This window comes from Elaeis guineensis, chromosome 5 (assembly GCF_000442705.2).
Source record: "Elaeis guineensis isolate ETL-2024a chromosome 5, EG11, whole genome shotgun sequence".
NCBI classification, from domain to species: domain Eukaryota; kingdom Viridiplantae; phylum Streptophyta; class Magnoliopsida; order Arecales; family Arecaceae; genus Elaeis; species Elaeis guineensis.
The window spans coordinates 107034086-107106174 of record NC_025997.2 but is presented as its reverse complement, the minus strand read 5'-3'; the positions used below and the strand labels follow the sequence as shown (position 1 = coordinate 107106174).

Below are 72089 nucleotides of genomic sequence, written 5' to 3'. Positions count from 1 at the left end.
GTTGGCTACACTGGCTCCGACTGAACTATCCAAGGAAGTCCTCTTTGAAGTTATGAAATGTTCAAGTACGGAAGAACCGTAGCTTGTAATGGAGATCAGCCATGAACCCAGCTGGATTGACTCACTGGTTGCATACCTCAAAGATGGGGTTCTTCCCCATGATGCAAAAAAAGCTCGGAAGCTTAGAAATCAGGTCTCCTGATATATCCTTTATGAGGACAAGCTGTACAAGAGGTCGTACTCTTTGCTCCTCCTGAAATGTCTCCAGCCTTCTGAAGCCGACTTTGCCCTGTGAGAGGTACATGAAGGAGTCTGCGGAAGTCACCTGGAGGCCAGATCTTTATCCCACAAACTGCTCTGACAAGGTTATTACTGGCCTACAATGTACCACGACTCCATTGAATATGTCAGAAAGTATGATCGATGTCAGAGATATGCGAATATCCAAAGACAGCCCACCTCCGAACTTACACCCTTGAGTGCCCCATGGCTATTTGCACAATGGGGGATGGATATCCTTGGACTTTTTTTCATGGCGTCCGGGCAGCGGAAGTTCCTTCTGGTGGCAATTGACTACTTTACCAAGTAGGTCAAAGCCGAACCTTTGGCGAAAATCACAGAAGCTAAAGTGCAGGACTTCGTTTGGAAGATAATTGTTTGTAGGTTCGGCTTATCCAGAACTCTCATTACTGATAATAGGCGATAATTTGCTGGAGCAAGGTTTGCTGAATTTTGTGAGGACTTAAACATCTCCCATAACTTCACGTCAGTAGCCCATCCGCAGGCAAATGGAGAAGCCGAGGTGACTAACAGGACTCTGTTGCAAGGAATCAAGGCGAGACTTGAAAAAGCAAAGGAAACTTGGGCAGATGAGCTTTATCATGTGTTATGGGCATACCGAACTACCCAAAGATTGCCCATAGAGGAGACCCCCTTTGTCTTAGCCTTCAGAACAGAAGCCGTTATCCCGATTGAACTCAAGCTTCCGTCGGCATGAGTCGTGGCATTCGACGAGCAGCGCAACTCACAGGATCTCAAGGCCAACCTCGACTTGTTAGAAGAAAAGTGAGAGACAGCTCAAGTTCGGATGGCAGCCTACAAGCAGAAAGCAGCCCGATCTATAACTCTCGAGTCAAGAGCAAAGCCTTCAGAGCGGGGGACTTAGTACTTCGGCGAGCCGCTGTTTCACAACCTCAGAACCAAGAGAAACTTGCCCCAAACTAGGAAGGCCCGTATGAAGTCAAGAAGGTAGTCTGGCCTGGAACATACTATCTAAAAGAGCTTGGAAGAGTGGACCTTCTGCGACCATGAAATTCAAAAAATTTATGAATATATTATCGATAATTTTGCCTTAAATAAAAGTTTCATATTCGCATATCTTTTCTTTTGACATGAGCTTATAACGACAGGGAGTAGCTCCTTCAGACAATCGAAACTAAGCGTGTCAGGAACAAGAGGAGAACCTCATCCCGACACAAATGAAGATCCGATTATTTAGAGATCGGATGGAGGGAGAGACCCTCGCAATGGCCCTTATGCGCCCCCACAGTCATATTAGGAACAGAAAGAGAACCTTGTCCCAATATGAGCAAAGTCGAAGATCCGGTTATTAAGAGATCGGATGGGGGGAGAGGCCCTCGCAACGGTCCTTATGCGCCCCCACAGCCATGTTAGGAACAGGAGGAGAACCTCATCCTAACATGAGCAAAGTCGAAGACCCAGTTATTAAGAGACCGGATGGGGGGAGAGGCCCTCGCAACTGTCCTTATGTGCCCCCACAGTCTTGTTAGGAACAGGAGGAAAATCTTATCCTAACATGAGCTGAAATTGACTGTGTCGGGAACAGGAGGAGAACCTCGTCCTGACACAAACGAAGACCTGATCGTTTAAGATCAGATGAGGGGAAAAGCCTCCTCAATGGCTCCTCTACACCCCTACAACCCTGTTAGGAGCAAAGAAAAAATCTTTGCCCAAATATAAAAAAAAGGAGAGAGAAAAAGGAAAAGCAACGAGCTATGCCAGAGATAAGAAAAAAATAAACTACATCTAAGACACAAGGGACCTCGTCTCAATGAGGAAGAAAACTCTTGTCAAAAATCCTCAGTCTCTAAAGGGGAACCCAACACTAGCAGGAGAAAATAGACTTCCTCAAAGTAACGAGAAGTTTGGGCCCCAAGATCGAATACTAGGAGAAAATGTCAAATTTGAATGGCCTCGAAAAGACCTTCGGTCATGAACAAAAAGGGCGAATCAACGTGGTGATGATCAGGAACCTTCAAACAATGTCGACATCGAATAAAACAAAAGATAAGAGAAGCTCGGTAAACGACAACTCAGAGCAAGAATAGACAAGGTAATGAGAAAATTCTTTTTCATTTCATTAGTAAAGAGAGCATTACAAAAGCCTTTGAAGGCCAAAAAAAAAAAACAACAAAAAAAGAAAAGAATACATGGAACAAAAGGTAAAAGAAGCTCGGCTTCTTCTGACTTCGAACTCTCAATTCCAGTCATAATAAGGGATTGCTTTAAGTTCTCAACTTCTTCTTCCAGTTCCTTCTTTCTTAACAGCATCTCCTGATACATTTGGTGAAACCGCTGGCTTTCGTCCTTCGATTCTCGAAGCCTTTTTCTCAGAACTTTGGACTCTGCTTCTGCATCTTTGATCGCCTGCTGCTCATAGGTCAACTGAATTTTCAGCCACTGCAGTTCGATCTTCTCTTTCTCAAGGGCTACGGACAGTTCTTCCATGATCCCCCTCAAGGATCGAAGCTTGTCGGAGCCTTGAACCGAAATGGCCTGGGCTCTTTCGGACAACTGCTTCTGAAGGCGAGCAACCTCGTCGGTTACCGTCTTGAGCCTCCTTCTGTAGTTATCTATTTGCCCGCATCAGTCGACTCGGTAAGTGTTGTAATTCATTTTGGCATCCTGTAGCTGCTTCTGGAGGTCGAAGAATTTCTTTGACCAGTCCCAACCGTAGTCAGCCTGAGTTGGAAGCCAGAACGAGCTCCCTTCCAATTGGCTGATCTTCTCCCGTGCGGCCGCCAACTCGACCTCGAGGGAGCTGATCTTGGAGGCCTGAGTCCCAGATCGGTCGCTGGCGCATTTCTGGAGTTTCTCAAGCTTCTTCTCGAAGTTGGCCTTCTTCCGACTATAGTCCATGAAGTCCTTTTTGTGGAGGTCCCAAAGGCAAGTAACCTTCACGGTGGCTTTCGAATGGCTCTTCCTCAGCCTGTGAAGTTCGTCGTCCATCTTCTTTGATTTCTTCGTTAGGTGACGAACTTTTCTTCTCAGATCTCAGATCATAGACTTCAAAAGAATCTCCTGCAGTAGGGGAAGAGCTTCAGCAGGGCACTGTTGTCGGAAAACAAGAGCATCACAACGTAAATCATTGCAAGAAAAAAAAAGAGGAAAAAGGAAGTAAAAAGAGAAAAAGGGGCTCCTTGTAAAAAAGAATCTGATTTCATTGATTGAATAATTCTTATGTACAAGAGAAAGAGAAAAAAAATTGTAACAAAGGAAAAATACAAAATTAGAGGTCTCGGACCTCTGGAGCAGAAGTGGAGGAGCTTGGCGCCCCCGAAAGGTCGGTCACGATAGCTATGGCAATTGAAGAGGTCCCGGCTAGAGGTAGACTGGTAGCAGCTTCGGAAGGTCCGACTTCATCATCGGATGCTTTATCCAGAAAGCTGAGGTCGAGTTCGAAAAACCTCTCGACCACCTTCTCCTGGCAAAGCTTGAAGCCTTTGATAAAGGCGGTCTGGCCGAACTTGATATTCAGATCCCTCATCTTGGAGGAGGTCTTGAACTCCTCCACTGCTTGGGCCCTTACCTCCGAGACTAAGGTCGAGATCTGCTCCTTCAGCTTGGAGACCTCGACCTCTGCCTTCCTTCTTTCCTCTTCCAAAGCAGCTTTCAGATCCGTCGAAGTTTGTTCCTCCTTCTGGAGCACCTCTTGGAGACTCGTGACTTCGGCGACCTTCTCCTTAAGACGGGCAGCCTCAGTCTGGCGACCTTCCTTCGCCTGGGCTGCTTCCTTTTTTGCATTGTTCATCGCCTCGATGTTGGCGATGAGTTGGTGTCCAATCTGCAAGAGTGGCCAGGAAGTCAATATGAAAGCTAAGGAATGAACTAAGTGAAGAAGCAAAAAGAAAAAAAAAATAAATCGGCTTACCTCAATAAAGGACCCTAGAGAGTCCCAAACCCACTGTTCAGGATCGGCATGGACGATCCTGTGGACGATCTCGGGCAAAATACACCCGTCGACCAACCTTTTTATTAAATCCCTATTGTTGAAGGGATTCTCCCCTAGATTCTCTTCGGAGCCGTTGGACCTTTCGATGGCAGCCCACTGCTGCTGATCTTTCGGACCACCATCTTCTTCCTTCTCTTCCTTTCGGCCCCCGGCACCTCCTCGGGACGGGACTCTGGAGCGGGAACCTTGGTCAGAGGGCTTCTTGAAGAAGCTCGGGGGACTGCGGGCTTGACGTCGGAGGGGGCATCAATGACAATGGCCGCCTGGGCAAGCACGGCCGAGCTTGTCTCCTCTACCCTCACCTTCTTCGCCGACCTAGAAGTTGTGGCGCCTTTCCTCTTGTGGGCCTTGAGATCCTTGGCTAATACCTGAACTGTGTCTGCATCCATGTCTACAATGAAAAAAGATCGGCACAACTTAGAAACAGAATAAGAGAAAGAGGAAGCAGTGAACGACTTGAGAAAGAAAAAATACCGACAGGGTCGAGAGGGCTCAGGCCGACATTGAATAAAACTTGCTCCTTCAGAAGGTCGGAGAGGAGAGGAGTTGGATAAGTCTTGAGTTTATTGGAGGCTTCAAGATCGTCCTTTCCCAGGCTAGAAGCCCGACGGACGGAGTCTCTCAGGGAGCCCTAGGGGGGCAACCCCAGCATCAGGGTCGGACATCGGACGTAGAAGTACCTCTCCTTCTAGTTGTGGATAGAAGAGGGGGCACCTTTCAGCAACCCCTTTCTACCGAACTGAGGGGAGAAGTACCATCAGTCTTTTGTCGAAGGATAATGCTTAAAGGTATAAAAGTTTCTAAACAAGAAAAAAGTTAGCCGGACTTCAGCTAAATGACAGAGGGAAAGAAATCCTGTCAGAAATCTAAAGGAGTTCGACGCTACAGAAACTAGAGAAATGTTTAAGAAATGAAAAAAAGCAACAACAAAAAGTGAGAGTGGAAGTCAAAGCCCGGCACGGAAGGCTTCCTAGTATAAACAAAAGCGGCCAGAGGGAGGGGCGCTAGCCCGGTCAGTTGGCCCGGGAAGCTCAAGCTCATACTTCGGAGGAACCCCGTATTGAATCCTAATCAGCGAGAGTTCGTCCGAGGTCAAAGAGCTGGGAATGGTGTCTGGTACAAAGACCGGATGAGGTCCAATCTTAAGTATGGGTTCATCTACAGTACTAGGATTTTTGGGGGCTGGAGCTGACGAGCTTCTAGAACTGTTAGAGGAGGAAGTGTTGGAGGATATTTTGAATCAAATGAAAAACTCAAAAAATCTCAAAAAAATTGAAAAAAATAGGAAACAAAGTGCTCGCAGAGAAATCGAACAGGCAAAATGCAGAGGAGGAAAAATGGAAGAACAGCAAGAAGAAAAAGGGTTCCGGAACTATCCTAGGCTGGTCCGAGAGGTGCAGGAGGGCAGCGAAGGTGATGGAGGTCGACCTGAAGGGCGTCTAAGATTGAGAGGGACATTGAAAGAGGACGAAGCTCTCAGAGAAGAAGAGGGGACTGAAGAAAAATCTCAGGCAAGGTGAAACCCCTGAAGGAGGGGGACGGATTTAAATAGACCTCAGGGTCCGACGCAATAATGATTGCAGATCTCCTTTGACTGACCTACAACCACCGCGTGTCCCACTCGTCGTGGCAGACGGCTGACGACTGACAGAATCATTATTGCACTATACCTAGGGCAATGCTCTAGTAAAAATTCTGAAAAAATCTTTTCGGATCGCCTCAATTTGAAAAAACTCCAGCACCGACGCGCCAAACACCAAAATATCTGGAAACGATCGAGTACGAAAATCAAGGGGGCAATTTTGGCTGTGAAAATTTCTCTGTACTTCTTTCATTCGAAATTCGAATTCAGAAGTAGAGAGACTAGTGTTGGGTATAAAATAACCCCAGCCAAAGTTTGTAAGAGGCCAACCCTCCCAGGACTCTTCCAGCTTCCGACCTTGTGCGGCGTCTTTCTGAACTCCCCCAGCCGTCCGAGCTTCCACAGTACCATCCGGACTCCTCCAGCAGTCGACCTTCCACAGTGTCCTCCAGATTCCTCCAACGAACAAACTCCTATCGTACCCTCCGAATTTCTCCGATAATGAGCTCCTTCAGTCATCTATCAGACTGCTCCAAATGCTCTCTGGGCTTCACTATCAGCCGATTTTCTACAGTGATCGACTACTCTCCAAATCTCTTCCAGACTTCCTCCTGTCATGATCGATTTTACTCCGAGCTTCTTCTGGACTTCGTCAATGTCCGAGCTTCTCCAGCAGCAGGACTTCTATAGTAACCAGACTCCATCCAAGTTTTTACAGTGATCGACCGCCTTCCGAATTTCATCCGAGCTTCTACAGTAAGCGAATTCCGTCCGAACTTCTATTGCAAGAGGACTTCATCCGAGTTTCTACGGTAAGTGAACTTTATCCGAGCTTCTACAATAAGCGGTTTCCATCCGAGCTTCCATGGAAACCGATTTTCATCTGAGCTTCTACAATAAGCGGCCTCATTTTGGACTCCTATAAGAATCGGACTCCGTCCGAACTTTTACAGTGGATGGATTTCAGACGAACTTCTACAATGGACGGACTCCAATAGTCAGATTTCTACAGTGACCGACTGTCTCCGGTGTCTTCCGTACTTCTCTAGCCATCAACCTTCAACAGCACCAACCGGACTTCAACAGTGCCAACCAGACCCCTCCAACAGATAAATTCCCTCCGGACCCCTCTAGCGATCGACCTTCCACAGTGTCCTCCAGACTCCTCCAGCGGATGAACTTCCACAACGCCTTCTGGACTCTTCTATCAGTCAACCTTCTATAGCGTCTTTCGAATTCCGCTATCGGTTGACCTTCTGTCGGATTTCTCATGCAACTGGACTTCTCCAACGGACAGTCTTCAGACAAGCTTCTACATCAGACAAATTTTAGACGGACTTCTCTAGCAATCAGACTCCAGTCGAATTTTTCCAACAGAAAGTTTCCATCCGGACTTCTACAGCAGATGACTTCCGTCTACAGCATCAACGCCTAAGGCACCCAACAACAGTTAACCCGTCAGCAACCTCAAAAATATCAGAGCTTCTCCTAGATTGCTGAGACAGAGAGCTATTCCGCTCCACCAGACGTCCCAACCGAGCTTCAGCCGTCCGGTCCGAACTCTCCGGCAAGTTGCGACAACGGATGCCACTCCACTCTCTGTAACAAACTCTACGTGGCCCCACCACTCTCCGGCAAGTCGCGACAACGGACACCACTACTCTCCGTAACAAACTCCACGTGGTCTCGAACAGCCCACTACCAGGCAGTTACGAACGTCGCTGTCAATCGGTTACGCTCTCCCATCTATAAAAGAGACCCCCCAGATACGTTCTCCTCTAAACTCTAAGCACTATCTCTAAACTCTGCTAAAATCCCATTCGAGTGCTCCATTTCTGTTGAAGCAGAGTACTGACTTGAGCGTCAGAGGGTCTTGTCGGAGCATCCCGACTCCGGTTTAGACTTTCCTTGCAGGTCCTGACGGCGGTCGTGATTCCCTCGACTCCAGCTTCATCCGGCATCGACGGAATTCTGTACCAATATTTTATATTATAATACACTCCTCTATAAATTTGATTAATGATTAACTCTAGCTTTAGTTTTATTGACTAATATAATATCATCAGTGAATAGCATGCACCTAGAATATCATCCTAAATATGTTGGGTAAACTCATCTATAATTAGTGCATAAAAAAAAGACTTAGAGTAGGCCCTTGATGTAAACTAATTATGATTTAAAACTCATTAGTATTATCATTAGTAATTCTCACACTAGTAACTGCTTCATTATATTTCTCCTTAATCATATTAAAAAAAAATATATATATTTTTTTGACTTCATATCATAAGATTTCTCTAAGAACTTTTCTACCATGTACTTTATCTACATCAATGAAAATCATATCAAGATTTTATATCTTTTCTTTATATTTCCCCATTGTCCTCTAGAAAACAAAAATAAAATCTATATTTGACCTTCTTGGCATAAAACTAAGATAATTTTTTAATATTTTATATGCTCAATCATCCTGTCTCAAAGTTTTATAGTATGGTTCATAAGTTTGATACCATGATATTAGAATAATTTTCAGTACCATATTTATTTTTATAGATTAGTATTGTTTTAGATTTCCTTCATTCGTTAAGCACCTTTTTGATTTTTAAAATTTTATTAAACAAATTAATCAATGAAGTTACTCTCACGTTACCTAAACACTTTCAAATCGTAAAAGGGATTCCATCAGGTCTTTTCCTATTTTTATCTCCTTTATAGCCTCTTTTACTAATTATACATGTATCCTTGATATTTCTATCCATAGAACTATTAAAGCATCCTAAACCATTTACATGACTTCATGGATTAGATTATCAAAATAACATCTCCATCTCTCTTTGATCTTGTCCACCTTAACCAAAAGTTTTTTTTTTTTTTCATCTTTTATGCACTTACCAATTGAACTTTCTAATTCCACCGCCAAGTTTTCTTACTGAATGGCTCTTTTTCTTTAATTCGTATAATATTTCCGTAGTCACATTCTTGATACTCTTAGCCATCTTTTCCCACGATATTAATTTTCCTATATAGTACCCTATTTTTCTTCCTTTAACACTCCATCTTTAAAAGCTACTTATTTCTCTCCTTACAAATTCTATCAACTAGTTCTTGGGTTCCCCTTTTTTCAAAAAACAATTAGTTATACTCTTCATTTCTTGATACACATTGAAAACCATCAATCTATAATGGCTAGTCAAAGTCTTACTAGTATAACTATACAATCTTTACATAAATTTGATCGATCTTTCTAGAAAAAAATCTATTTAACTAGTTTATACCCACTTTTAAAAGTTATCAAGTGAAGCGTCCTTTTAAAGCAAGTCTAACTAACACTAGATCATATGCCATGAGAAACTCCAAAATTGCATTTTGTTTCTTATTTCTATCTCTAAAACCGTAACCTCCATGGCACTCTTTCCAGATCTACATTACATTTCCCCTCATGCTCTATTTAAATCTTCTCTGATAAATATTTTTTCTTCACTAGAAATCTCTTGAATTTGTCCATCCATGTCCTATCGAAGTGCTCTTTTGTAGAATCATCAAATCCTGATTAAGGAATATAAGCACTTATGATATTAATAGACTCTTCTCTTAAACACTAATTTTATCAAAATTATTCTATCTCCCACTCTTTTAAGATCTACAGTCTCATTTTTGAACTCTTTTCTATAATAATTCCTAATCCATTTTTATTCCAAACTTTCCTAGTATACCAAAGTTTATAATCCATCTTATCAACTTTCTTACTTTTCTTCTATCTCATATCCATTTAGTCTCTGGCAGGCAAGCAACTTAATTCTCCTCCTAGTCGTCATATCCATTAGTTCCATCAAATTTTCTATCAATAATTCTATATTCCAAATTGCTAGATGTATCCTACTTTCTTAGACCAATTTCTTTCTCTACAGCTATATATTAAAGTGCAAGAACACTTTCCTGCTTCCTATGACAACCAAATGTTGTTGTGAGATCTTGCTTCTAGAAAATTCCTGGTTAATCCTTGCTCACTTTCCTGGGGTTAGATGTAGCGCATCACTAATAGGGAAGCCCCTAACAATTTTCTTTTATGGATTTATGTTCGTCACAAGCCCCAAATTGTTTGCAATTCTCCTCCTTTATCCCTGCTTGGGACTGAATAAAATAATAGATAGAGTTACACATATAGAAGCAAAAATAAGTGCTTCTTAAAGTTATTTATAATTATAGAAGAAAAAAAATGATTGCATTTTGAAAATTGTGTTTGGAGTGGCAACTTCTTTCCGCTGTAGCTTTTCTTAACATCGAAATATAAATATCATCACTAAAGTTTTAGCAGCAATGACTGTTTTGGACTCTCCTAGATAGAGGGTCATGATATGATCCAAGGAGAGTTTGGGGTCGTCGCTAGCTCTTTTGAGGTAGAAACTAGAAAATCCAAAGGCAAACAGGTGGATAAGGCTGATAGCAAAACTTGATCCTAGAATAAGGCTTGACGATACTACTAAGAAAGGCTTGATAATCAAGCCAACCCCACTGGCTCTAGGAACAAAGGCCTAGGCTTGTAGTTCTCTATATGGTTATGCCTAGAATGCACTTGTCATGCACTTATCGAACTAGAACCCTGTATGAGGCTTATATGATTAGTGGGGCTTCTAGAGGTTTAGATTGAGGGGTCTTATATGTTATTGCCCATTTAGATATTCAATTTTGAGAGAATTTTAATTTTCACTCCTAAAATTTGGAGGCACAACCTACATGGTAAGCAATGTGAAATAATTTCAAGTCATAAAAGTTTGAAATACAATTTTGCTTAGATGGAAATAAATATGAGGCAAAGAACGTGGTTGGTCTGTTGAAGGATTATGACCTTCTCATTAATTATCCCCACGAAAAGGCCCATGTGATAGCTGATGTCATGAGTCGAAAGTCAACGAACAATTTGGCCACTTTGCTCATCCAATAGAGGCATATATTGGAGGACTTGAGAAGAATGATGATTGAACTACAGGTGCAAGGATCTAGGCACAATTGCCTAAAATTTGAGTGCAGCCCACACTTATTGAGAGGATTAAGACTACTCAAAGGTAGGTATCATCACGTTTTTAAGATCAAAAGCTTGGTGGAATCAGGTGATCATTCTGAATTTTGGATTCATGAGGATTATTCCTTGAGATTTGGAAATAGGCTTTGTGTGTGAATGGATCGTGATTTGAAAAAGAAAATTCTAAAGGAAGCTCATTAATATGTAGGATATATAATTAATCCTGGAGGCACCAAGATGCATAGAGATCTAGGGATTTTGTCTTCGTGGAACCATATGAAGAATGAGACTGCTCAATATGTTGCATAATGCCAAGTTAATTTGCTAATAGATAAAGGCTGACCATCAGACGCCAGCAAGGCCGTTGTAGCCTACTTTTGTCCCAATATGAAAGTGAGAACATATCATCATAGATTTTGTAATAGAGTTGCCTGAGATTAGTAGAGATAATTATGTTATTCAGGTAATACTCGATATATTGACAAATTCTGCACACGTCTTGCCTTTTAGTGTTGGCTTTTCTATCAAAAAGTAGCGAATTGTATGTCAATAGGATAGTGAAGCTCCATGATATTCTAGTATATATCATGTTTGACATTAACACAAGGGGTTCATGTCTCAATTTTGGAGGAGCTTATATTTGGCCATACAGACTAAATTAAAATTTAGTATATCCTTTCACCTTCAAATAGATGGGCAGTTAGAAAAGACAACCCAGATCCTAGAAATGTTGAGGGCCCATGTGTTGGATTTAAGAGGTTCTTGGGATGAGCACCTATCTTTTCTAGAGTTTGCTTATAACAATAGCTATCAAGCTAGCACCCAAATGGCTCCCTTTAGACTCTATATGGGAGGAAATATAGATGTCCTATATGTTGTGATGATCTTAACGAAAAAAATCCAAATCAAAGATTATGCAGCAAACAATGGAGAAGATTCAGCTAATTAGAAATGACTCCGCATGGATCAAAGCAAGTAGAAGAGCTATGCTAATAAAAGGAGAAATTTGGAATTTAAAGTAGAAGATCATATATTTCTTAAAGTGTCATCTACCATGGCATGATAAGATTTGGAGTTGGGCAAAGTTATGGCCCACATATATTGATCATTTTGAAATTTTGAATAAGGTTGGTGAGGTAGCTTACTGTTGTGCACCACAATCTACTTTTGCTGAAGTCCATAATATGCCAAAAAGTATGCATTAGACCCTAACCATATAGTGAGGTATAAGTCTTTACAACTCAAAATCTTTCTTATAAGGAACAATTTGTGATAATTATTGATAGGAAGGAGTTGGTTTTAATGCAATGTACTACTCTGTATGTTATAGTCTAGTAGAGCAATCACATCGATTAGGAGACACTTAGGAGCCTAATGAAGAGATCAAGAAGAAATATCCTTGCCTTTTTAAGAATTCAGGTTCGTTAAGTTTTTTAGGTGGTAGGATGTAATGCCTATCAAATAAAAAGAAAGATAAGATCTGGTTCACAAGTATTGTGAATTGAGATCTCCCTCAATTTAGGTAGGTGCCTTTTTAGGTATGTGAAAATAATGCAATTACACCTCCGGTCCCCCCTTTAGAGAGCTTATGCTCTCTCTCTCTCTTCCAATTCTTTTCGCTTCTCTGTTAGGGCATGTTTGGTTGGGAGAAAGTTAGGCTCTAGAATTTAATATAATATATAAAATGAAGGATCAGATTGATGACCTTTTGATAAGTGACATTCTGAGTATTTGACAAGTGACATTCTGAGTGTTTAGCATTATTTATTACAATTTAATAAGAAAGATCAGGTTGGTGATCTTTCGGCAAATAGTATTCTGAGTATTTATCAAGTGACATTCTGAGTGTTTAACAAGTGACAATATGAGTGTTTAGCATTATTTATTACAATTTAATAAAAAATTTATATTAATCATTAAAAAAAGAATTATTTATTAACTATTTTCAATATTAGATCAATTAATTAGTTTTAATTATTATTCTGTTTAGTTTTAACAAAATATACAATTTTTCTTTCATATACTCTCCTCTTTTTTTGTTACTCCGTGCATCACACGGGTTTTAATATCTAGTGGGAATAGAAATGAGTGACTTCCATTGCAGCTATTTGGTTAGGAGGAGTCTTATTCATATTACTATTCCTATTTCGAAAGGAATAAAAATGTCTCAATCCTTGAAATCCAATCTCAACTCTCCCATAATATTTAAATCCCATTTTGATTCAGATCTTTATTCTAGTTACAAACCAAATACATAAGGAAATACAATTATTTTGATTCCCAGTTCAGACCATTTTAATTCTAATTTCAATTTCAATTTCGATCATGGACCAAAGCCACCCTTCATTTCTTTCCTTCCCTCTCTCACTTTCTTCCATTTATTTTTCTTGATAAGTAAACCCAAACCAAGATCAAATCCCTAGCTTTAAACTCGACAAGTTGGCCCAAAATTCAAGTCAATTTTCATTAATCATGCCTACACTCTCTCATTTTCTTCTTCCTCTTACATCCCTCCTCCCTTATGCTAACTTTCTTTCTTGCCATCATTCTTTCGTTATCGCTCTATCATGCCATACCTCTCTCTATCTTTACTCCTTTTCTTGCATGGAGCTCTATCTTTCCCTCTCCAATGCTACCTTTACTCTCCCTTTTCATTGCTCCCTCTCTCCTATTCTCATGTCCGGTAGGTCTAATCTCTACTCTTCTTCTCTAATTCTTATCTCTCTAAAATTACGTCGATCTAATTCCTTCTCCTCTTCAACACTATTTCTATAGCCTAAATCATTTTCTTTTCCTCCTCGAGAATGAAGGTTTGAGGAGTTGGAGCATCGCATCTAGGTAAGAGCCTATCACTCTGCTTGTGGGATTCTTAGTATTCTTGTTCAAGTCAATTAGCCTAATATGCATTTCGATATAGATTGTTGTATCTTAAAAATATATATTGATAGATAAAGGTTAATATTTTATTTATCTCTACAAGTAGATCTCTTCATGTATATTAAATTTTCTAATCTAAATAAATACATAAATTTTAGAGTCTTACTATTTTTGATGAAGGATATAGGAATGCTTAGATTTCAGCTCTAGGTTAATTTGTAATAGTTTCTCTTATCCGAAAACTTCATTTCAAGTTTGATCTTGTGAATCTTACCCCCCTAAGTTTTAGTCTCATATGAGCCGATGGTGTCTTTGGAACCATCATCTTTCAATTAGGTAAAACTCTATCATTCTAGTATAAATGCACTTTATGTGTTTTTCATTAGAGAAAATATGATCTCAATATGCATATCGACTCTTATAACATCCATCATTTTTACATAGTTTTTAAATTTTCAGTTTGTAAATAAAAATGACAATGAATTTTAAAAATAAATTTCATGTAGTCATTTCTTAGAAATGCTATGGTTGAAGAGAAAGGAAAAGAATATTATCCTTCATTTATCTTAAATAAAGTAATTGTTTTAAATATATCAATAGTAGTAGTATTTTGATTATACATGTTGTTACCCGAATTTATTGTGATGGAAATGCATCAAAAGAACTGGTTAGACCAACTTGTCATGATGTCGCTATCATAATAAAATTCTGAATTATTTTATCATGAGAGTAATATGTTTAAAAGTTTAGGAGTATTTGGAAACTTAAATCATTGAAAATTAGACTTGGAATTAGTGTGAAAAGATTGGTTTTTATTCTTGATTTTGACCATGATTCGGGCCTAGCCAATAGGATTGATCACCGATAAAGGAGGTGTTTAGACACTACCATCTTTTAGGTCTCTATCGTGAGGTTAAATGTGATGTTGGGTGCAAGACTAAATATGGTTTCTAGTCATAGGGCTAATCATCACCATAGTCGCAAGGACTAAAAGAGGAATTGCATAATTACATTTTTGGATTTTTTATAAAACTATTTTGTTGCTTAATAGTTTTGTACTAATATATAGTTATTTCACTTCTATATGTGCAGCCAAAACAATACTTGCTTCAAATTTTTTAACCATTCGTAAGCCAAAGTTAGAACTCTTATCTTGACTTCAAATTATTTCTTTATAGACTCAGAATAATCTTTATTCATTTCAGACTTTTATCTATATGCTTGATCCAACTAGAGGTGCATGGTAGACTTATCTTACTAGGCTGTTTGTTCATATTCTTATTTCTTGTTATCTTTTAGATGCTAAGTGTAGCTTGTACTTTGGGTGGTGGGCTATACACTAGAAAGTTTAGGAATAAACCAGCGTTTCTCTTCACCAGACAGTAGTTTATGGAATAAAAGTCATGTTGTGCCTTGTTAACATTCTTGAGAGATAATATTTATGACTTTTGTTATTTGTGGATTTTTCTTAGCTTTGATGTCTTTTGAGATTAATACTAGATTGTTTCTATTAAAGCTATCTTGTTGGGATTGATAGATGCTCTGAAATATCTTTTACCACTGCCTGCGTTGCCATTGTAAACAAATCTTTCAGTTTCACACTAGAGCAGGAGGATCTTCATTGACATATTTCAGTATCCCATGATTCTAATGATGCTAACACGACCATGATGAAAGCAATAATGTAAATCCACCCAAAGACAAAATCATTTATTGTTCCCTAGACTTCTAATATATTTTCCATAATTCAAGAGATATAAGTTCTCAACAGGCCTAAACAAATAGACTCTGACAGGAACATTAAGCATGTCTCCGAAAGCTTTAGAATAAGAGTTGCCAAGAACTACAAAAACTGAACACATAAACTAAAAATGTCTTAACAAATGATAGCTCCAGAAATAGATGCTCAATTGGCTGCATTTTTCATAAAATCAACACAAGTCTGGCAGCTGCAGTCGGAGAAACGACACATCTCACATCCCAAGCAGACACAATAGTTGCACCCTTCGCATGATGGGAGACGAAAGCATCTTCTTAAGACTTTACGACTTTGTCTCTCTTCAACAGCATCACAGGAGAATCTGATAAAAAAAGTGTAGCACAGCATACATTAATTAGCTAGAGTATCAAAAGAAGAATGAAGCAGAATTCAACAAGAAGAAAGAGAATGCCCTACCACTAGCAACTTTGGTGGACAATTTATCTTGCATATGCATCACTGAACATGTATGAGTGGAAAAAGAAAAATAAAGGATAGGGGACTAGCAGAAATTTGACAGTCATATGGATCAAGCAATAGGGGACTGTATAAAGCGCAAGAAAAATGTTTCGTAGTTTATATGATTCAATAGCTGGTTACATATACTTTACCAAATGGGCTCAATAGTCTGAAAAATGTCTTGCATCAAATGAAAGATGATAGCTTAAATAATTCTAAGTGAAACATCCATGCAAACAAAGACTGCAGACTTTAATCCCAACTCAAGTTACTCCGAAAAGTGAATTTAACCAGTTGAAATAAGAACAAACCTAGACAAACTAGATTTCACAGGCATGAAGACCTAAAATTCTTTTACCATAGAGAAAATATCACACCCCTTGTAGCATTACAATTTTAGATAGCATAACAAAATAAAAATCATGGAAGGATTACACCATAAAAGGTTCTCTTTCTTCGAGGAGTCATATCCCTCAAGGTAGTGAGTCTACCATAACCTTAAGCAGCAAGCAAGATCACAAATATTTAGGGTGAACTTAATTAACCTTTTAATATTTGTTTCTATATAACTTCCCAGCAAGAGCTATATCCTATCACAGAGATTGTTTAAATACCAATTCCCATAGCCAATACTCCTTATGTTTCTTGTACTCTTCCCAATGTGAAACTTTGACTTGGTTCCACATGCCTGACATCTCAGTCTCTAAGTGCCATGTATAACGGTAACCAGCAAGGGTAGTTGGATCCATCTGGGTTCAACTTTTCAAATCTTATACGTTCACATCTATCAACTGCCTTGTCAATGCAAAAAATTCAAAATTCTTTGATTATCTCAATTTAGAGTCATACTAATTCCTAAGGTATATGGGTAAATTTCTACTCCCTTTGTTCAGGCCCCAAATCTTTTTATTGTGCATGCTATGACAAACCATTAAGTAATTCATAGCATTCCAATCTTAAGTAATTCATAGTGTTCCAATCAATGAAATCGGCAAACTTTTACAATGCTGCATTTCTGATCATAAACATAAAGGCCCTTGTTTACGGACAAAACACACACACACACACACGTGCATAGGTCCCTGCTGCAAACCTTTTATACATAAACATGTATCCTCCGTGTATCCTATAATTATTATCCAAACACTTATTAACATATCGGCATCTAAGTTGAGGCAAATTTATCATAAGTAGAATATTCTTTTTGTTAAGATTTGATGCCTCAATATTCGGTCCATATTAAGCCCACAGCGAGGTCCACGATGAAAAATAGAGTCCAACGAGATTAAGATCATCTCAAACGGAGCTCGGACAAAGGAGATACGCGTGTTTGAAGTCGGCACGAAATTCGAGGTGGCGGAAGCCCACTAGCAGCCAGCGGCGGGCCGGCAGAGCGGCCGCATGCGGCGGGGCGTGCGGCAGCGCACAGGCTGGGCACGCACAGGGTGAAACCTAGTGGGCGGGCCCGGCCCAGGCCTAGGCGCACGGGGCGTGCAGGCCGACCCAGGCTCAGGCGCATGGGCACGGGCCAGCCCAGGCCCATGCGCATGCGTGGCGGGCTCAGCAACCTATGTACCTCGGTCTACGATGGACCGGGTGGTCCAAGGTCAGGCACGTGGACTGCGTGGACGTTTTCCAAGCATTTCATGCGGTCCACGGCACTATTCCATGGACCGATCGCGATCGGATGGCTCTGGAACATTGCGGTCTTGATCCAACGACTTGGGGAGATTTTTGGGCTTTGTTTGGGCTATTAGGATTCCTAATCCTAATCAAAGTCCTGTTTAAGGCCTTTAAAAGGGTCTGTATAGTGGAACGAGAGGTTGTATGGTGGCTTGGCGGTCTCGTGATTTGCTGCGGCACTGATCTGAGAAGAGCGTAGGAAAATTGAGAGCCCACGTGAAGAGAGAGAGATCCATGATGCTGAGAGAAGGAGCAGGGAGGCTGCTCCTGGACAGCAGACAACAGTAGCTTCAGGGGTTCAGGGGGTCTTCCTAAAGAGAGAGCTTTTGTGAGGGAGAACTTCTTATGAGGAAAAAATTGGGTGTACGAGAGTTGAGGGTGAGATCTCCTATTGTAATATTTCTTTTTCATAGTGAAGTTTGCATGCTCTGTGGAGGTGATTCTTTTTTGGCTGATCCACGTATTTGATTATTTTCTGTTTTATTTATTATTTCTTCCTGCTGCATCGCATAGTATCGAAAAGATTTTGGATGGTGGTGTCCTGGCCAGACATTCACCGAATAGGTGGTATCAGAGTGAGGCTGTATAAAGATGCAGATTGCAACAGTGATGAGCAAGATTGAAGATGGAGAAGACAGGAACAATCAAGATGGAGATCAACAAGTTTGATAGAAAGAGCAATTTCTTCTTGTGGCAGGCAAAGGTGAAGGACGTGCTCATCCAGAAAGGGTGGATCGATACTCTCTTGTGCGAGGAGAAGCTGACCACCATAGAGGTGCGGGATTAAAAATGGCTACAGATGCAAGAGATGAGTACCATCTGTATGTATCTTGCGGATGAGGTGGTGATCCATGTCCTTAATGAGACTTCTCCATGAAGGAACCAGATCTAGAGTTCCAGAGTTAGATCTTGAAACTTTTTCAAGATCAGACAGTGGAAGACTAAAATAAATTAAAATTTATTTTTTAAAATTAAAGAATCTCTAGATCTAAGATCCTATTACATGATTATTACATAGCATTAAATCAGAAATTAAAATATATAGAGCATGAACTACATGTTGATCATATCAACATGTTTCTATACTACATCTAATGTATGTATTAAACAATAGATCGGATCTATTATCTTGCAAGTTAGATGTTCTAACCTTGCTGATCCGGGCTTGAGGATGATGTTGCGAGCCACACACGTGTCCGACCTCTATAAATTATCCACACGAGCCCACGAATCTCGATCAGAAGTCCTGCTTCAGAAAATCAGCACAGTATGCCAGTACTGTGCTGATCCTTCTTCGATGGTTGATCAGTGTCTCCTTCTTCTTGATTTGGGCTCTTCCAAAGATGAGAAGTAGGAGAAGGAGTTTTAGATCTGAGATACTCTTAGAAAATTCAAGATGGAGAAAGGAAAGAGATGAAACTAACAATCCTAGAAGAAGACCCTCTTCTTCTTCTCTTTACTCTCTCCTAGACACCCTATCATGTGTCTATTATATCTCCACGATCCAAAGGTCTTTCTCTCTGATTTTTGGATGCCCCAAAGGCCTCTCAAATCTCTATATTTTTCAAAAATTTCATGAAGAAACTCATTTTATAAAGAGAGATATGATAGAGTCTTTGTCTAGGTCAAATACCTAGTCAAGGCTTATCCAAACATGGCAAGATAAGGGGCGCCCAACTCTTGGGTGCCTCCTCCTTATTTTTGTGCATGGACCACTAGCAAAGGGTGCACAATGTGTGCCCTAAAAAACACAAAAATCTCAGAAAAAATTTAGGTAAATTCGGTGCAAAAAGGAAAGAATTTTGGATTTCTAAAATTCTATCTCACAGAATTTGAAATCCAAACTTATACCTACTTTGATTTGATCCACAACCTTGTCAAAACGCATGTTCCAAATCCGAGAAGCTTGCTTCAATCCATAAATGGATCTCTGAAGCTTGCACACCTTGGACTCATTTGTGGATGTGAACCCCTCAGGTTGTATCATATACACCTCTTCGATTAGCTCTTCATTCAGGAAAGCTGTCTTTACATCTATTTGCCAGATCTCATAATCCAGATGGGCAACTATTGCAAGCATTATCCGAATAGATTTGAACATTGCCACAGGAGAAAACGTCTCGTTGTAGTCAATACCATAACGTTGACGATACTCCTTGGCAACCAGACGGGCTTTATAGGTCTCCACCTTTCCGTCTGCGTCCCTTTTCCTTTTGAACACCCATTTACACCCAATGGGTTTAACCCCTTCAGGTGGATCAACCAATGTTCATATATCGTTGACCTTCATGGACTCCATTTCGAATTTCATGGCTTCAAGCCATTTCTCGAAATCAGATCTCTGCATTGCATCCATATAGGTGATCGAATTCTCATCATTCTCATCGAGTTCGATGGGATCACCATCCCAGACCAAGAAATCATAGTATCTGTCCAGCTGATGCGGTACTCTATCGGATCGTCTTAATGGTGTAGGTACATTGAGCTTCGAAACTGATCTAATCAAATTCAACTCAGGTTCAGCTATTGGTGTCGGTCTTTCTATCTATTGAACTTCATCAAGTTCAACCTTAGAGGCAATGGTTCCTTCACCAAAGAACTTTTTTTTTAAAAAGATTATCTTAAGACTGACGAACACCTTTTGTTCATCAGCATGATAGAAAAATTATCCTTTGATCTCTTTAGGGTACCCTATTAATGTGTATTTGTCAGACCTAGATCCAAGTTTGTTTGTGATTAATTGTTTGACATAGGCCGGGCACCCCCAGACCCTAAGGTGTGAAAGTGCTGGCTTACGTCCTGTCCATATCTCATATGGAGTCTTAATTACAGACTTACTTGGAACCCTATTTAACAGATAACAGACCGATTTGAGTGCATATCCTCAGAAGAATATCGACGAGCTGGCAAAACCCATAATGGATCGGACCATGTCTAACAGAGTCTGATTTCTCCTTTCAGATACACCATTATGCTGTGGTGTTCCTGGAGGAGTCCATTGGGAGAGAATCTTATTCTCTCCTAGATATGTGAGAAACTCACTAGAAAGATATTCCCCTCCTCGGTTAGATCGAAGAGTTTTAATACTCTTTTCAGTTTATTTTTCTACTTCACTTCGAAATTGTTTGAACATTTCAAATGAATTCGACTTATGTTTCATCAGATAGACATATCCATATCTGGATAGATCATTCGTGAAAGTTATGAAGTAGAAATATCCACCTCTAGCACTTGTGCTCATGGATCCGCATACATCAGTATGTACTAAGCCCAAGAGCTCAGTAGCTCTCTCACCTTTTCCAGTAAAAGGTGACTTGATCATTTTACCAAGAAGACAGGATTCATAGGTTGGAAGTGATTCACAATTACTGACTTCGAGGATTCTCTCTTGAGTCAACCTGTTTTGTTTGTTCTTATTTATATGACCTAGCCTATAATGCCATAAGTAGATATCTGACACACAATCTAATCTAGGGTGCTTGCCAGTAGAATAGACTCTTATCGGGCTTGATCTTTCTGGTCTGGTCCTACACTGATGTCCCAGCCTGAACTTGCACCTTCTTCACTTTCTTCTTCTTGTTCTTCTTCCCTTACTCAAAGGGTCGAGAACCAGAAGACGAACCTCCCACTAAGTTCACCAACTCCTTGTCGAGTTGGTGATCCTTCTCAAAGTTCTGAAGCAACCCCAGTAACCCGTGGTAGTTCACTTCAGGCTTTGTCATTCTATAATAAGTGAGGAATGGGAGATAAGACTTGGGCAGCGAGTTTAGTATTGCATCTTTTTCAAGCTGCTCATGCAAAGGAAAGCTGAGCTTGCTCAATCGTTCCATCAGTTCGATCATGTACAATACATGATCAGTGACAGAGGTACCATCCCGCATTATGACGTTGAAGATGGCACAACTAGTCTTGTGCCTCTCCACGTCATCGGGTGTGCCAAAGATATTCTCCAACACTTGAAGCATGTCCTTTGGCTGAGTCGTCTTGAATCTACGACTGAACTCGTCGCTCATGGCAGCCAGCATGATATAACGCACCGTGGTCTGGTCACTATTTTAATCAAAAGATTTCTTCCACTATTTTATTCGAATTGGTAGCCTCTACCTCCAATTCAAGGAATTACCCTAATTCCTTAGTGGATACTAGAATCCACTTAGATTGCACACAAGCCCAACTTTGGTTGGCCAACCCATGTACATCTAAGGGTAGGTTCATGACTAATTATTTCTATAAATAATTTCTAGTAATTTTAATTTTACCCCAGAAACCTAATTAGTAGGCTTTGGCCTCCACTGTAAGGATCCGGTTAGGTCCAACCATTAACATGACTATACTTGGTACATCTAACCAATGAATGATTAAGCCCAACTTTGGTTGGCTCACCTAACCACCATTAGAGAGACACTTCCAAATCGTCATATGATGAGTGATAATTCTATTAGTCAACAAGCACCAGGCCTTTGGGTCTGCAATGATTATTGAGTTAATGGACCTATTATTAAACATCTTAATAGGAGGCTATGACTCAGTTATCTCTATAACTTTATCATTTTAAGGATTTAATAATTTTAGAGGATTTAAATAATTTAGAGGATGAGGTCAGATGAACCAGCTTATCATGATCCTCCCATTGGCTTCACCAAGTCAACTTAAGGGAGACCATTAAAAGGGCTGATCTAGGAGTATCTAAATCAGTCACACTGATTTACCTAGCTGACATGGGTCAGCTCGAATAGTCAATAAAGGGAAGAAAATCACTTTTCCTCTGTGTAGGATTTTCCAGATCTCATCAAATCTGGGATGGAATAAATGTTAAATTTTATCCTATGCTATTTTAGATCTGATGTCTATTAGATCTAATTTTATTATCTGATATTTTAATTTCAAAATTAAATCTAAAAGTATGAGAAACATAGACATACCTCAAGGGTAATCTAATTACCCTGTAGATGATCGCAGCACTGCCTGAGGTTCTGATGTAGCCACGCAAGCGCCTGGCCTATACTAGTATCCACTCAGATAGGATCTAGAAAATCTTCTTCTCATGATTCTACACTCCAAAAATTAAATCAATATCTAATTTGGAAGTACTTCAGAACTCCTTCTGAAGTTGGAGCAGCAGCCTGTCGAAGATGTCCTGCAGCCTTCTGTTCCAGGCGTCACCACGCCTTGCACCTATGCCAGATGAACGTCCAACTTCTTGGACGTGAAGAGGGGAGAAAGAAGAGCAGGGAGGATGTGGATAAGAGAGGATGGGGTAGTAGCTAATAGGTTTTTTGCATAAAACAAGTTGTACCTCGAAACCCTAGGTGCAGCAGGGTTTATATAATTTCTATATGCTACACAGTGCCACATCATTTGACCAATCAGAAAATTTCAATAAATTTTGGAAAAATTTTGATTGGTGGAGTGATATCATCTGATCATATCAGATAAGAACCCCATCTTATCTCAAAAAGATGGCACCAACATTGGATAAGCACAAATAGAGTGGCGCCAAAGAGTCTAAGTTTATCTGGACTCTTTGGTTCTTATCCATTTGGGGCGCCCACTTAAATTCAATTGGGCTCACGCCATAATCTGATTATGGCACCCAATTTGATTAGGTTTAGGCATGTGGACATTCTACAAAAATCCTCTAATAAGTTCTCTTCAGTTTAAGACCTATATATCAACTTTTGACAGATGTCCTAAAATGAAATTGGTAAGTGCTAGAAATTAGCAGGTGTTGTCTTAAATTCATCTTATGAATTAAGACAAGCCTTTTCTAAGCTGGACAAGCTTCAATTAGACTGAGAGAAACCTTCCTAAGGTTCTCTAGATGAGCCAGATCACATTTGGCTCAGTAGAGACAGAAAAGATTATACGAGGAGAAAGTTAGGCTCAATCGAGTGCTAGCACGATTTTCTTGAACCTAATTGGATCTTAGCCAAATCAATTGGACTAGCTAATTGATGATATCCAGACCCTAACCTTGTTTGTGTGACCCAGTTAGGTTCAATTCTGTATGGTAATGAGACATGTCGTGATCTCATCATCGACATCATCGAAACTCCTTTCGATGGATCAGAACTCTTCTGATTCAGACAATTAGAATGATCGATCATCAAAATCATTTTAATTGCTTCCAAAATCTACCAGTGATACCTAGCAGTATATGATGGCAACCCATCAGAACTGAAGATAAATCTCTTGGTGCAGCTACCTGTGTGATTGAGTTCCTCTATCATGAGTCCCGACTGAATTAGGGTTAAGGTGAACTCGTCAAACCCAACATCAGTCATATGAATCAATCGATCGATCCGAGTCCAATGTGAAATCCCAATGGAAAACTCTTTTCCATTATTTCACTCTGCCATGGCTATGGGCTTAAGGATTCGATCTTTTGATCATCATAGGACTACTCCTCTCATCTACCGAGGTTGATAGATCCCATCTTGGTACAATCTGGTTCCTACAATGGATATGCTACAGCCAACATACACTTCAGGGTTCTGAATGGCTAGGAGATCGAGTTATGGTGTAGTCAAACTATAACACACTCAAAGTGAACCATTGATGCACCTCAGGTCAAAGAACTAAACACACAACTGCGGCATCGAGCTAGTCATCGACGAGAAGGTAGACTTCCTTATGACTGCTCGAGGTGGTCACGCTCAGTACTCTCATTCTCAATAAATACCTGTACTCTCGCTCGGGTGTCTCCACACCATAGACTCAAGACTCATCTATCTTAAGAAAGTGATCGTACACCAACCTTTCGGATCGATCACCATCCTCATGATGATCCTATGGTCAGGAGCAGTTTATGAGTTAGTTATGTAAATTTATGCCTTAAATTTTCAACTCTTGAAAATATGAATTAACATTCCCACTAACTCAAAGGATGTATCACAGACACAATGCACATAATATAATAAAAGAATAACCCTTTTATTCATTTATAGTCAAAATTATAATTTTGTCCTTAGATTTGTACATGAATGTGTCAGCCGATCTGGCATCTAGGGCACACATCTAACAAACTCCCACTTGACCTAATACCAATTGGCTACATATCTAAGTCCCATCTTCTCAAGGTGGGCTTCGATCTTCTGTTGGTCCAATGGCTTAGTCAGCGGGTCTGCCACATTGTCTGTGGAGTTGACTCTCTTGATCTCGACACAATCTTTTTTGAGGTAATCACGGATCAGATGGAATCGCCGCTCGATGTGCTTGAACTTCTGATGAGATTTTGCTCCTTAGCTAGGGCTATGGCACCATTATTGTCACAGTAAAGAGGTATGGCATTTGTTGACATCACTCCAAGCTTTGCGGCAAACTTCTTGTACCAGAATGCCTCCTTCGCAGCTTCCGATGCAGCAATGTACTCTGCCTCCATGGTGGAATCTACAATCATCGTTTGCTTGGAACTCTTCCAGCTAACTACACCACCATTACAAATGAATAGACTTTCAGATGCCGACTTTCGATCATCTATATCAGACATAAAGTCTGAGTCTGTAAATTTCTGAATCTGGAGTTCTCCATTCTCAAAGACTAGAAACATATCCTTAGTCCTTCTCAAGTACTTAAGGATACATTTCACAGAAATCCAGTGCTCTTCGTCTGGATTCGACTGATATCTGCTTGTGACACTCACAGCATGGGCTATATCAAGTCGTGTACATAGCATGGCATACATGAGGCTCCCTATTGCCGAAGCATAAGGGATCTTGCTCATGCGTTCAATCTCCTCAGGTGTGCTAGGGCACATCTTCTTGGAGAGATGAATGCCATGTCTAAAAGGCAATAAACCTCTTTTGGAGTTTTTCATGCTAAACCTCTTTAGCACCTCCTCTATGTACATCTTCTGTGAAAGTCCTAGCATCCTATTTGGTCTATCTCTATAGACCTTAATACCCAGTATAAAGGATGCCTCTCCTATATCTTTCATAGAAAACTCCTTAGACAACCATACTTTGTCTAAGGTCAACATGGGAATGTCATTCCCAATTAGGAGGATGTCATCCACGTATAATATGAGGAAGACAACTGCGCTCCCACTGACCTTTTTGAACACACATGGTTCCTCCTCGTTCTTGATGAAACCAAATATTTTGATCACATCATTGAAATGAGTATTCCAACTCCGAGATGCTTGCTTAAGTCCATAAATAGACCTTTGCAGCTTGCAGACCTTGTGATCATCATTACTGGATGTGAATTCAAGCGGCTGTTTCATATAGATATCTTCCTCAAGATGTCCATTTAAGAACGTCATTTTTACGTCCATCTGTCATATTTTATAATCAAAATAGGCTGCAACAGCAAGCAATATGCGGATGGATTTTAGCATGGCTACGGACGAGAAGGTATCCTGATAGTCAATGCCTTCGCGCTGACTATAACCTTTCACTACGAGCCTAGCCTTGAATGTCTCTACATTCCCATCTGCACCTATCTTTCTCTTGAAGATCTATTTACACCCAATAGGTACTGTTGGGTATAAAATACCCACAGCCGAAACCCCCAGCGGAATCGACGACGGGAGCCGGGCTCCGCCTTCGACATCAACAGCAGCTCGGCTCCGTCCGGACTCCTACGGGAGCCGGGCTCCGCCTTCGACATCAACAGCAGCTCGGCTCCGCTCGGACTTCTACGGGAGCTGGGCTCCGCCGCCGACTTCAGCACGGCTCCGCCCGGACTCCTACGGGAGTCGGGCTCCGCCGCCGACTTCAGCACGGCTCCGCCCGGACTCCTACGGGAGCCGGGCTCCGTCGCCAACTTCAGCACGGCTCCGCCCGGACTCCTACGGGAGCCGGGCTCCGCCTTCGACATCAACAGCAGCTCGGTTCCGCCCGGACTCCTACGGGAGCCGGGCTCCACCGCCGACTTCAGCACGGCTCCGCCTGGACTCCTACGGGAGCCGGGCTCCACCGCCGACTTCAGCACGGCTCCGCCCGGACTCCTACGAGAGCTGGGCTCCGCCTTCGACATCAACAGCAGCTCGGCTCCGCCCGAACTCCTACGGGAGCCGAGCTCCGCCTTCGACATCAACAGCGGCTCGGCTCCGCCCGGACTCCTACGGGAGCCGGGCTCCGCCTTCGACATCAACAGCAGCTCGGCTCCGCCCGGACTCCTACGGGAGTCGGGCTCCGCCTTCGACATCAGCTGCTGGTAAGCTCCGTCCGGACTCCTACGGGAGCCGGACTTCATCTTTAACTTTGATTGCAGAGTGCTCCGCCCGGACTCCTACGGGAGCCGGACTCCACCTACAACCCCAACCGAAAGGAGGACCCTTCCCGGACTTCTACAGAGGCCGGACTCCGACCGCTGCCGAGCATCGATCAACAGATCCGCGCCCCTTGGCAGATCACAATAACAACCATGATCCTGTTCCACTTCCTGTAGCGGATTCCGTGCGGCTCCATCACCCCCTGCGGCGGACCCATTACTCTCTGACAGGTTGTGTCAACGGCCACGATTCTGCTCCGCTCCCTGCGGCAGGTGCTGCACGATCCCACTACTCGCCGACAACTAGCGGCAACGGACGCCGCTCCACTACCTGCAACAGGCCCTACGTGGCAGGCTATGACAATAGCCACGGGTCTACCCCACTACCCTTCGCAATAAATTCCCCTGACCATGGGCGGCCCACTACCAGACGGTTACAAATGTCGCCATCAATCCGTTGCCCCCTCCGCCTATAAAAGGTGGACCCAGATACGTTATTCTCTAAGCTCATTTCTTATCTCGAAACTCTGCTAAATTCTTCGTTCGAGCACTCCATTCTTGTTGAGGCAGAGAACTGACTTGAGCATCGGAGGGTCTTGCCGGAGCAACCCCACCTCCGGTTTAGACTTCCCTTGCAGGTCCCGGCGGCGACCGCGGCTTCCCCGACTCCAGCTTCTGCGGCGCAAGCAGATTTTTGCACCAACAGGATTGGTGCTAGAGGAAGGGTCCTGTGTCTTCGCAGCACCCTTGTTCTTGAAGGAACGCTCGACGGATCCGCTTCCGGCCATCTTTTCCGGTGCCCAATCCTCCTTCCCGCACAACTACCTCCGGCTATGGTCGTCGATAAAGGGTGGCCGGATGACCGGTCCCCATCGAATTCCGTCAACGTCATCTCGGAGGAATCCCGGCGGGAGGCAATCAGCACACCAGCCGCGTCCCTCAAGCGGCAAAAAGTTGAAGAGCCCATAGCCTTCACTGAAGAAGACGCCCAGGGAGTCCAATTCCCTCATAACGATGCGGTCGTAGTTTCTTTGAACATAGCAAATTACGACGTCCGTCGCATTCTCGTCGACAACGAAAGTTCGACCGACATCTTGTTCTACAACACCTTTTCAAGAATGGCCACTCTTGGCGGTCATCTAAGGCCGATTTGCTCCCCCTTAATAGGGTTTACCGGTGACGTTGTTCCGACGGAAGGAATGATAGCTCTAACTGTGACCGCGGGTCAGCATCCAAAGCAGTCCAGAGCTCTGGTAAATTTCCTGGTGGTAAAGGCGCCATCTGCCTACAATGCAATTCTTGGCCGACCCGGCCTCAATGCCCTCAGAGCTGTTGTTTCAACCTACCATTTGAAATTGAAGTTCCCCACTAGCCAGGGGATCGGAGAAGTCCGGGGAGACCAAGCACTGGCCAGGCATTGCTACAACATTGCCTTGCAAAGAAACGATCAAGCGGACCTCTGTCCGGTCGACGGATTGGATGCGCGCGACGACCTCACTGAAGAGAGGGGCAGTCCAATCGAAGACCTAATACGAATTCCTTTGAATGATGGGAATGCGGAGCATGTGGTGTTAATTGGCTCCAACCTGGAGGAGGAGGTGCGGACGCATCTTGTGGATTTCCTCCGAAGGAATGCGGACGTTTTCGCATGGGTCCCGACGGATATGCCGGGGATCGACACAGAAGTCATGGAACATCATTTGACGGTCGACCCTAAACATCGGCCGACAAAAGAAAAAATCCAGAGTCATGCCCCGGAGAGGCAGAAGGTAATAGCCGAGGAAGTGGATAAGCTTCTCAAGGCCGGATTTATCAAGGAAGTCAATTATCCTGAGTGGATCTCCAATGTTGTCTTGGTCAAGAAAGCAAACGGCAAGTGGAGGATGTGTATCGACTTCAAAAAGCTGAATAAGGCTTGCCCAAAGGACAGCTACCCCCTTCCCAGGATCGACCAACTGGTGGACGCTACCTCGGGCCATGAGCTTCTCACTTTTATGGACGCGTTCTCCGGCTATAACCAGATTAGAATGGCATCGGAGGATGAAGAAAAGATAGCTTTCATCACTAATCGCGGCCATTACTGTTACAGGGTCATGCCGTTCAGCCTCAAGAATGCGGGCGCCACCTATCAACGACTGGTAAACAAAATCTTCAAAGAGCAGATCGGCCGAAACATGGAGGTTTACGTAGACGACATGCTTGTAAAAAGCAGGTCTTCCGGAGATCATGTCGCCGACCTCGAGGAAACTTTTGGCGCTCTTCGAAAGTACAGAATGAAGCTGAACCCGACCAAATGCGCCTTTGGGGTAACCTCGGGAAAGTTTCTGGGCTTCATGGTATCGGGGCGCGGGATTGAGGCCAATCCAGAGAAAATTCGCGCCATCCAAGAGATGACCGCCCCAAGGTCGATCAAGGAGGTTCAGTGCCTCACGGGAAGAATTGCAACTCTTAATCGCTTTGTCGCGAGGTCGGCCGAACGATGTTTGCCCTTCTTCCAAACCCTCAAGCAGCCGAAGAACTTCTGTTGGACCCCTGAATGCCAACAGGCATTCGAAGAATTAAAAGGCTACCTTAGCTTACCTCCACTGCTGGCGAAGCCCGAACCTGGGGAGAAATTATTTTTGTACCTGGCAGTCTCTCCCACAGCCCTGTTAGGGACAGGAGGAGAACCTCGCCCTAACTTGAGCAAAGTCGAAGGCCCGGTTCTTTTAGACCGGATAGGGGGAGAGGTCTTACAACGCCCTAATGTGCCCCCACAGCCCTGTTAGGGACAGGAGGAGAACCTCGCCCTAACTTGAGCAAAGTCGAAGGCTCGGTTCTTTTAGACCGGATGGGGGGAGAGGCCTTACAACGCCCTAATGTACCCCCACAGCCCTGTTAGAGACAGGAGGAGAACCTCATCCTAACTTGAGCAAAGTCGAAGGCCCGGTTCTTTTAGACCGGATGGGGGGAGAGGCCTTACAACGCCCTAATGTGCCCCCACAGCCCTGTTAGGGACAGGAGGAGAACCTCGCCCTAACTTGAGCAAAGTTGAAGGCCCGGTTCTTTTAGACCGGATGGGGGGAGAGGCCTTACAACGCCCTAATGTGCCCCCACAGCCCTGTTAGGGACAGGAGGAGAACCTCGCCCTAACTTGAGCAAAGTCGAAGGTCCGGTTCTTTTAGACCGGATGGGGGGAGAGGCTTTGCAACGCCCTAATGTGCCCCCGCAGCCCTGTTAGGGACAGGAGGAGAACCTCGCCCTAACTTGAGCAAACTCGGAGACCCGGTTCTTCTAGACCAAATAGGGGAGAGACCCCACAGCGCCCTAAAGCGCCCCCGCAAGCCAGGCTGATAACGTGAGGAGGACCTCACGCCGGCCCGAGCAAAACGAAAGGTCCAGACTCCTACGGGAGCCGGGTCCCAACGACAAAGAAGACTTCACCCGGCCTCCTACGGGAGCTGGGTTTCGTTCTCAGTATCAGCCGCTGGTAAGCTCCGTCCGGACTCCTACGGGAGCCGGACTTCATCTTTAACTGTGATCGCAGAGGACCCCTCCCGGACTCCTACGGGAGCCGGGTCCCAGCGACAAAGAAGGCTCCACCCGGACTCCTACGGGAGCTGGGTCCCAGCGACAAAGAAGGCTCCATCCGGACTTCTACGAGAGCCGGGTTCCAATAACAAAGAAGACTTTCGCCCGGACTCCTACGGGAGCCGGGTTCCAATGACAAAAAAAATTTTGCCCGGATTCCTACGGGGGCCGGGTTCCATTTGCGACGCCAAGGAAGACTTCACCCGGACTCCTACGGGAGCCGGGCTCCATCGCCGACATCAGCTACAGGACAACCCCGCCCGGACTTCTACGGAAGTCGGACTTTGCCTAGGACTTTGATTGCAGGAAAATGAAAGCTTTGCCCTGGCCCCTACGAGAACCAAGCTACTCCAACTTCAGGAAGACTTCTCCGCTTGGACTCCCAAGGGAGCCAGACTCAGCTCCGACTTCAACAGAGAAAAAACCCCAAACAAAAAGGAAAGCAAACAGTGTCCGAAGGCAACGGAAGCCTGGACCCCCAAATTCAAGCCCCAGGGGGAACTTCGGGCCCGAAGGGCCCCAAGCGAACCTGCAGCCGTCGACGGAATCACAATTGGGTATCTTCGAACGGCGTGAGAACTGAAAAAGTAGCTCGGCAAACGACAACCCCACATGAACTGAAGAGGTCGCCGACGACCTTGGGACGACGTTATACAGACGAAGAGAAGGAAAGGAAAATGAAGAAATTCGACAGACAACTACTTAATGCGAGATGCAGATGAGGTACCAAAATCTCTTAACAAGAGTATACGTTACAGGACCCGGTGGGTCAGAAAAAAAGAAAAAGAAGATATACGTCATCGCAAGTCTTGCAAGCACGGTTCGGGCAGGATGAACCGGAGGCCGCTCCGAGCTACGAACTCCTCTCTCCGTCTCTATCCTTCTCAGTCGCGTTCTCCAGTGCGTGTAACAGCTCTCGCCCCATCTCGCCTCATTCTGTTTTCGAAGTCCCAACCTTAGCGGGAAAGGGGTGGGATAGATCTCCGGAGGCGGTAAGGGCAACGACGGCAGTAGCGAAGACCTGTTTCAAGAAGAATCGGAGTCACCTCGGAAGCGGTAGCGACGCCAGAGATGTGCCTCATCTCCAAATGCCCCACAACAGCCGCCACCCAAAATGCTCCGGTAAGGTCGGCATGCGCTACTTCCACCGTCCCCGCAACAAGTTCCACTGCCTCGCCATCGATGCCGATCGCCTCCGGTCCCTCGGCCCCGACGGCGTTAAGGATCCCGTCATGGCTTATGACGGCAGCTCTGCCCTTTTGATCGGTATCACCCCACCTTGCTGCTCCGAAATTCATGGGCAGAATAACTTCACCGACAGCTCCCGTTGCTAAACCCCTGTTGTTGAAGGAATTCTTCCCCGGGCCCCCTTTAAAACGACGGAGATTCTCACCGGCCGCCATTCTCCTCCTCACCTTCCTTCGAGCCCTAAAAATCCCCTCAAGAACGGCCTCCAGAGTAGAGGACATGGTGTGGAAACCCTCAGAGAAGAATTGGAGGGCTAAAGGAGGCAAGGACTGGTGCGAGGGAAGCAAGACTCTCGGGGGAAAGAAAAGCGCCAGGGTGAGGCCATGAGAGGACTGAGGGGTTTAAATAGCCGACGGATCCTGACGCAGTTATGGCGGCGAGTATTCCTGGGCCAGCTGGTGTGTGCCGCATGTCACGCTTATCCGCTTCATTGCTATCGAGGGTTGACCGCTCGCAAATTCCCGTGGCACGGCGCTTGGGATCGCGGTTCAACAGGGGTTCCGAAAAGACTCTTCAGGTCTCCTTCATCGAAAAGCGGGCTCTGATATACGCACATTAAATGCCAAAATATCTGGAGGCGGCAGTGCGCAGGATTCGAAGGGACAGTTTCGGCTGTACCCATCTCTCTCTCTCTCTCTGTACTTCCTTCATCTGAAATTCAAACTCGGAAGTAGGGGGACTAGTGTTGGGTATAAAATACCCACAGCCGAAACCCCCAGCGGAATCGATGACGGGAGCCGGGCTCCGCCTTCGACATCAACAGCAGCTCGGCTCCGCCCGGACTTCTACGGGAGCCGGGCTCCACCTTCGACATCAAGAGCAGCTCGGCTCCGCCCGGACTCCTACGGGAGCCGGGCTCCGTCGCCGACTTCAGCACGGCTCCGCCCGGACTCCTACGGGAGTCGGGCTCCACCGCCGACTTCAGCACGGCTCCGCCCGGACTCCTACGGGAGCCGGGCTCCGCCGCCGACTTCAGCACGGCTCCGCCCGGACTCCTACGGGAGCCGGGCTCCGCCGTCGACTTCAGCACGGCTCCGCCCGGACTCCTACGGGAGCCGGGCTCCGCCTTCGACATCAACAGTAGCTCGGCTCCGCCCGGACTCCTACGGGAGTCGGGCTCCGCCGCCGACTTCAGCACGGCTCCGCTCGGACTCCTACGGGAGTCGGGCTCCGCCGCCGACTTCAGCACGGCTTCGCCCGGACTCCTACGGGAGCCGGGCTCCACCGCCGACTTCAGCACGGCTCTGCCCAGACTCCTACGGGAGCCGGGCTCCGCCGCCGACTTCAGCACGGCTCCGCCCAGACTCCTACGGGAGCCGGGCTCCGCCTTCGACATCAACAGCAGCTCGGCTCCGCCCGGACTCCTACAGGAGCTGGGCTCCGCCTTCGACATCAACAGCGGCTCGGCTCCGCCCGGACTCCTACGGGAGCCGGGCTCCTCCTTCGACATCAACAGCAGCTCGGCTCCGCCCGGACTCCTACGGGAGCCGGGCTCCGCCTTCGACATCAGCTGCTGGTAAGCTCCGTCCGAACTCCTACGGGAGCCAGACTTCATCTTTAACTTTGATTGCAGAGTGCTCCGCCCGGACTCCTACGGGAGCCGGACTCCACCTATAACCCCAACCGAAAGGAGGACCCTTCCCGAACTTCTACAGAGGCCAGACTCCGACCGCTGTCGAGCATCGATCAACAGATCCATGCCCCTTGGCAGATCACAATAACAACCATGATCCTGTTCCACTTCCTGTAGCAGATTCCGCGCGGCTCCATCACCCCCTGCGGCGGACCCATTACTCTCTGACAGGCTGTGTCAACGGCCACGATTCTGCTTCGCTCCCTGCGGCAGGTGCTGCACGATCCCACTACTCGCCGATAACTAGCGGCAACGGACGCCGCTCCACTACCTGCAACAGGCCCTACGTGGCAGGCTATGACAATAGCCACGGGTCTACCCCACTACCCTTCGCAATAAATTCTCCTGACCATGGGCAGCCCACTACCAGACGGTTACAAATGTCGCCATCAATCCGTTGCCCCCTCCGCCTATAAAAGGTGGACCCAGATACGTTATTCTCTAAGCTCATTTCTTATCTCGAAACTCTGCTAAATTCTCCGTTCGAGCACTCCATTCTTGTTGAGGCAGAGAACTGACTTGAGCATCGGAGGGTCTTGCCGGAGCAACCCCACCTCTGGTTTAGACTTCCCTTGCAGGTCCCGGCGGCGACCGTGGCTTCCCCGACTCCAGCTTCTCCGGTGCAAGCAGATTTTTGCACCAACAGGTACAATACCTTCAGGCGGATCTACCAAGGTCCAGACTTGGTTTGAGTGCATCGAGTCAATTTCTGATCTCATTGCCTCTAACTATTTCTCGAAGTCGATATCTGATATTGCCTCATCATAGATCTTGGGATCATCACCATAAACCCCATTTCTCATGAGGAATATTTTCTCTACATCCTCTTGTATGGTACCTAAGTATCTTTCAAGAGGACGGGAAACCCTAGTCGATCTATGAGGTGGAAGAGGTTGTGTTAGGACTGGTTCTAATTGATTAGGTTCCTCAGGTTCTTTAGCTCGTTGCTCTTGAAAGACATTCTCCTTGAGCTTAATTATTCTTCCGATGCCACCATCTTGAATAAACTATTTTTCAAGAAAAATAGCATTTCGACTCACAATCACATTGTGGTCTTTCAGAATATAAAAATAATATCCTAATGACTCTTTAGGATATCCTATGAACCGAGCTCTAAAAGATCTGAACTCTAACTTGTCCGTCTGCTGTCTTTGGACATGAGCCGGACAACCCCAAATTCTGAGATGATTCAGACTTGGCTTCTTACCATGCCATATCTCATACGGTGTGGTAGGAACGGTTTTAGAGGGAACCCTATTCAATACATAAATTGCTGTCATGAGACAATATCCCCAAAGAAATTCTGGGAGGTCTGTGAAGCTCATCATGGAACGGACCATATCTAATAGGGTCCGATTTCTCCATTCTGAAATCCCGTTGAGTTGAGGCATTTCAGGTGGAGTTCATTGAGAGACTATATCATTGTTCTTAAGATAGTCTAAAAATTCTCGACTAAGGTATTCACCTCCTCGATCTGATCGAAGAACCTTAATAGGCTTTTCTATTTATTTTTCTACCTTATGTCTGAATGCTTTGAACCTTTCAAAGGCTTCAGACTTGTGTTTCATTAGAAACACATATCTGTACCTAGACATATCATCAGTAAAGGTAATGAAGTAGACAAAATTGCCTCTAGCCGGCACATCAAATGGGCCGCACACATCCGTATGTACTAGGGCAAGTAGGTCTGTGGCCCTTTCCCCATATCCCACAAAAGGGAGCTTGGTCATTTTGCCTTGAAGGCATGATTCACAAATTGGATATGACTCGAAAGTCAATGGACTCAGTAGCCTGGATTTCTCCAATTTGTTAACCCTGTCTTCTGCTATATGACCTAGCCTTAGGTGCCACAGATACTTATCATTTAGACTATCTCTAAGCCTTTTAATTTCTATGGCATTCACATTTTGCTCAATATTAAAAACAGATACATCAACGTGTAACTGATAGAGACCATTAATAACAAAACCATTTGTAACTTTATTATTTTCATAAAATATGTTACAATGCTCCTTATGAAAACTAATTACATAGCCTTCTTGTGCTAAACATGAAACAGAAATCAAATTCCTGCTTGCTGCAGGCACATAATAACAGTCTCTTAAAACTAAATCTAATCTTAACGGTAATCGCAGAGGGTAGGTTCCTTCGGCCACAGCAGCAATTCTTGCTCCATTCCCGACACGTAGGATCATCTCCCCATCCCTCAGCCTCTTGCTCTCCTCAAGATCCTGCATAGAAGTGCACAAATGAGCACTAGAACCAGAGTCAAGCACCCAACTGGATGCAGAAGAAATCGTAAGATTAGATTCGATAATGAGCATACCTCCAGAAGGACCATCCTTCTTGTTCTTCAGGGTGGCCAGGTACTGAGAACAGTTCCGCTTCCAATGGCCTTCTGACTGACAGTGGAAACACTTTCTTTTTTCAGAAGCCTTCTTCTTTGATCCTGTCTTCTTGTTCTTGCCATCCACCTTCTGCTTCTTCACGGACTTCTTTTTTTTTTTCAAAAGACTTTCTCTTGGAAGAAGTCCGCTCTACAGTAAGAACTGAGCCTTTTGAACCTTTCATTGAAAGCTCAACCGTAACTAGCATATTCATTAACTCGGCCCAGGTACATTGCATCTTATGCATATGAAAGTTCATGATGAACTGACCATATCCATCGGACAAGGACTGAAGGATCACATCAATCTGAAAATCCTTGTCTAAGATGACATCGAGCTTCTCAAGCTCCTCAAGATCCTTGATCATTGTCAAACAATGATCTTGGACTGACTGCCCATCATGCATCTTGGCCTTAAAAAGTCTTTGACAGACTTGATACTTGGCCGCGTGACTCTGTTCACCAAACAACTCTTGTAGGTGAGCCAATATTTGGCGGGTCGTCAAAATATTTTTATGTTGGCACTGTAAATCATCAGATATTGCACCCAACATGTAGTACCTGGCTTTGTTATCATCGTTCGTCCACTTTTCTAGAGACACTCTCTGTTCAGCAGTCGGACATGCTGGCATGGCAGGTGGGTCCTGGTCCAAGACATGAGTCAATTTTTTAGAACCCAGAATAATTCTGTAGTTCCTCAACCAGTCCTTAAAATTTGGTCCAGTCAGTCTATGAGTGTCTAAAATTTTGGTCAGAGGATTTGAGGCAGACATGTTTCCTGTAGAGAGTGAAAAATTTCAAGTTAGATTTTGTAATCAGATTCAACCAATTTATTTAGGATTTTTATTTTTAAATAAATTAGGCTCCCATTATTTTCTCAGATCCCTACACTCTCTTGGTAGAGATGTGAAATCTTTGTGATTAGTGATTTCTAGTGGGTGGTGCAGTCTCACCGACTGGCTCATCACCTCACCTAACAGTTATTGATGATGAGTCAATCGATGAGTGGACAACTCTTGTCCAATGATTCTCTAATCATGGTGCACCCAAAACTTGGTCTCTAATTCATGAAGCTCACCGTATCCGGGATATTGCTCCAATCCTTAGTTAAGTCAAACCCATCATTTGCACGAACTAGATTCCTGATTGGATCCCTCACCGTATCCGAAATATTGAGCCCAACCCATCCTCTAATCTGTAGCATCCAATGCCTAATGGACATGGTTGCATCTTTTCGATGCAACTGAACCACTGTAACCAGTCGAGAATAATCAACCCCGGGAAGGGCCCGCATATCCACAATGATGGAAGACCTAGACTTAATATTTTCTTAGGAAGATTTGATTTAGGTCTCTTTAAACTTGACTTGACATAGTCATAACAATTATGACTAACCTAGTGGCATGGATCAGCTCGAATTGTTAGCCATCTCAAATCAGAACTGGGTCGACACATATGGCCAGGTAAGTGAGACCGGTGGGAGAGATATGCCATTAACTTGACAAGAATGCATTCGAGTCGAGTAGCTCCCAATTAAAAATCAGTTGGTCGCATCTACCCAACTTACCTTAGACACCAAATTGTCCAACCATAATTAATTGAGTTAGTCTACAATCCAGGCTCTAACCACTAAGCCAAATTACGTTTTAACTTGATCGAGTCATATCTAAATGTGATTCGACCTTGACCCAGACTTAATCCTATTATGCTGGTCAATTATTAGCTTTCATGATTTCACCTAACCAACTCTTGATTCGGTTTGATCAACCGCTAGACCTAATTGAGCTACCTAAGCTCGAACCCAATCTTATGAAAATATCTTAGATATGAAATTCTCAATTTTAGATCTAACTTAATTTCATAAGCTCAATACATTAATTAAGTTTGGATTCATAAACAAAGTATGTAAAATAAATCCTAGAATTTCAGGATCTAGGGTTTTGCAGAAAAGTAAGTTTTGATTTCTGATTAAGGATGAACACGCGGCACCCCTACACGTCATATGAACACCCCATTGAATGGGCAGAGAGGATCTTAAAACTCTACTTTATTCTTATGACCGGATGGCCATGAGGAACACCTTAATCAGAAATATAAATTTTAACTACAAAACTAGTTAGATCTAAATTAACATATCACATATACAATTTAAGATCTAACTAATACATACTTTGCATACTTCTCATGTATCAAAAATTAATCTAATTAACATGCTTTCAGATCTGATACATCACATATAATATCTAAAAAATAAAATTTAAATTGAACTATTCAAAATAAAAACTATTCTAGACAAGTTACTAGAATAATTCTACAACTAGTCTAGGCATGCAACAGATCAATTTTATAAAATAATTATAATTTTATTTTTTATTTTCTGATCTGATTATAATAATTATAACATCAAAAAAATAGAAAATAAATTATATTTAATTCATATTTTAATCTCATTAAAATATAAAACTTAAGACTATTCATGGATTCAATTAATCCTAGTCTAGTTATGCATCTCATGCATGTTAGATCTTCTTAGATTTAATTTTAAATATTTTGATTTTAGATCCTATCATATCTGATATGATATCTAAAATTATTTAATATTAGATAGATTAAAATTAAAATCAGATCTAAAATAGATCTGAAATAGAGCCAACAACCTGGCTCTCTAATTTTTGGATGCCCCAAAGGTCTCTCAAATCTCTATGTTTCTCAAAAATTTCATGAAGAAACTCATTTTATAGAAAGAGATGTGATAGAGTCTTTGTCTAGGTCAAATACCTAGTTAAGGCTTATCCAAACATGGCAAGATAAGGGGTGCCCAACTCTTGGGTGCCTCCTCCTTATTTTCATGCATAGACCACTAGCAAAGGGTGCACAATGTGTACCCTAAAAGTCACAAAAATCTCAAAAAAAATTTGGATAAATTTGATGCAAAAAGGAAAGAGTTTTGGATTTCTAAAACTCTATCTCATAGAATTTGAAATCCAAACTTATTCCTACTTTGATTGGATCCACAACAACTTTCCATGTATGAAAGAAGAGAGGAAACCTTTTGGATGTGAGAAAGACCTAGGAGAGGACTTTTTTTGCACAAAATAAGAGGGGATTGGCGTGGAATAAGGGAGAGGGCGTGGGGGGGACTTATGTGGCGCAAGGTAGAATCCTAGTCTTACTAGGATTCTATCTTATGACTTGTTTTAATTTGGTTTCTTAAATCAAATCAAACCAAAATTAGATTAATTCAATTAAAATAGATCTTAATCTAATTAAAAATTTAATTTAATCAGATTAAATTAGATTTAAATCTAATTTAATTTTTTAATCAAATTAGAAATTAGGTTGACCCAAGTCCTAATTGAACTAGGACTAGTTTTTTCCTTGCACTTGGCTTATCCAATAAACCAATTGAACTTGATCCAATCAAGTCCAAACTAAATCTAATTAAATCATATTCAATTAGACTTAAGCTCAGCCCATTGGCTTAATCAAATTAAGCTAATTAGCAATCAAATTGCTAATCGATCCTCTTGCAATACTTGCACTAGGTTAAATATCAATCGTATTGATCATTTAACCTTAGAATGATTCTTAATCGTTAATCAACCATCCGATCGGATCATGAACTCTAATGTGTGTGACCTCATAGGTTCGAACTTAAGTTGGTAGCATAGGAATAAATTTTTGTACCAATCGAAGCGACCATCTAGCAATGGTACCCGACGATCGAATAGGTCGAATGTATAGAACAACATCCTTAGAACCCATGCGGATATAGTTTCTGTATAATTCATCCTCTTGACCAAAATGATCATAGGATACCTCAGAGTTCAATTGTCAACTCTGATCAGGTTGTTCACATTGTATTTCAAAATATCAAATCCATCTGATGGATTACCCTGGCCAAGATTTTGCTAAATTGAAATACAGTGACTCATTCTTCTCCAACTCTTGGAGTGGTCAATCCTATCTCGATCACACTCTGACTTTGCAAGTACTTGACTATACCCAGAAGTCTTCCGTCACTGAATTAGAAATTCAGTTAGTCCAGTACCAAAGCACAGTGAGTTGCTTGTAAGTCACTGAGGTGATCTCAGGTTTAAGGGACACTTATACCTATATCTCATCAGAGACATTCTCGACAACAGAATGCTCTGGAGTTGGTCACGTTTAATGATGATGTACCCTTATATCTCACCTATATGCTATACCAGTGTCTCCACACTCCTTGGTTAGGAGGACAACCAATCCATATGGCCTACAGCGACCTATGCTCGATAGAAGCTGTCGTCCTTATTAACAGTCTATCATTTGGTCGTGAACAGTTTTAAGGACTAATCGATAAATCCTCTCTTTATCGAATCTAAATAGTCCTAAGGACTTCATCATAACAACGGAGTTCATTAGAAGATGAATGCTTATGATGAAAATGCCAAATATATTTTATTTATTAACAAATCAATTACCATACTTGGTTGCTCAACCGTCAACAGCTTGACGATTGATTTTTGGGATATATTTTTCAATGCTTCGATGGTGCTGTGTCGAAGCTCGAGGAGTTGTACATGGAGAAGTCTCTCACCAACAATCTTTTTCTTTGGAGGTAGTTTTACCAGCTGCGGATGGCTAAGGGACAGAGCGTGCAGGAACATCTAAGTCATTTTTAGAAGATCCTCATCGACCTCCTCAGCATTGGTGAGAATGTTGAGAAGAAGACCATAGTGCTGGTTTTGCTGACGTCGCTTCTTCCTTCGTACGAGTTCTTAGTGACTGCTCTTCTAGTGAGAAAAAGTACCATCAAGATGGATGAGGTCACTGTGGTAATACTCCAGAATGAGATTCTTAGGAGGAAGAATTCAGCTTCGAGCTCAGGTGGCAGTAGCTCAGCCTTGGTGGCTTCTGAAAGAGTAGGAGGTAATAGACGAAGCGGTAGGAGATCACAACGAGGGTGGTCCAAGTCCAGGAGGGACTTGAGCAAGACCAGATGTTATCAGTGTGACGAGTTGGGACATCTAGCTAGAAATTGCTCTCAACTCAAAAATCGAATGATGGCTGCTGTGACAACGGTCAGTAGCGATTCAGAAAGAGATGTCTTGGAGATATCTGATGAGGTATCTACTTCTTTTCAACAGTGGATGTTAGATTTTGCATGCACCCATCATGTATGTTGTAGAGAAGATACGTGCGTTTGAAATTGGCACAGAACTCAAAGTGGCGAAGGATCGCTGACGGCGGGTCGGTGGCAGTGCGACTGCGTGCGGTGGGGTGCGGCCCAGCACGTAGCAACGTCGGGCTGGGCGTGCAGCCCAGCGGGCGGGCCCGACCCAGGCTCAGGTGCGTGGGGCGTGCGGGCCGGCCCAGGCCCGGGCATGCGGGGCATGGGTCCGGCCCAGGCATGCAGGCGCGGGCTGGCCCAGGCCCACGCACACATGCGACGGGCTCAGCAGCCCATGTACCTCGATCCACGATGGACCGAGTGATCCACGATCTGGCGCGTGGACCGTGTGGGCATTTCTCATGTGTTTCACACGATCCACGACACTATTGCATGGATTGATCGCGATCGGACGACACTGGGATGTTGCGGTCTTGATCCAATGGCTTGGAGAGGATTTTGGGCTTTCTTTGGGCTTGATTAGGATTCCTAATCCTAATTAAAGTCCTGTTTAAGGCCTTTGAAAGGGCTTGTACAGTGGAATGAGAGGTTGTATGGTGGCTTGGTGGTCTTGTGATTTGCTACGGTGCTGATCTGAGAAGAGCACAGAAAAATCAAGAGCCCACACGAAGAGAGAGAGATCCATGATGTTGAGAGAAGGAGCAGGGAGGCTCCTGGACAGCAGACAGCGGTAGCTTCAGGGGTTCAGGGGGTCTTCTTAAAGAGAGAGCTTTTGTGAGAGAAAACTTTTTATGAGGAAGAAATTGGGTGTACGAGGGTTGAGGGTGAGATCTTCTCTTGTAATATTTTTTTTCATAGCGAAGTTTGCATGCCCCGTGGAGGCGAGTCTTTTTTGACTGATCTACGTATTTGATTATTTTTTGTTTTGTTTATTCTTTCTTCCTGCTGCACCGTACAGTATCGAAAAGGTCTTGAGAGATGGTGTCCTGATTAGACATCGACCCAATATTTTTTTTTCCACAAACAACTCATATCTAAATATTTTAAGTTATATTTTAGATCAATGAAGAAAAGCTTATTCAGAAACATGCAAAGACTTCTATGTTCTCAAACCTTGGCCTAAAACTCTGAATCTCTGATTAGTATCCTTGCACCCCTTCTCTCTTTCTTCTCTCTCTCTCTCCTCTCTCTCATTCTCTCACATACACAATTTCTTCATCACAAAATTAGGGAATGCATCTATTTGTGAAGAGCATGGGGTTCTAGGAATCAAAATCATTCTTTGTAATAATTATACTTTCCTTTCTTATCAAATTCAAACTCGTGAATATCATCCCAAGTCCAGCAATACAATTATCTAATTTCGACCACATGCAATTTATCCTTCCACACATTGATCATGGTCTGGTCACATGATGAAACCATATATATTAAATCCAACCATCCACATGTATGTCACTTAGTTAAACCACAAATTACATCCAATTATCTATCAATCTGGACGTGACTTAAGATGGGTTAAAATTTTGAATAATTAATTCCTATTTGAGACAATATAGGAAGAAATTTGATTATCATTTGAGCTCCTTAGTTTTCACATAATATACTACAGAGAGAAAAACTTTACACTTCGAGCTTTTTTGCTTGAAGTGTGCACTAAGTTTTTTCATGAAATTGTACATTGCTAATGTCGAAGTCAACACGAATTGGATAAATCTATCTACATCAGATGAAAAGTTATCATACTTAATGATAATACCCAATCTATTTCTTGCATAATAGAAACACTGCTTGCATATTGCTATACAACCTTTAACTCAATGATGGAAGCAGATATCACATAGATGATGGCCTATCAGACAAATGAGCTGAAGTAAACATTGAATTTGAGCCTTTAAGCTTTGGAATGAATCAGTCTCAAGCCTTGTAATGGATCGATAAGTATAATGCTTAATCATGATCATAAATGGAAAGACTTGTATAACTCAAATTACCACTAGAAAAATTAGGTGAGGCTTGAAAAACTAAACAACCAATTTGAATAAAAGAAAATTTATCATAAGGCTAGTTGTCCTTTAAAGCTGAATAAGATGACAACTAGGCGAGGCTTAGGCCAGACAACTTGGGTTAATCGCAAGTAATCTGAATAAAAAAAAAAAGATACTCTCAAAGAATAATAAGAAAAAGAAAAACTAGATAGCAAAATTACCTAAGATCACTTTCATTGCTTCCTCTCTCTCTCCATATATCTCTCACTCTCTCTCTCACCCTTTCCCCTCAAAATTCTAATCTTTTCATCTCAAGAGCCTATCTTCTCCCTATCATGACCATAAAACCTTAATATTATATTTGCTTGATGGCTTCTAAATTTTAAAATACCTTACTTAAGTTCCTAGATTGCTAATGAAATTTAAAGTGGCAAATGAAATCCCCACATGTTCATATCAAAGCTTGTATCATCCCTTCCTTTGAAAAAGGGGCAGATGAAATCCCTACACGATCATATCAAATCTAAACTCATCTATTCATTTCCTACCTCTTTCTTTCTCTTTCTTCCTCTCTTAAGCTCCTTTATTAGCCTTCATAACCACATTTCTGCACTTCTCTCTCCTTTCTCTCCTTTTCTTCCTCATATCTTGACATGTTTGCCTATGCTATCTTTTTCTTTTAGCCTTCCTATAAATTCTCAAGCTCTAACCTCCACCAATTTAGCCATGAGTGGTTGGTAATTAAAGAAATGAAGAAGGTGGTACCATAACCAACTTTGCTACATCCTCCTCATAGCTAGCCATTTTTATATATGGTCACTCTATCTCCAACTATTCTACTTTTCTTCTATATTTTTTAAGGACATGGACTAGTTTCAAGTAGGTCTACATAGAATACATGGTAGGTTGAGATTTTTTTATCTAATTATCATTGAAACGGATCCAATGTGGGTTAAAATTCTTCAAACCAACTATACTTTGATCTATATAAATATTATCAACCCTAGAATATAGGAGTTATGTTTTAGAGTTTCCCATATGTTATATATGCCACTTCTAATTGATCTAAAAGGAGTATTAGACTCATTGTAGACTACTCTAATCACTTCAAGGAGGTCTATATAGGGTTGGAGAGCATTTTTGCCACTATGACTCTACTATAAACTAAAAATTTAAGAGGACATAACTTTCAATCTGAGAGAAATTTAATGACATGATAGAAGGTATAGTTGATATAGAAGTTGAAATCTAGCTTCCATTCATATCTTGTTGTTTTGAAAAAATATAGCCACAATTAGGAGAACAAACCAATATAGATTAGAAGGATAAAACTCGCTTGTATAAATAGGGGCATTCTACCATAGTTTTATGATATATTAATTGGAAAGAGTAGAAGATTTTTCTTACTTTCCATCTATTTCTCTTTTGAGCAAAAGAGGAATTGAACCCAAATTCGGAAAGGATGGATGTTCTAATATAAATACAAAGTCTCTTTAGCAAATAGGGATACTAGGATGATACTGAAAAATGAGAAAGATAAAGAAAGATAAAGGTATCATTTTAAAAACTATTTGATAAGAATATTATTAAAGAAATCTTTATTTTAAAAGTATAGTTAAGGAGAAGTCAAGGCTCTATTCCTACAACTCATAAGGTGCAGTAGAACTTTAAAAAAATTTAAAAAGGCATGGCATTAGACCAGATAAAATAATTATTTAAGTTTGAAAAATTATGAAAGATGTAATGTTAAATTTGCTTAATAATCTATTTGATAAAATTATGAAAACTAAGAAAATGCAAGATGAGTGGATAAGTATTTAATATTATTAATAGAAACAAAGATAATGTAAATAAAATTTTATAATTAGCAAGAATTAAGCTTATGAGTTACTATTTGAAATTATAAAAAAGTTAATTGGAAAAGACAAGACAAACAGTAACTATTTTTGATTACTAGATTAGATTTATGCTTGAAAGATCCATAATGGAGATTATATTTTTACTTAAATAAGTGATAAAAAAAAATCTAGAGAAAGGAAAAAAAATCTGCATATTCTCTTGTTGGTTCAGAAACGAATATAAGGCACCTTAAAAAGATAGCATGTACATAATGGTATATTAAAATAATTGAGGATATTTATTCTAGACAACGAACAAGTACTAAGGGTCATTACGGTACAATGAATATTTTTGCTATCATAATAAACTTACGTCAAGAATTGGCACTAAGTCCATATCTTTTTGTATGAATTATGAATGAACTCATATCAAATATTTAAGAAGAAACACTTGATATATATAATTTATAGATAATATAATATTGATTTATTAAATTTTAAATTAAAATTATGAAGGAAAACTTCAAGGATAAAGGTTTAAACATAGTAGAACTAAGAAGAGTATATAGAATACAAATTTAATGGGAATAGAAATGAAGATGTAATAGACAAGAAGTATCACAAAGCGATCCATTTTGTTATTTAGGACTTATTATATAAGATACTAAAGAGATAGTTAAAAATATATCAATTAAATTAGAGTTGGTTGGATGATGTGGAGAGATGTTTTGGAATACTATGTGATATGCATATACCTTGAAGATTTAAGAGAAATTTTATAGCAAGGCCCGCAATATTGTATGGCTCAATGGTAGGTAATAAAGAAAGTACATGAAAAAAAATTGAGTATGGTACACCTGAGAATATTAAGATGGATTTTTGAATTAGAGCTAATTGCATAAAGTGGAGAGGTGTACTTAGAATATTATGTGATAGGCATATATGTTGAAGATATTAGATAAATTTTATAGCATGGCCTTTAATATTGTATGGCTTAATGATAGACAATAAAAAAAACTACATGAAAAGAAATTGAGTATGATAGAAGTGTGAATATTAAGATATATTTTAATAAACTAGGAAGGATAGATCAAAAAATTAATATATTAAAGATACTATAGAAATTATCCTAATTTAGGATAAAATGATGAAACATGATTCAAATGATATGAACAGAAGATCTAATCATAAGACTCCCATTAGGAAGGACATTTTTATTTATACTAAAGATGGTAATAAAGAAGAGGGAGACCATAATTAATAACCTCCCATAAGAAGGTTGTGAGGATGGGTATGAAGAGACTTGAAATAACATCACAGATGGACCTAGATAAGAATACTTAGTAAATGAGAATCCTTGAAGCTGATACCAAATAGTTGGATAAAGGCTCAATCATTATTATTATGATTTTGACTATAATTTCTTTGAGATGTCTAAGTTGAGCTAGTTAAAAAAAAATTTTCTTCTCCTTATTGATTGCTTATTCAAGAAATTGTTAATATTACATTTAGCATCACTAACAAAATGATACTATGTTAACTCTTAATTAATTCTCCGAAGATTCAATTTTTTATCCATCAATAAAATATTCTGATATTTTAGTAAGATGGATGAAAATAATTTCTTGAATTTACTACGGTTGGCATCAATAATTTCAGTTTAGAATATGCCAATTGGTTTGAAAAACTATTTTAGTGGAAACAAAGGAGTTTAAAAATATTTTATAGAAAATATATAATTGACTTTCAAACTAGACCAAACTTAAAAGCTTGAAAGACTTTTTCACTTTTAAGTTAAAGGCAATTTGGCAGAGAATAATCCCTCTTTGATAGAGTAATAATTTAAGATAGGCTGATACTAATTGAAATATCTATTCCTAGTTAATATCAAATTCCTTATTTGTTGTATTAGAAAACGACCATTAACTTTATGCTAGTTTATTTGAAATGCATGAAGGGGGAGAATAGCTGGTGTTTTAAGTATATAAAGGGATAAAATATGGTACATATAATGATAAGAGAATTAGACAACAAAATAGAAGAAATGGTAAAGATTTGTTTGTTATAATAAACAAAATAAGTTAAATTTTTTTAATTATAAAAAAGTATGTACACTACAAATGGAAAAACTAGCACTAAATTTTTAATTTATCAATCAATGTTTTATTAAGAAAAGTTTATCAATCAATTTACATGATTCTTAACCCTTTGCCTATTTTTGTTAACTTTGCTAAGGTTATATGCATGTTTGGGCCTTCATTATTGAGATGACGATTATTTTATATATTTTATGCACTTTAGTGCCTAAAATAATCTATCACATTAATCCATATAATTTTTATATTTGTGAAAATATCTTATAAAGCTTTCTATTTATAAGAACTGATCTTTTGCTAGTTTTAACTAGCGAAGTAGAGGTTAAGGTAAACTAGGATTATAAAAAGATAAAACTATCCTTGTCTTAACAATATCTAAGGCTCAAAACTTGATCTCTTCTTACTCACTTCACCCTCTTCTCTAATTTGCCCTTCTATCACTCGAGGCCTAGCTACCGGGGACTATTAATAAAGAGGCACATGCTATAAGGTTGGTCAAATATAAGAGTTAGAAGCAATAATACTGAACACTTATCAACTTAACACTAATACAAGAATATGAGAAGAATATTCCATTATGATCTACTTAGCTTAACTTGAGAAACATATAAATAATAAGTTATAAGATTATAAGATTAAAATATGAATATAGAAAAATTAGAGATTAATATAAAAATATGAAAGATTTCAAGAACTAATCATCAAAAATCCTTATTTAAATATTCAAATAGTTATTATTTTTTGCATATTAGTCTCTGGACTTTTTATTTTTATATATTAATTCATTTTCATTCGGCATCTGTATTTTAATCTCTAAAATATTGTAACTTATTATTTATACATTCCTCAAATTGAGTTAGCTTGATGATTGTGGAATATTCTGACCATATTCTCCTAATAGTCTAAAAAGTTTTGCCTTTAGTTCTCATGCTTAACCATTTGATTGCTAGTTCCTCAATAGCCTATTTCCGACTGAAAATAGGGTAAAGTAAGCATGAGAAGAGGCTAAGCCCAAACCTTATCCATTATTAATCAATGACATCTTTGTCCTTATGCAATCCTAGTCAACCTTAAGTAGTGTTTGATCAATGAAAACTGGGAGGACTTATTTGAACAAAGGAATTTGACAAGGACTTTTATATGAATATGAAAAAGATAGAGACTAATACACAAATATGGAAGATTTTGTGGATCACTTTACAAAAATCCAATAGTTCTTCTATCTGATTTAAATGAATCATTTATCATCTAGGTAAAGAAACTTAAAACAAATTAGATTGATGTTAGTCAATCAATTAATAGTTTTAATAGTAAGAACCTTGAAGTAAAATAGTGCAGGCATGTACACACAAGAGCACTTACATGAAGTAAAAGAATGAAATGAACAAGTTTTAAAACATTTGAAATATACGTCATTAAATGAACATCATGCTTTTGAGAATAACCTTGTTCCTAAAAAGTCATTTAGAATTATAAAATTTGTAGAGATACAAAAAGAAATTTTTTTGATGAGTTGAAATGTTAGAAAGTATGGTAGGAAATATTGAAGAAAATACTTCATGGTGCCCATTGTGCACTTACAGAAAGTTTATAAAGCCTAAAACTGATGGTTTGGCAACTCCACGATCAAACAATGTCATATTTAAAAATAAACTTCGAGGATCACAACAATTCCTTTTTGACAGCTAGCAAGAGGATTTTTTGCACGCACATAGAAGAAGCCCCATCGGATTTGAATCGCCATGAAAATAGGTAAAGTTATATGCCTTGCCTTGTAGAGTTGATATATTCTCTCTCTTTACAAATTAAGCAGTTATTTGCCACCACTCAAATTTAGACCTAAGACCTCAGAGAGCTAGGTACCAAAATTTGCTACTTGTTGTTTAGAGTTGACATATTCTTGCCAACTCTTATATCTATTTAAGAAAAAACTAAGTGAAATTATACATGAAGAAGTTATCGAACAAATTTGTTAAGATATTATATCCAAATTTCAAATTATTTAAAGAATAACTTATCTACCTTAAACATGCAATATTTTCATTTTGAGCTATACAAGATGATTGCAAAATTATAATTAAGGAAAACTAACAAATGTTTAAATCCATGCAATATCAATACCAATAAAATGCTCATATATAAAAATCAATTAGCGCAAACTTTTCATATATGTAGTGCTAGTAAACAAAATAATCTAAGCATGACTTGATAAGCTATATTTTTTTTATGGAAATAAATAATAACTGGATAACAAAATCTTCTTAATTCATAAAAGAATATACTGTTAAATAACCCCTAAAATATTCATGCTACACCAACAAGAAAACTTACTTGTTAGATGGAAAATCGGTGCATCTCCAATTAGGTTTTGCCCTTGCATCATGATAATTGCGACATTCCTTTTTATCTCGGAGTGTAAATCTGCGTTCTTTATTGCACACAGTACATCGAATAAATTCATCATGGTGACATGAACGTCTTTTGCGACCTCTATGCCCCTTAGTAGACTTCGCTTCTTGTTTGTAGTATCTTAACAATGCTGTTTTTAATAATGAAACTTTTTTGCCTTTAATAATAATCCATATAGTTTGCTTCCATCTTTTGTACCCCTTTAGTGCATGTTCCTCAAATTCAGCAGGGGTAAAGATACCTAATCATTTTGGACAAAAATTGTTAACAAATAGACAACCAAAGGACACATTCATGAATATTATAAAATATTTCACAAATAAAGCATAGTACATTAAATAATAACTCTAAAGAATAGAATGTCGCTCAAGATATGATTCTCATAACATAGAATATACTATATTCATATGTGTAAACAATTCGTGCAGCGTTTATGATTTTTTTCTAAAAGCAATGACTAACAAATTGTTGCTATAGGCTTTGGGAGGTTTTGTCCAAATGCATGAATATATGATTTGATAGTCTTTTATATTGTAGGATGTTTTCATTACATCTTACCAAACATCTTCTCTTTCTAGTCATAGATCAAATTTGTAGTGACCAATTGAAGTAGAATTCAACCTTTTAGCATTGTTGCTTTTGGAGGACTTTTAATATTGTCATACCCCTAATTTGAGATCGTAAGTCAAAGGTCATGGCAACTACCATATGCTCATAGAGAATTCTCCCCACAAGTACACAAAACATCTCATCACGATGTCATAAAAGCAATAGTGGAATAGAATTCAATTAATATTTAATTTTAATTCAAATAGCTAAATCAAATATCTTACAAAATAATATTCTATAATCTTACATCAAATTTTAATAAATTCTAATCTAAAATAAAAATATTAAAATTTATCTCTAATTCGCTCTCTCATAATGAATCTTCAAGTCAAGCTAGTCTTCTAAATCTATAAAAATAATAAAATATAGACTAATGAGCTAGAAAGTCTAGTAAATAATGCACCTTTTGGCTAGATAAATCAAAAAATAATAATATACTAAAAATTAAATATATAAGGTGATCAATTCAAACATACAATAATAATCAAAATAAGATCCATTCGAACTCAGTCTTTTCAAATTCATTTTCATTCATAAATCATTTTTTTTCAAAACATCTGATTTACCTCGACAGCCATGAACTATGACCATACTTATATCCTATGGCTAGATTAGATGAGCTTAGAATAGACAAAGTGCTAATGTATAACCTCCACAGGTAGGATACTGATATACCGATACAATTTTACTGATAGAACATCGATATACTAGCATATGATCCCCACTAGTAGGGTGTCGGCATACTAATGTATAATCTCCACTAGTAAGATATCGATATATCAGCATATAACCCTCACTGATAGGATATCGATGTATCAGTGCATACCCTCTACTGGTAGGATGTTAATATACTGGCACACAATCTTCACTAGTAGGATATCTATATATCACTAAATAACCTCCTACTAATAGGATGTCGATATACTAGTGCATAACCCTCACTGATAGCATATCGATGTACTAGTATATAACATCTACTAGTAGGATATTAATATGCTAATGTATGACCCTATTAGTAGGATTTTGATATATAGTCAGGCTGCGAGTCCAAATCTATTACAATTTAAATCTCTCTTTTCAATAAAATCAATTTCATATTTTAATCAAACATACACAGAACCATTCAGAATCAAATTCAATCAATCATAATCCATAATGAAATCAATGCTTTGGATGGTGCATCAAATTGTATTCTACTATAGATTTAATAAATAAATATTATGCTTCATATACGATTTAAAATCAATGATATAAATCAAGAATTTAGATCCTAGCAAGATATCCCATGAGACACTGGGATAGGATACCATCCCATGTGTCAGGATAGGGCCATCCTATTAGCATCTCAACATCCCAGTCGAAATATCTTGAGATATCTCTTGTTCCAAGTGTCGGGATGTGGCAGGATGATAGTACATCCTGTTCTATGAGAAAATCAGAACAACCCCATCCTATGAGATTTAAAATCTTGATATAAATACTATATAATTTATCGATAAATCCAGAAAAAAAATAGCATTACTTACCTTGTGAGTAAATCTAATTAACAAATTAAATTGATTCTAAAAATCTTTCTTGGAGTCTATTACCCTTGTATCGAAAATATATGCATCTTGTTGCATAAAAGCATATACCTTTCCTTGGGTTCGAGATTGTAGGTTTCTATTCTTATCTTTTTCAGCTATCAGGATAGGTCGATTCTTCATTCTTTATAGGCAATCAGCTATTTTATGATCTTTTTGACTACAACCAAAGCATGCACCAATGTTTCAATGATAATCACTTACTGCAAGATTTTTATCACATCGAGAATACTTAACATCATCTGTCAATTCATAGTTATCACTTACTAATCTCTTATTCAAACCCCTAGTACGTTTACTATTCTATCCTTGGGATTTATTCGATCCTTTTTGTTCTTTTGATTTCTTTCCCTTTTTGCAAGTTTCTCATTAACTTCTCTTTCAATTATCAATACTTTATTCACTATATCTATATAAATAGTTAATTTATATAGCACCACTTACTTTTTAATTTCTATCTCCAGTTCCATCTCAAATTTATGCACTCGATCACATTCATCCTCGATCAATCTTGGAATAAACTTGGCAAGCTCTATAAATTTAGCTTCATATTTTGTAACTATTATATCTTTATATTTTAGATATATAAATTCTTGATATTTTTGAATCTTTATACTTTGAAAAAAATATTGATCATAAAATACTCTTCGAAATTATTTTCAAGTGAGTTGTTTTCTATCTTGTTCATATTTATATTGCAGCCTCTGCCATCAATTAAATGCCTCATCTTGTAATATGTATGATGCATACAAAATCCTTTTATTATCATAGCATTTCATAGCAACAAACACTTTCTCGATCTCCATAAGCCAGTTCTCAGCTTCTAAAGATTTCATAGCCCCTTGAAAGCTATTAGAGATAACTTCTTAAATTCTATCATATTAACCACACACAATGTCCTTGAGGTGGCGATGTTTGTTGTTGTACTTGTCATTGTTATCATAACTATTATTGCAACTATTGTTGTGATTGCACCAAACTGACTAAGGTCTATATTATTTGAGCTATGCTTGATTCTTGCTGCTCTATCTAGATGTTCCTAGTAGGATCAATGACTTTTTTCTACTGAAGGATGCCACCGACTTATTGAGGAGTACCACCATACTATTGGTTTGATGTCTCTTTAACAGCACCTCAACCAATTTTTTTTATTCGATGTGGAGCCATCTCACACGAACAATGGTCGAAAAATTCAAATCTAAAAAGTTTTCTTTTAAAATCTAATATTCAAAAATTATACTTTTATTAAACCTTAATCATGATTATTTCAAGATAAAAATCTTAAATTTCAAAATCCTTATGGGGCTGGCTAAGTGATAATGATCAACATCCTAGTTGATTCAATATAGGATATCCAATTTATCAACTAGAATTCAAGGGTCATGATAGGATGCACTCGATGGTGAAATTTAATAATGCTCAGTTCGATCAAGATGGAGGCCGACAGATTGTTCGACAATCAACGATCAAGATCCCTTCACTAGGATCTATCAAAGATATTAGAGGATTTCTCTAAGATCAGAAGACCCTACAAGGGAGACATAATCTAGAGAGGGCACTTTTAGAGAGAGAAAGTAAATTTTTTTAGAAAGAAAGTAGAAAGAGAAAGTGGAGAGAGAATAATTCTAGAGAGACAGAGAGAAGGAGAGGGAAGTGAGAGGTTTCTTTGTCTTCCTTTTCTTTTTCTTTTTTGTTCTTTTCCTTTTTCTTTTTTTCCTTTTCTTCATCTTCTTTTCTTCTTTTCGGAATAGAGGATCTTGGTCCCTTTTTTTTTTTTAACCTCAGAACCGTAGAGCACTACTAGTGTGGTTGTGGCTGGTGACAACTATAGCTATGACAATGTAGTCTAAAGATCCCAAACTGATGGTTGGTGATGACCACCAGCGTCGAAAAAAAAAGAGAAGGGGCAGAAACAAGGGAACAAAGGATTTTTTTTTTCTAATTTTCTAATAAAACTGGCAGCCGATTGCGTTGTCTAACATTATGGGAAGAAAAGAGAAAAAAGAGAAGGATGGCTAGGGCTATACCTTGGGCTTTGGCGGTTTTCCAATCTTGATTTTCAGTAGGCACAATGAGGCTTCTAAGAAGAAAATTATGGCGATCCCCTCTATTTGAGATCTCGATCTTTAACCGAAAGAAGAGGGAAGCCCTCTTTTCTTTAATAGGGCTAGAGGGGAAGAGGTCAACTCCTCTCCAGTATTGATTTTGACTTCGATTAGGAGTCGATCGGGAGAAGAAGATTCCTCCTTTGGGAGTCTTCTCTCAAATTTTTTTGTGTGGTTGCTTTAAGATTTGTGTAGACAAAATTTTGCTGGATTGGGGTATTATAGATATATTACTTGGCTTAACCAAATATTGCAAAGTGGAATAAAGATTATTGACATTAATAGTGCCATATGGAAGAATTTATGTATAAAAAAAAAGCATTGTCCAAAATCAAATATATAAACAATCTAAATTAAATTTAAATAAATTAAATAGAACATAAAGTGCACATCTAGGAAAAAATTTCTAAATATATAAACTAAATATAATTAAAATAATTCAAGCAAATAGAATATGATAGTACAAAACTAGTGTAATACAATAAATAAAATTTAAATATATCACAAGGAGAGAACCATCTAACCTTTTTCAGCTACACCATTGCATGATGAGCACTCGCATCTAATTTTGAGGTCACCATCTCTAAATACTTTGAGCTTGCCAGCAGTATCTCCATATTTACTGGTACAACCACATGAGACTTCAACAAAATTTATGCCCTTCGTCAGCCCATTCATATCCTTCAATTCATCATCAGTGAAGAGAACAATAGCACTATTTCTTGAGCCACTAGCAGCCATTTTTTTTTCTCTTTACAAGATGACTTGAAGGTTTCCTATGGAGACATAGAAGTAGTAGATATATATAAGAGAATTATATTTTTATTAATAACACTTATTTTAAGAAACAAACTATATACTAGAAGCTTATAAGTACCCCAAAGGGAGGAGATTTCTTGAAAGAGTTCTAGAATTTGATCAAGGTAGGTTTGTCAAGGAAAGACATGATCCAAGAGAAATCCTTCAAATTATAAACACCCTCATACTCATGTCAAACTCACTAAAACTATAAAAGGCACCACCTTGAGGGGCTATGAGTAGGCCTATCTTGGCCTAGGGATTTGAAAAAAATTGCATAGGGTTCGCACTAAATGCCAACACAAGCAAAGTAAATGTTGGCCCAAGGATTGGTCCATTTGCATCCCTATAACTAGGAGATAGAAAGATGCATATCAAAAGTAGGAAACCTATAAGGAAGAGCCCCAAAATGTATGACTCCCACATAAAGAACCAACGAAGCAAGGATAAAGGTTGAGTCTTTTTTTCCAAGAGGGATTTTCCTCTTAAGAACTGTGACAAATCTAATATTTCACTTTCTCTTCTTTCTTATGTTAGTAGAATTTTCTACAAGCCATAGTGTAGAAAATATAAATGGGCAAGGCAGGGTCGGAACATAGAAAAGAGGAGTTCAAATGAAACTTTTGAGGACTTATATAGCCACCAGATCATGTATGCATGATATTAGAAAAATATACTAAGTAGCCATAGTGTAGAAAACATTAATAGGGAAGGCAAGGTGGGGACATAGAAATAGAGAGGAGTTTGAACGGAACTTTTGTGGAGTTATTAAGCCATAAGGTCATGCACGTATGATATAGAAAAAATATGCTACAAAAATAGGAGGATGGGATTGGAATTTCTTCTCTCTTATTGCTGCTTATATTTTATATCCTCCGCAAATCCATATGGGATGTTTAGCTATGAAGGGGAGGAAAAAGATTGGCTATTTTGATGAGTTATATCTATCATAAAAAATCCTTTTATACTATGCACACATTGATCTTTCTGACTAAATCCCTCTGCTTCAGACACTTTTCTACAATGGATAGATTTTTCATCTTATTTTCATTATACACCACTCACTCGAATTGCTTGTATAATGAATGCACATTCTTCTATTGAAATCTTATAAAAGTGGAAAGTGCATTTAGAAACTATATATTGGAAAATCAATAGAAATTATAGTTAATATGCAAGGAAGAAAGGAGAATCTTCATAGATATTCTACTTTCTAGTGTAATGCTTTAAATTTTTTTTTATTAAATTCCACATCAAAAACATACTATTTCATGCATAGTTTGAATGTTCCATGGATAGAAATCCTCCTCATACTTCCTCCTTATCTACAACGATCTTCTAAGAAGAAACTATAAATTTTTATAGATTTTTTTTGATAAAAATAATTTTTTATGGATTGGTAGATAACTCTATAACTTCATTCAAAAATTAAATTATATTTAAGTAATTTTGGAATAAAATAAAAAAAATAGATTTGAAAAGAACTTCTTTTGATCATTTCTTTTTTTTTCAATAAAAAAGACTATTTTAGGAGCAAACCATCCCATCAGGCTTTGTGCAATCATTTCAATAAATCTCATTTCAACATTAAGGTTTGTCGATTCTACTTGTTGATTGACTTAATTCGGTCTACTAACCTATCTTTTTGGCTTCTTGAGAAGCAATTTCTATCTAGAACCTTATCTAAGACTTTTGGTCTTTTTATTTTCTAAAGAATACGAGCCTTGTGGTAGTTCTAAGATATAGTACTTCTTCAAGTCGGATGAAGTGAGGCCATTGTTTGCAGTAGTTCTGAGAAGAAGATCTTGAGCCCTTCTTAAATCAAAAGGAAAGATCAATGAGGTAGATCGAAAAAATTTTGCTAGCTCAAAAATCAGTAGATGATCCATCCTTTCTCTTCTGCTAAAATTTATGTATTCTTCCTTTCACTTATGCTAAATTAGCATGCCAAGGCTGTCAAGAGTGAAAGGTTCCTTAGTTCTTTTTTATTTTTAGGTTTCTCACTTTTTTTTATTTCTAAATAAATTTTTATTTCATTATTAATCTTTGATATTTATATAGTCGAAGCACCACTACACAAAATGGTAGCAAATTTAGTGTATCATTCATAGCCTTCATTCTTACCTGCTCACTTTCACACCGTCTTGCATTCTAGATAGTTGCCTTTCTATCGTCCCTTCTTTAATGGTGGAGGGTGAACCCTACTTCCACTTAGATAGAACAAGAGCCTTGTTCAAACTAGAAAAGGTAGAGGCCTTCGATGTTTCTTCTGATCAAGAATTAGAGTCTCACAATCATTAACCAATATGCTTAAAGTCTTTATATATCTATTTTTATGCGTTCTACTTTAAGGCAATCAACATAATACACCTATTGCCTCCATCCACTATATGTAGGTTTTACATTCTTTGATCTTACAAAATGCTTAGTTTTGAATCTTTTTTTTTCTTTCAGAAGACAGCTTTTTAAGGTATATCTCAACTTCACCAAGGAAATAAAATTTTCTCTTTTGAAACAAAATAAAAACAAAACATCTTGTATGCAAAGACTTCCCATCTTCCAAAAATATTTTGATTGATTTCTATTATATTAAAAATGTATTACTTAATTATTCTTATTTTTTATGGATTTAAATGAATAAACACTTGAATTTGAAAATAGAATCATTGGATACAACAAAAGACTAAAAAATAAAAATATTTTGCTTCACTATTGAAGATCGTAGATATGCTACAAAATTTAGATAAAAAGAGTTACTAACCTGTATGTGAATGGTGATTCAAGAAAATATCCCAATCCTCGATGATTGAAGTGCAATTTGTGAGCTCAGCTTCTATAGCATTCTATTTATAAGAATGAGCACTTTGAGGTTCATGAAAAAAGCACATCTTTCATTGTTAAAACTGTGTGTCGTCATAGTCTATTTTTGACTAATAATTAATTATAGTTTTGTCAGTTTTCATGAGTATATCTGCATACATTTATTAGATAAATCTTCAATATCAATATAATCTTTATAAAAAGGATAACTTAACAAGTTCACAACGGGGTATAAGTGCCAATTCAAATTTCTACATTAACATTGAGCGCCAAACTCAAAGTTATCTAATAAAATTTTTGGATACCTCTAATTACTTCTGCAACTTTGGAAGTATTTAATTGAACACTCTAATTAAAAGCAAATTTAAACTATTTGAAATTGCTTATCTAAATTGGAGCTTGTTATTAGTAATAACTTCATTTTTTTGGGTTATGAATAATGTAAGGAATTTGCTAAAAAAATGGAAGGTAGTTGAGACATTGTTATTTGTCAATGAAAGTAGCTACATGATGCCAATGGAGAAGGTATTCTCCTTCTAGTTGAAACTATGAGTTAGTGATATGTTTACAGGATGTTTTAGTCTCAAATATGCAGAATCTTGGTGATGTTATGCATATGAGAATTAGCATACCTAATATTGGAGGATCTATAGTTTTATTTTCATAGTTCTCTCTTTTTCTCAATTGATTTTTATAACACTTAGGGTTGAGATGGAGAGATTCCACCAAAAAAGGATAAGATACAAGTCTCAAATCAATGCAACATAAAAGCCTAATATACCAAATTGAAACAATAATAACAATAATTGGTAATACTAGATAAAAATAGGCTTTGAATGTTATTTTATGCACTAATTACACTAACAAATAACTAAGGAGACAAAAACCTCAACCCAAATGTAGAATTGTTAAAACATAAAACTTTAAAAATAAAGTAAAATGAGATGCAAATTAATTGAATGAAAATGTAGTTTAATGTCACATGATTATTATTTCAAATATAGATTATGTTCATAGACTTGTTACCCCTTTATTTTTAAAGATATATTATACAAACATATAGCAAGGCTTGTACTTCAAAGTCTCAAAAATAAGTTATCATATATAATTTCACTTTTAAAATTGTAAGCTTCAATAATCCCCCTAAACAATATGGTTTTCATATTTTTCTTTCTTCACCTAAAGCATAAGAATTTTAAGTTTCAATGATCGCACGCCAAAACCATATTTCTCAATCCTCAAAAAAGTATAATGATAATTAAACTCGGGGGCTATTGTAAGGCTTGGCTCAGTCTATTGATTAGCTGATCTCATTAGGCCTAGTCTGATTTTAGAGCGAGGCTTGAAGGGCTACTCCCAATCTTAATTGAGTAGAGCCCTATTCAAGAAGGAGATGGACTTCGCCTCCTCTAACTTTAACAAGACTATAAAGGGAATCTACCAGCTATTAAGGGTCAGTTTGGATAATCATATATAACTTAATAGGATCACAGAATCATAGGTCAAGCTAAGCCTATATTCATAAAACTCTCAAGAATAGCTCCGAGTGGGATGGCTTGAATCTTATATGAAGAAAAAAAGAATGCAGCAAGTCTTTTTTTCTTTTTATAGGAATGGACTGAGAAAGATGCAGATGAATCAGACTAGGCTTTGTATTCTATAATACTAGAAATCCTAGTTCTAAACTTGATGATCCAATAGGATTATCCAAACATGCCCTAAATCATCCTACCATCCCATTGCACTTAAAATCTTTCTTTATTATTATTATTTTTCTCATTTTATGATTTTTTCATTGTTTGTCCTTATCACTATGGTTGTAGTTGATCCTTGCTACAAATGAGGTAATAGATAATCTTTTTCTCTCTCTTTTTTCTCTCATTTTTGTAATGAGCTACTAGACTGATTCCAACGAGAAATCATCGGATTCCCATCCTTTCAGCACCTCTCCTATTTCAACATCAATATGCTTTCTTGTTTCATTGTTCATTAGTTTGATTTCTTGCTTCAAACCGTCATTAACCGCTAGTTCTCCACTCAAGCCTCTCCTCTATGACCCCTCCTGACTAATGCTGGAGCATTAATTAATGTCAAGGCCTACCATGGCTGTCAATGCTATTATTGTTAGTTATAGATCTTCAGACTATGAACGACCATGGCTACTACCTTTCACCATCACTTTTTTTTGTTGAGTTTTGGTACCTCGAATTCGATCCATAGCAGTCCAAGATGGAGCAGCCCATGGCAAAGAAGCCCACAGGTTTGTTACAGCATGCGTGGCACAGGTGGGGCCTACAGTGCACGTGCATCCTAGCCTATAGGTGCCCAAGCCCACTGCAGCATGTGCAGCCCAGGTGGGGCCTACAACATGCACACGGCCTAGGACGCACGTGGGTGTGCATAGTCCAAAATGCGTGCAACCTTGCGTGCTGGTGGGTGATGTGATCCACAGTGGATTAGAGGAGAAAATGCAGTTCACGCATCCCGTATGGACCGTCGCATCTACAGACAGTTTATCAGGGTCTACAGTGTCAATTTGTGCGATCCAACGTCAGAAGAGCTTGCGGGCTAGATCCAACAGTTGAAGGCACCGATTATGGCCTGTTATGCATGATCTTGCACGATCAAATGATTAGAAAAGCTTGCGGGAGAGATTTGACAGTCAAAACTATTTTTGAATCCTTTTAAGAGTCTAAATTTTGATCTAGACTCAGTTTTGGGCCTATAAAAGAGGTCTAATAGCCTGGAAGCAGAGTGTGGCGGCCAGAGGTCTCATGAAGCATCTTGACATGAGCAGTAGGTAGTAGAAGTGATAGAAAACTGTGAGAACAACTGTAGAGAGATTTTTCTTGGGATTTTGTTGAGAGTTTTTGTAAGAATTGAGTGCTTCTTGTTGAAAGAGAGAGATTTATGAGAGTTGAGAGTGTGTGATCTCCTCTTGTATTTATTTTTTTCATAGTGAATTTTTGCATGCCCCATGGAGGTAGGTCTTGGGCTGATCCATGTATTTGATTTTATCCTTTCTATATCTCTTTTTTCTTTCTATTATGGTGTCGACATCATCATCTAGATTAGCAATCTCGGATGGAGAATCCGTATTCTACACTTGTGAGGGATCCTTCCTAACACCCTCTTACTCTATCTCTTCCTAAGAGAATGTCTGACCAACCTTGTCACTTTTCTCTCTCTCCTTTCTCCTCTCTTCCTTTCTTCTCTCTCTTTCTCTCCTTTCTCTCTATTATCTTTCTCTCTTTCTTTTTCTTATGATGGGTTGACCCTAGTGACAAGTCCCTTTATTCTCTCTTTTCCCTTCATGTGTCCTAGTCAACCCTCATCAAAGGGTCTTGAACTATCTTAGTAGCTGCGGAACATGTCAACCCCCACTCCTATCCTTACAAGTATTACTAGAGTCTATCATCATTAACCTCTACTGTATTATCGTTACCCAATTTAACTTTTATTTTATGACTTAACTGATTGGACTACTTGATTAGAATGGATTGATCTAGGCTATTGAACACCACCACTTAATTAGCCTTATTCCTCCACCTCTTCCTCATATTTTTCATCATTGACATGATTTCTATCATAATATTCTTTAATTAATAGTGATGATTTCATGTGGGTGTGCTGATACTTAGGTTTTATTTTAAATTATCATGGTTATAGTTTGATAAAAATATAATTTTGGGTGTTAGGTTCCTAAAGAGACTTTTAAAATTAGTTAGATTTATCTTGGACTTATTCATGCATGGTAAGTAATGATCCACCTTTTCTAAAATTTTTAATTAAATTAAGTCATTTTTTTATCAAATAAATTATAAGTAGTCAAATTACATGTGATTTTTGAATTTTATGATATTGTATTTTGAATGGAAAATAGATTGTAATTCAAAAGCAATATTCTTATTATGGAATATTATGCATGTTGACTATAGATTATATATATAGAAAATATGCATATTTTAATTGGAACATGATATATTATGCTATAAAAAGGGCTTCGATACATTTTAGATTTGGACTTATAGCTTGACTATTTTTGATTCCTTGTTAATGGGGTCATACATTGACACTTCGGTACTTTATCGTTTAGGATTATGCATTGGCACTTCCATAACCTCTCATTAGAGTTATGTGTTAGCACTTAAATACCTAGCCAATGTGGATTATGCTTTGGCACTTCAATATCCTGTTGTGGAGGGTTATGCATTAGTGCTTTGATACTATGCCAATAAGGGTCATAAATTGATACTTTGACTATTTTTAAGTTTATTGGCCATACAATATAAGTGTAATCACATTCAGAAAGACTGTTGGGTTGAATTACGATAGTTTTAAATTATTTTAAGTTATTCCTTTTTTTGATGTGACATATTTTAGGATGTTCTTATCCTTATGAACTAAGTATTTGAAAAATTATGGACATTCTTATTTACCTTGTTTAAACATATTAATTCTACTTATATACTTAGTCTTAGTAAGAAAATTTATCTAAGTTACCTAGTTGAGGTATCCATTACTTACTAGGCTATTGAGCTCATTATATAAATTTTTTTTTGTTGTAGATTTGAAGATCGGTTAGACGCTAATAGGATACTATTACAGGCATGTGATTAGAAGTGAGAGATGATCTTTCCAACACATCTTAGAATTAGTATAGCTTTCTTAGTTTAATATAAGAAACATGCTATAATGCAGTGTTTGAAGAATAATTGATATAAGACTCTTATAAATAAAAAATCTAGATATTTTTTATTATCTTGGATATATTAATTATTAGAAATTGGAATTAGGATTTTAGTTACTTGAGTTTAATCCGCTACAGCATTATGATATTATGATGGAAGTTTTGCATGCTTATGAGAAAGTTTCTTATGAGTATACGGTAGTTGACACATTCTTATCTCATGATTTTAAGTTGGAGGCATGACAATTATTATGGTATTAGAGCATAAGTTATAATATTTATAGCTAAACATAAGATGAGGGTAGGTGGGGTGGATTCTAAGTATTTTTATGACATGTTCCTTTATTATTTATAGTATGAGTATGATTTTCTTTTATACAGCTATTGTTTGATAGATATAGATTAAGATACATCCATGTTGGACAAAAAGGGTTGCTAGAAATGCTGCAAGGGAATCTTCAAAGAGCAAGTTGATGGTACTCTCAGTAGATTGATGGCACTCTTCATTAGAAGGGAGTCATTGATCTTAAAATACTCAGCTAAAGCAGCAACAACATGGTATGCTCCAACTACTATAAATATTAGTATGATCCAAACGCAAAAGAAGGTGCAATAGCAATAATTATAGCAACATAAGGCATATTAACAGAAGTGATTTGAGACTCAAAAGGAGCAGTATAGTTGTATCTTTGAGTTTTAAGATATTGGCACCAGCAGCTTTTAAGGGAACCATGGAACAACAAATGTTGAGATTTGACTAAAAGAAATAGAGAAAACATTTACAATCTTAAGAAGTTGTGATGATAAGGTGTCATATGCCTCCTACATGTTGTAGGGAGAGCTATAAGACTGGTGAAAATTCTAGAACACAAGTATGAACATATGGTGGAGCCATTAACTTGGAAATGATTTCATGGAGCATTCTATGAGTACTATTTCTGTTGAAGCATGAGAACTCAAATATGAGCAAGAATACTTTGTCTTATTGAAGCAAAGAAGCATGGCAATATCTTAATATATGGCTAAGTTTACTAAGTTAGCTAAATTTAGTTTGAAGTCAGTAGAGGATGCGGAAAGCCAAGTTCACAAATTTGAGATAGGATTGAGAATACAAATAGGGAAGGTCATTTTCTTTTAGTTAACAGCTTTTGGTGTTATGGTGCACAAGGATATCATTGAAAGGGAAGTAAATGAAGCACATGTAAAAAGGGAAAGGAATCAAAAGAAAAGGACTAGGTCAAGTGAAATGCAAGGGTGGAGTAGTAGAAATATTGCAGGTTTAGCCAAGAGATCTGCCAATAACAAGACCCAACAAATGGATGGTGATACTTATTTCAGATGTGATAGAGAACATGCCAAAAAGAATTATGGCTAGAATATTAGTGCATGCTTTGTTTGTGGTCACAAGGGCCAAATAATAGTAGAATGTCTAAAAGAAAGTAAAACAGCTCATCCCTCCACATATAGAATCTTTTCAGTACGCCAAAACAAAAAGGGATGTCAAAAACTATATATGGATGTAGTGAAGGGTTTATGCTCTCATGCAACAGGATGTGTAGACCTCAAATATGGTGGTAACAGGTATCGTTTTAGCATTCAATGCTTATGCTTTTTGTGTTGTTTGATCCATGTGCTATGTATTCTCTTACGTCCATTATTTTTGTTAGTAAACATAATATGATGTGTGAGCCTATAGGAAGTTATGTTTTGAAACTCTGGTGGGAAGTGTTTTGAGTAATGATTTTTTTTTTTTTTGGGTAAAGTATTGAGTAATGATTTTGTATGCAACTTTTATATAGTCAGAATAGAAGACAAAATTGTTTGCAAATCTAACAATGTTAGAGTTGCACTTGAGATTATACTGAGATGGATTAGCTGGTTGCCTATCATGCTTTTGATTGTCATAAGAAGAGAATAAATCTTCAAATTCTGAGTGAACCGGAGTTTAATTTCATTGGAAGTATAGGAATTGCTATTGGAGTTTAAGTTTATAATTCCTAGGCTGACTTAAGATATGTTTGTAAGGCTCATACAACCAATCCTTTTGATTAGGATCACTAAGGTTTAAGCCTAGGATGCAACTGAGGTTACATAGGTAACACATAGGAATGCATGTTGTGAGAATAAGTAGGTTGTATTATGTTGTACTTATATATCTATTGGCTATTTAAGTAATGCTAAAGCTAGATGTGACATGGGCATAGACTAGTTGCAATTTGGTTCATTAAGAAGAAATTGTTAAATTTGTGGCTAAGAATGAGTTAGTATTAGAAAATCAAGCGAGAAATTCTGAATAAGATTTTAAAACTGAATGAATTGATAGACTTGAGATATCTTATCCGAAGAATTCTAAATAAAGCAAAACTCTTTATTTTTTCTTTGTTTGATATTTCTAGGTCTTTTTAAGTTCAGTGCAGAGGAGTATTTTGGTCAAAAATCATCTCGTGAACTAATGGATTTTGATTAGAGTTGCATAACCTAAATGTGGTAAGTGGAGTTATTTGGATGCTAGTTAGAAACAATAATTTTGATTTGGAAGGTCCTATGATAAAAGATTTGACTTGATTTTCCCAATAGAGGAAGCTTTTATTAATAAAAGAAAAGAAAAGGTACCCGAGAATTGGAGAATGAAATGAGGTAAAAGTACCTCTAACTTTTTGAAGACTCATTTAAAGAAACTTTGAGAATGAAATTATATAAGGGGTAATATAAAGCCTAGTCTTGTCATTAATTGTCTAGCCTAGCCATGTCCAACTTGGTGCTAGAGCATGACCCGAAGGCTTGCTTTTAGTCTCATTCAAAGCAAAGCCTGTACTTTAGAGGGAAGTCTAGTCCGCCTCCTTAAACTTTGCTAAGGTTGAGGGAAGTCCATCGGCTAATATATCATTCACCACCATGATCTCTCTTTATTTTTTTTCAAGTTTTTGCTATCATCCATTTTGTCAGTGTGGCAGCTGCTAATCCTCACTATAGATGTGGTATTGGAGCACCCTTTTCTTTCTCTTTTTCTCTCCCATTTTTATAGCAAGTTACTGGTTTTATTTCAATGAGAAATCATTGGATTCCCATTATCTCGATGCCTCCCCTTTCTCAGTGCGTATCTTCTCCCCCTATTTCACCACTCACCAGCCTAATTTCTCATTTCAAACCATTGTCGATCATTGATTCTTGACAGAGCATTTCCTTAATGACCCCTCATGACCAATGCCAAAGGTTTAGCTGTCAACGTGCTAGTTGAGGTTCATGTTGAGAATAACACTTCTATTTCAGCTTTCCTAGTTTTTTTATTTTTTTCAATCACCTACCATGGTTGTTGACTTTGCTATTATCAAATATTAGTCTTCTAGCATTGAAGGACTGTGGTAGCCACCATCCTCCACCACCTTCTCTCTCCTTACCTCTTCCTAGTGGAAAGCCTAACCACTTTCATGTTTTTCATCCTCTCACATATCTCTCTCTTCTTTCTCCCTCTTCCTTTCTTCTTCTCTCTGTTCTTCTCTCTTTTATCTCTTTGCTTTCTTTCTCTATTTGTCTTTCTTGTGATTAACAGGCCTCAATAGTATGTCCCTTTTATTCTCTCTCTTCATTCTCTGCAATTTTGGTCAACCCTAGTGAAGGGATCCTAGACCATCCTAGCGATTGTGTAGCACATTGGCCCCTATTCCGACCCTCAGCAGGCACTATTAGACTCCATCATAATTGAACCCTATTTTATTATCATTATCTTGGTTTGACTTTCATTTCATAACTTGATTGCTTAGACTACCTAATTAGATTTGACTGGCTTGGGTTATCAAATGCTAGCCTATTCTTCCCCTACCTTTTCCTTATACATTTCCACCATTGACTTGATTTCCATCCTAACATTCTTTAATTACTAATCTTGACTCTATATGGAGGTGCTAAGACTTGGGATTTTATTTCCAAATTGACATGGTTATTTTTTTGATAAAATATAACTTTAGATATTAAGTTCCAAAAGAGGCTTTCAAAATTAGTTGAATTTGTTTATTGGTTATTCCCACAAAGTAATGATCCATCTTTCTACATTCCTCAATAAAATAATATTATTTTTGATATTAAATAAATTATAAAACATGACTTACATGTCATTTAAGAATTTTATGAAACTAGGTTTTGAATGAAAAATAAATTGTTATTCGAAAGTATTATTATTGTTGTTGACTATTATGCATGTCAGTTATAGATTCTGTATCAAGTATGCATATTTTAATTGGAATATAATTATATTATTATGTAAATAGAATTTCGATACATTTCGAATTTAGACTCTCAATGTGGCAGTATTTACATACCCTCCTAGTAGAGTTTATATATTGGCACTTTGACTATTTCTGAGATCATTATTCTGACTTAGCTATAGGATATAAGTATGATCATCGTTGGAAAGGATTTATATTGAGTTGAATTTTAATATTTTTAAATTATTCTTACAAATATGAATATGAATATTAGTATGGCCATGATATTTTAAGTTGTACTTATGAATATGGATTGAGCATTTAAGAACTTATGAGTATCCTTATTTTAACAAATTTAAACATATTGACTTTGCCTATACACTTGGTTTTAGTATGAAAACTTGTTTGAATTATCTAGTTGAGATGCTTATTACTTGCTATGTTGTTAAGCTCATTATTCAGACTCTTCTTTCGTTATAGATTCGAAGATTGATGGGTACTACTATGGGCATATGATTAGAAATGAGATGATCATACTAGCATAGCTTAGAATTAGTATTGCTTTCTTATTTTAATATTAAAAACATGCTATATGTTTCTTATTTCAAGTAGTGTTTGAAGAATAGTTGATTTAGGACTCTTGTGAACAAAAATACTGGATATTTCTTACTGGCATCGATATATAAATATTAGAAATTAGAAATTGGATTTTAGTTACTTGTTTTTATTTTATTATGATATTATGATGGAAAGCCTTGCATGCTTGTGGGGGAAGTTTCTATATGTAGTAGTTGCCATATTCGTATCTCTTATTTTCTAGTTGAGGATGTTATAGTTATCTTGGGGGACTATACAAATAGTTTTATTCTCGATACTGATTTTTAAGATTAAAGGTTTAAGGAATAAAAAAGATTTCAATTGTGGATGTTCATTTAGTGAAAACTTTCGAAGGACTTCAACCTTCTTAGACTACATGTGAAGTGAATGTGTTGTTAGGAGATTGACAACCACTTGTACCTAAAATTACCAATCTTGAGAACATGTCTTCCCAAAGTATTTAGAATGATGCAATAACAAGAAAGTTAAATTGCTTGCATATAAGACTTCTATATCTGTGAATGCCATTGTCCACGAACTATATAAAACTCCACATTTTAGTAGTGTTTATGATTTGTCATTTGCACCAATTAAGTTAGTGAAGCTGAATGGGCCAAGAGTCGTTGTTATATGCCACATGTAGCTGGTGTTAGAAACATCAACAATAATGCTAGTAGGTTGTTTGTTTTTTTCGTTAGTACATGGAATATTTTTCTATTGCAGTTCATCTTTCTATTAGGTGGACATGGCTTCTGGGTGAACCCAAGAGCTACATAGAATTGACCTTACTGGGTTTATTTAGTTTGGTTTCAGGATGAGATTCAGTTAGTCCCAATTCCAATTTTAGAAACATTCTTGTTGCGGTTTGTTTCTGGTTGATGCCGAAAGACAAAGAGATGCAGTGCTAGAGCAACCTATAAAAAAGTTCGGATTGGAGGATTGTGCTCCGGCGAGGACCCTCCGACGCTCAAGTCAAAACATGTAAACAGAGAAGTAGAGTTTTGAGCTTAATGAAAATGGATTACTTATCTGGGTCCTCAGAGTTTGAGTATTTATAGAGGAAATGGTTATGTAACTGCTTTTGGAAGATAGGTTGGCCAAATCTGGTATGGTTATTTGGTTGTGATTTTTTGGATTAAACGATTATATCAGCAAGATTCTCTGGATCAAGTGGTTACGCCCAGATAGGAATGACAGCTGTGTCCAGTTGGTGCCTGCCTTTTAAACTTAAGTCTGGTCGATCATTTTCAAGGAAAGATCAGGGAGTGTGGCATGCCGATGAGAAGTTAGGATTGATAATTTTTCGACTAAGGCTTGATTAGATGGGTTGATTCGGAAGTCTAACCAACCTATAGTTGTTATGTTGTCTAGAGATTGTTTCGATATGCAAGCTGAATAAGGATCAGATGCGATTGAGGATTGACCAGTTGATTCTCCGACCAATGGTCGGATCAAATCTTTTTCATTCAGGATTTTGGATAAAGAACCGTTCGACTAGAGGTCGAACTAGAAATTGATTAACCAAGGGTCAGACGAAAATAGCCTCTGACCAAGGGTCGGGATAGATATTTGTCGATCATGGGTCAAGTAAACTACAACAATTAGGCCACTTGAGAGGTGCTGATATGGATCCGATGGGTCACAATGGGCTTAAGTCTTCATACATTACCGATTCATTCCAGATCACTCCTAATATATACTCCTACTCCCTAGTCCGAGCTCTGATTGGGCTATGTGAGTATTTATTTTGGTATTCTAAATGGACGAAGATGTGAAGAGCCCTTTTTAAACCAAATATCTGCATGTGGTTTTTCAGACAAAAAAATTATCGAATCAATGATGAAATTATCGAAATCTGCACAGATATCACTCCAGATGCCATTCTTCTCTACTGGGATGCATTAAATATAGAGACTGTTGGCTAGTTGTTGAGCTAATGAAGGCTTGATATGTTGGAGCACGATCCCAGCTCCTCCCACGGACCTTTGGTGCAGCGGAACCAGCAATGAATAGATCTGGAGACTTCTGGACATGATCCAAGGCCCTTGACAAAATCAGTCTGGTTGCTGTCTTCTTCGTCAGCCTTTCGTTCTAGATGAAGAACGCCTTTGAAACCACTCTAAAAAATCCAAGATCTGGTACTCAACTAGATCAGACCTGGACCGAGGTTCTCTAATTTGTAAATCTTGAATCGGGGTATTCTAGATGGGAAAGAAGATAGATGGAGACAGACCTCGCAGATCTGTCCTGCTGCGGCCTTTTTGTAGATCTGTTGATAGAGATCTCACCTGTGCCTCAAACGACCTCAGATCAACTCCAGATCTGAGAGGGACTTATACCAACCTCTTCTCAAGAGATTTCAAGTCTTGGACCTAGTGTTTGGGCACTTGCAAGAGAGGGGAGAGAAGAAATGGCTGGCGGCTGCAAGGGGGGAAGGGGCTAGCGCCTCCCTTCCTTTCTTTCCTTTTATGGACTGGCAGCAAGAAACCCTAGGGTTTCTTGCTCCTGGTGCGTGGAAGATTGCTGGAGAGACAGGGAGAAGAGAGAGAGAGACTTGGGAGAAAGAGTTGTCTATTTTTTTGGCTTCTTCCAACCTATACACAGTACATGTATATATAAACACTGGGTCAAGTGATCCAAACCCAAAACTCCCTTGACCAACTCTATGGGAGATTAGGTTAATCCAAGCCCATGTACACCCATGACTCGATCTAATCTCACCTATCCTGGGCCCAGACCTGACCCATAAAGAGTTGGTCCCTTGAGGCCCATATAACCTAGACCTCAAGAACCCGAAAGGCCCACAGCCTTTCAACCTAGGGCCCAACTAGCCCTAGAGCCTCCATGAAGCCCTCAGGAATGATGGACCTTGACCTTAGCCTTGGTCTCCTGGGCCTTGGGCACACCATCTGGATCATAACAATCACCACCTTGGTGTCTCAAGGCCTCAACCAGCTCCACTCTGTCCTTGCGACTGTAGACCCATTTGCAGCCAATGGGCCTCTTTCCCTGTGGCAACTGCACCAATCGCCACGTCTGATTCTTGTGGAGAGACTGCATCTCCTCGGACATCGCCTGGACCCACCGCTCTCTGTTCTGGCTCTCAATAGCCTCCTGATGTGTATATGGGTCTCCATTCACTGTCACCAGGGCATATGACAGCGTCTCCTCGAAGCCATATTGGTCCGATTGCCTGATGGTCCTCTTGGGCTTGTGTAGGGCAACACCGATATCAGTCTTCGGTCCAGCTCGCTCCTGCTGGATCTCTCCACCTCGATCATCCGTCTAAGTCCTCTCCACCTGTGGAGACACCTTAGGTAGGTTCTCCACCTGAATGTCATGTCCTCCCGTAGTACCTGCAAGAGGCAAAATCAAAGAGGTAAGCTGTCCAGCAGTGCCCTGCTGAACCTCCTCCTACTCCTGCTGCTCCTCCATGCCTGCTCGCCTCCGTAGGACTGACTCCTCATTAAAAGTCACATCCCGACTAATGATGACCTTCTTTTTCAAGGGATCCCACAGCCTGTATCCCTTGACTCCTCGCGGATAGCCTAGAAACACCGCCTTGCGTGATCTGGCGTCTAGCTTGCTCCGCTCACCAGCTCTAATGTGCACATAGGCCGTGCACCTAAATACCCGTAGATGGCCCAACCCAACTGTCCTCCCAGACCACACCTCCTCTGGAAGCCTGCCATCCAACCTGGTGTGAGGTGATCGATTGACCAAGTAACCCGCTGCGTCAACTGTGTCAACCCAGAACTCTTTTGGAAGCCCCGCCTGCAGCCTCATGCATCGTGCCTTTTTCAAAAGTATTCTGTTCATCTTCTCAGCCATCCCATTCTGCTATGGAGTCCCCCTAACTGAGAAGTATCTCCTGATCCCACACTCTTCACAGTAGTCCTGGAACTCTCTGCTGGTATACTCTCTGCCATTGTCTGACCTCAGACACTTCACACTCCTCCCCTGCTCCTTCTCCACCTCAGCTCTCTAGATCTTGAACTTGGTGAAGACCTCTGACTTCTATCTCATGAAGTAAATCCAGAGCTTCCTTGAGAAATCATCAATCAGGGTCATGAAGTATCTGGCCCCATTCCTAGCTAAAACTGAGGCTGGTCCCCACACATCCGTGTGTACTAACTCCAGAGGGGCTACACTCCGGGCTGTACTGATGGTGAACTGAACTCTTCTCTGCTTTTCCATCTGGCAAGGCTCACAGATCTCCCCTATAGCACCATCCTCCAGATCAGAGATGAGTCCTCTCCTACTTAACTCCCTCAGCCCCCTGTCACCCATGTGGCCTAGGCGGTAGTGCCACATCCTGTAAGTCTCCTCCTGGTCCTATGCTGCAGCTGCTGCATCAGACTCTCCGGTCACCACAGATCTCTCCATGCGATAGAGGTTATTGTCCAACCTCCTGCCTCTCATCACCACCATAGATCCATTAGAGATATTCAGTACTCCGCTTCTAGCCCTACTGCTGAAGCTGTATCCACTGCACACCAAGTAGCCTAGTGACACCATATTCTTTTCCAGCTCCGGGACGTGCTTTACATTTGTCAATGTCTTCACAATTTCATCAAACATCCTCACCCTGACTGTCTCTATCCCAGCCACCTCGCAAGGATGATTGTCGCCTAGAGTCACTGATCCCTCATCTGTCTTGGTGTATGTCGCAAACCAAGACCTGTGTGGTGTGTAGTGATGTGAGCACGCAGAGTCTAGTGTCCACTCCTCTGTGTAATGCTTGTGACCATTTGATACCACAAGTAGATCATCCTCCACCTCCTGCCCAGCAACTGCACTCACTGATTCTGAGCCACTTCTTTCTCCCTTCTTGCTCTTTCATAGTGGACATTCTCGCTTGAAGTGCCCGAACTCGTTGCACTTGAAGCATTTCACCTCTTTCTTTCCCTTCCTGGACTTGGACCACCCCCTGGACTTGCTTCTACCTCTGCCTCTACCTGTCCTCTCCTCTACTGCTAAACCCTCCTGGGGAGCCCGATCTCTGGTCAACTTTTTTCTCTGCTCATTCGACCTCAGCACCGAGACCATGTCCTCATACTCCAGAGTCTCCTTGCCATAGAGCAGTGTAGTCACCAAAGAGTCATATGATCCTGGTAGTGAACACAAAAGCAACAGGGACTTATCCTCCTCATCTAGCTTCACCTCGATATTCACCAACTCCGTGCACAACTGGTCGAACCTCTGAATGTGGCCAATCACATCAGATCCCTTCTGCATCCGAAGACTGTACAATCTCTTCTTCAGCATTAACTTGTTGCACATATTCTTCCCCATGTACATGGTGTGCAACTTCGACCAAAGGCCCTTCGGGGTCTTTTCTTCCAGCATCGAGTACAACGCCGCATCCGCCAAACATCCTCTGATCACCGAGCATGCTTTCTTCTCCAATGATGCCCACTGTCTATCTGTCATTCCCTCAGGCTTCTCATCCAAAGCCTGATCCATATCTGTTTGTACCAGAAGATCCTCCACCCGGATTTTTCACATGGAAAAATTCTCCTTGCCATCAAACTTCTCGAACTCGACCTTCATATT

General features: G+C 39.5%; 1 protein-coding gene across 1 annotated transcript; it reads right to left on the bottom strand.

Annotated features, from left to right (window-relative positions):
* Nucleotides 1-15637: 15637 nt before the first annotated feature.
* On the bottom strand, nucleotides 15638-54167 carry LOC105045445 (protein ULTRAPETALA 1-like). Its single transcript, XM_010923723.1, has 4 exons — nucleotides 53966-54167; nucleotides 52113-52115; nucleotides 49052-49370; nucleotides 15638-15812 (listed from the first exon to the last, which is right to left on the bottom strand). The coding sequence occupies exons 1-4, from the start codon at nucleotides 54165-54167 to the stop codon at nucleotides 15638-15640; spliced, it is 699 nt and encodes a 232-aa protein (XP_010922025.1).
* Between the last annotated feature and the right edge of the window lie 17922 nt (nucleotides 54168-72089).

Excerpts from the sequence above, each read along its gene's own strand:
- LOC105045445 (XM_010923723.1), bottom strand. The coding sequence starts at position 54,167 with ATGGCTGCTAGTGGCTCAAGAAATAGTGCTATTGTTCTCTTCACTGAT. Across the intron at positions 15,813-49,051 it reads ACCGATTTTCCATCTAACAA|ATTCTCCTGTGATGCTGTTG; the intron begins GTAAGTTTTCTT and ends TTTTTTTATCAG.